This window comes from Oncorhynchus gorbuscha, linkage group LG08, assembly GCF_021184085.1.
Source record: "Oncorhynchus gorbuscha isolate QuinsamMale2020 ecotype Even-year linkage group LG08, OgorEven_v1.0, whole genome shotgun sequence".
Taxonomy (NCBI): Eukaryota; Metazoa; Chordata; class Actinopteri; order Salmoniformes; family Salmonidae; genus Oncorhynchus; species Oncorhynchus gorbuscha.
In genome coordinates this window covers 62421395-62493483 of record NC_060180.1, presented here as the reverse complement: position 1 = coordinate 62493483, position 72089 = coordinate 62421395, and the positions used below count along the sequence as shown (strand labels likewise).

Here is a 72089-nt window from a genome sequence, read left to right as displayed (position 1 = left end):
TAAATGGGGATAAGTCTGTCTATAATAAAGCAATGCCCTGCCTTCTTAACAACATAATCAACAAGGCAGGTCCTACAGGCCCTAGTTTTGTCACAACTTGACTACTGTTCAGTCGTGTGGTCAAGTGCCACAAAAAAGACAGCTGTCCCTTGGATGTACACAGAGCTAATATTAATAATATGCATGTCAATCTCTCCTGGCTCAAAGTGCCCTGAAGTAACTTGTCCAGTCATCAGATTATAAAACAGAGTTTTACATAGATTTATGGATCAATGGATTCACATATTGATTTATGGATCCATATCTAGCTATCAGAGGTGGTGTCTACAACAAGGACACAGTCCACTAGCCATAACCATCTAAGGCCAGCTGTCGTCTGTACCACCCTGGCAGTGTATGTGTGCCAGCTGTGCAAGAGATCAACCCCAGGATGATAAGAGAACACTGTCACTGACACATTGTAACCCCAGCTGCAACCGTCAGCACAGCTGTCTCGCCAACATTACAACAGGCCAACGGGTTCATTTGTGAGCTATTGTCTTTCACAGCTGGAATGTAGTTATTGAATAATTATTCATGCCTTACTGTTGGTACAGCTGAGCTGAGCTGGCTTAGTGATGAATGCAGCACAATTAATACGTTTGATCCTTTTTTGTCTGTTTGTTTAAAAAAAAATCTCAGCTTGATTTGATCACATAATATATATGATGCTCTCTCTGTGGTATCCTCTATGGGATCGGTGTCCCTATACCAGGACAGTTGAACTAACGTGCGCTAATGTGACTAGCATGATGTTGTAAGTAACAGCAAACTTTCCAGGACATAGACATGTCTCATATGTGTAAAAAGCTTAAATTCTTGTTAATCTAACTGCACTGTTCAATTTACACTAGCTATTACAGTGAAAAAAACAAAACATGCTATTGTTTGAGGAGAGAGCACAACAACAACAAAACACTTTTATGATGGCAACTGGTTTGATACATTCACCTCTGAAGGTAAATAATGTACTTACATTCAGTAATCTTGCATTGATTTGTCATCCTGAGGGTCACAGAGATAAAATGTAGTATAGTTTTGTTTGATATACAGTATTCAAATGTAGGAACTGGGTTCTACAGTTTGAACCCCTGCTGTCTCTGGCTCCACATCTACGCCGCCCGGCCATCTAGATGTGTCATTTTGTTATAAAAGGATCGGGAGACAGGCGCATGTCACGTTTTGACCATAGTTCTGTTATTTTATTCTTTGTTTTAGTATGGTCAGGGCGTAAGTTGGGGTGGGCAGTCTATGTTTGTCTTTCTATGTTGGTTTTTGTGTTCAGCCTAGTATGATGAGACAGGTGTCGTTAGTTGTCTCTGATTGAAAATCATACTTAGGTAGCCTAGGTTTCACTGTTGGTTTGGGGGTGTTTGTTTCCGTGTGAGTGTTTGTCACCACACGGTACTGTGTCGGTTTTCGTTTTCATCACATCGTTTGTTTTGTATTTCAATGTTCAGTTCGTTTTTAATAAATCGCCATGAACACTTACCACGCTGCATCTTGGTCTGATTCTTACTCCTCTTCAGACGAAGAGGAAATCTGCCGTTACAGCGCAGGAATGCGTAATAAGGTTTTTTATTACCCCAAATTACAGCGTGCCATGTAAAGACACAGGGACAAAGATCAAACACACAAATACAACACACAGGGTTGAAACCCAAACAAAAGAGTGAGGAGTATCTCAAATAAATAACACTAGCGCACAATGATTATCACACGGGACGAGACCCGTAATCATCTGCGCACTCCACAATGGCATAAAAGTCCAAACAACACAGCACAGGTACTCACACTACCAACGGACATTGGAACAATAATCGACAGCCCAATGGTGAAATAAACGGCACATTTATACAAATACAATCAGTGGGAATGGGGACCAGGTGTGCGTAATGACACAGTTACAGAGGGATCCATGACAAGATGTGTGAAAGTTAGTGCATAAGCTAATGATCTATCATGTATGACATTCCTGGGAGTGTGTAAACTTAAATGTTGTATTACCATATACTTTTTGTATGTACTTGAACAAAATATTGTCCATTATTGCAATGCTTCACTGGATCAATCTGAAACTTTGCACATGCACTGCTAAATCTAAATTGCTCCTAAATTCCTATATTATATTATGGCCTTTCTCTTGCATTTCAAAGATGATGAAAAAAAATCATAATTTGAAAACCTGTTTTTTTGTTTGTATTATCTTTTACCAGATCTAATGTGTCATATTCTCCTACAATCATTTCACATTTCTACAAACTTCAAAGTGTTTCCTTTCAAATGGTATCAAGAATATGCATATCCTTGCAAGATCGAATCCCCGAGTTGACAAGGTAAAAATCTGTCATCTGCCCTTGAACAAGGCAGTTAACCCACTGTTCCTAGACCGTCATTGAAAATAAGAATTTGTTCTTAAATGACTTGCCTAGTTATTAAATAAAGGTCAAATAAATAAATATCTAGCCTTATTTCTTTGGATCTTTTGATCTGGTTATCTATAACCTGTATCCAAAAGTACATCGTTGATACTAATGATGCTCCAGAAGTAAACATATACAGGAAGATGGGTCCAGGGCGAGTGAGTAGACCGAGGCCACTAGAGAGTGATAGGAATAACGTGCTTCAGTAAGGTTGGTATCTTAGCGTTGAAGATGGCGTAGCAGTAACTCGTCCTGTCGTATCGTCTCTCTGTAAATATCGTCTCTTTTTCGTTTTAGATATTTAGATATTTTTTTCTTCGCATATCTTTAAAAACATTTTGCTAAACCTAAGCTTCCAAATACTCTTCTGCAACCCGCCAATGTAGCTACTTTTCCTAAAGTAGTTATATTTACTTCGGAAACCGAAACCGGAACCCTTCAACTGAAGCTAGCCAGCTATGCTAGCGGTCTTAAGCTAACCTTTAGCTCGGAAAGCTCTCGCCAGTTCGAACAACGCGACGCTAACCAGAGCATAACGGACCTATTTTTTTTATTTTTTTTATTTTTTTAAATGTTTTTTTTTTTTTTTTTTTTTTACCCCCCCCCGGATTACCACCACAAATGGAACATTCTTCAGCTGGATCTTCACAACTCGCTATCGAGCTAAACAGCAACCCTGGTTGATTACTCCTGGCTAGCGTTTCCACCCACGTAGCTTGAAGCTAGCCTGGCCAGAGCTCCTAGCATATTCCTGGGCTTCTATACCCGGATCCACGACCGGTCTATCGATGTCACCGCATTTACATTTACATTTACATTTAAGTCATTTAGCAGACGCTCTTATCCAGAGCGACTAAACAGACTCACCCCATCGCAATGTCCTCCAAAGGCTAACTCACTAGCCCTCGCTATCTCCTTGCTTGCTACCTCGGCAGGCTAACTGCTAGCTTGTTTAGCTTGTTTAGTCCAGAACACACCCAAGAACCTCCAGAAGCTAACCAGCTAGCTACAAGCTATTTAGCTACCAGCTAGCTAGCTACAAGCTATTTAGCTACCAGCTAGCTAGCTACAAGCTACTTAGTCATTGTTAGTTTTCTTAACCTGGATAACACTCGCCAGCCCAGCCCCCCTGCCCCATCCACTGCTGCCCCTGGACTCTGATCACTTGGCTACATAGCTGATGCACGCTGGACTGTCCATTAATCACGGTACTCCATTCTGCTTGTTTGTTTTATCTGTCGGCCCCGTTGCCTAGTCATTGCCATTTTACCTGCTGTTGTTATGCCAGCCGATTAGCTGTTGTCTCACCCACTGTTTTAGCTAGCTTTCCCAATTCAACACCTGTGATTACTGTATGCCTCGCTGTATTACATTTACATTACATTTAAGTCATTTAGCAGACGCTCTTATCCAGAGCGACTTACAAATTGGTGCATTCACCTTATGACATCCAGTGGAACAGTCACTTTACAATAGTGCATCTAAATCTTAAAGGGGGGGAGGGTGAGAAGGATTACTTTATCCTATCCTGGGTATTCCTTAAAGAGGTGGGGTTTCAGGTGTTTAGCCCAGAACACACCCAAGAACCTCCAGAAGCTAACCAGCTAGTATGTCTCTCTCAAATGTCAATATGCCTTGTATACTGTTGCTCAGGTTAGTTATCATTGTTTTAGTTCACTATGGAGCCCCTAGTCCCACTCCTCATACCCCTGATACCTCCCTTGTCCCTCCTCCAACATATGCGGTGACCTCACCCATTACAACCAGCATGTCCAGAGATAAAACCTCTCTCATCTTCACCCAGTGCCTGGGCTTACCTCCGCCATACCCGCACCCCACCATACCCCTGTCTGCGCATTATGCCCTGAATATATTCTACCATGCCCAGAAACCTGCTCCTCTAATTCTCTGTCCCCAACGCTCTAGGCGACCAGTTTTGATAGCCCTTAGCCGCACCCTCATACTACTCCTTCTCTGTTCCGCGGGTGATGTGGAGGTAAACCCTGGCCCTGCATGTCCCCAGGCACACTCATTTGTTGACTTCTGTGATCAAAAAAGCCTTGGTTTCATGCATGTCAACATCAGAAGCCTCCTCCCTAAGTTTGTTTTACTCACTGCTTTAGCACACTCTGCTAACCCTGATGTCCTTGCCGTGTCTGAATCCTGGCTCAGGAAGGCCACCAAAAATTCAGAGATTTCCATACCCAACTATAACATCTTCCGTCAAGATAGACCTGCTAAAGGGGGAGGAGTTGCAGTCTACTGCAGAGATAGCCTGCAAAGTAATGTCATACTTTCCAGGTCCATACCCAAACAGTTCGAACTACTAATTCTGAAAATTACTCTCTCCAGAAATAAGTCTCTCACTGTTGCCGCCTGCTACCGACCCCCCTCAGCTCCCAGCTGTGCCCTGGACACCATTTGTGAATTGATTGCCCCCCATCTAGCTTCAGAGTTTGTTCTGCTAGGTGACCTAAACTGGGATATGCTTAACACCCCGGCAGTCCTACAATCTAAGCTAGATGCCCTCAATCTCACACAAATCATCAAAGAACCCACCAGGTACAACCCTAACTCTGTAAGCAAGGGCACCCTCATAGACGTCATCCTGACCAACCAGCCCTCCAAATACACCTCCGCTGTCTTCAACCAGGATCTCAGCGACCACTGCCTCATTGCCTGTATCCGCTACAGTGCCGCAGTCAAACGACCACCCCTCATCACTGTCAAACGCTCCCTAAAACACTTCTGTGAGCAGGCCTTTCTAATCGACCTGGCCCGGGTATCCTGGAAGGACATTAACCTCATCCCATCAGTTGAGGATGCCTGGTCATTCTTTAAGAGTAACTTCCTCACCATTTTAGATAAGCATGCTCCGTTCAAAAAATGCAGAACTAAGAACAGATACAGCCATTGGTTCACTCCAGACCTGACTGCCCTCGACCAGCACAAAAACATCCTGTGGCGGACTGCAATAGCATCGAACAGTCCCCGCGATATGCAACTGTTCAGGGAAGTCAGGAACCAATACACGCAGTCAGTCAGGAAAGCTAAGGCCAGCTTCTTCAGGCAGAAGTTTGCATCCTGTAGCTCCAACTCCAAAAAGTTCTGGGACACTGAAGTCCATGGAGAACAAGAGCACCTCCTCTCAGCTGCCCACTGCACTGAGGCTATGGAACACGGTCACCACCGACAAATCCATGATTATCGAAAACTTCAACAAGCATTTCTCAACGGCTGGCCATGCCTTCCGCCTGGCTACTCCCACCTCGGCCAACAGCCCCGGCCCCCCCGCAGCTCCTCGCCCAAGCCTCTCCAGGTTCTCCTTTACCCAAATCCAGATAGCAGATGTTCTGAAAGAGCTGCAAAACCTGGACCCGTATAAATCAGCTGGGCTTGACAATCTGGACCCTCTATTTCTGAAACTATCCGCCGCCATTGTCGCAACCCCTATTACCAGCCTGTTCAACCTCTCTTTCATATCGTCTGAGATCCCCAAGGTCTGGAAAGCTGCCGCAGTCATCCCCCTCTTCAAAGGGGGTGACACCCTGGACCCAAACTGTTACAGACCTATATCCATCCTGCCCTGCCCTGCCCTGCCTATCTAAGGTCTTCGAAAGCCAAGTCATTTTCATTACAGTACAACGGTTTGATTTGTTTGATCGTAGCTAGCTACTTAGCTAGCTACATAGCCGTCTTTGTATCAAAGATAATTGTGTAGTCTAGAGCGATTTTCTAGGTTCGCTAGCCATCTATTGTCGTTCTTTTAACGCAACGTAACGTAAACAACACTGCTAGCTAGCCTGCTAGCCCCCGAATAGCAACACTGCAGAAACTATTACACTCAACGGAACGACTTGATTAGTGTAGTGTCAACAACGCACCCACTGCCAGCTGACCTACTTCAGCAGTACTGTATCATTTTAATCATTTTAGTCAATAAGATTCTTGCTACGTAGCTTAACTTTCTGAACATTCGAGACGTGTAGTCCACTTGTCATTCCAATCTCCTTTGCATTAGCGTAGCCTCTTCTGTAGCCTGTCAACTATGTGTCGGTTTATCCCTGTTCTCTCCTCTCTGCACAGACCATACAAACGCTCCTCACCGCGTGGCCGCGGCCACCCTACTCTGGTGGTCCCAGCGCGCACGACCCACGTGGAGTTCCAGGTCTCCGGTAGCCTCTGGAACTGCCAATCTGCGGTCAACAAGGCAGAGTTCATCTCAGCCCATGCCTCCCTCCAGTCCCTCGACTTCTTGGCCCTGACGGAAACATGGATCACCACAGACAACACTGCTACTCCTACTGCTCTCTCTTCGTCCGCCCACGTGTTCTCGCACACCCCGAGAGCGTCTGGTCAGCGGGGTGGTGGCACCGGGATCCTCATCTCTCCCAAGTGGTCATTCTCTCTTTCTCCCCTTACCCATCTGTCTATCGCCTCCTTTGAATTCCATGCTGTCACAGTTACTAGCCCTTTCAAGCTTAACATCCTTATCATTTATCGCCCTCCAGGTTCCCTCGGAGAGTTCATCAATGAGCTTGATGCCTTGATAAGCTCCTTTCCTGAGGACGGCTCACCTCTCACAGTTCTGGGCGACTTTAACCTCCCCACGTCTACCTTTGACTCTTTCCTCTCTGCCTCCTTCTTTCCACTCCTCTCCTCTTTTGACCTCACCCTCTCACCTTCCCCCTACTCACAAGGCAGGCAATACGCTCGACCTCATCCTTACTAGATGCTGTTCTTCCACTAACCTCATTGCAACTCCCCTCCAAGTCTCCGACCACTGCCTTGTATCCTTTTCCCTCTCGCTCTCATCCAACACCTCCCACACTGCCCCTACTCGGATGGTATCGCGCCGTCCCAACCTTCGCTCTCTCTCCCCCGCTACTCTCTCCTCTTCCATCCTATCATCTCTTCCCTCCACTCAAACCTTCTCCCACCTATCTCCTGATTCTGCCTCCTCAACCCTCCTCTCCTCCCTCTCTGCATCCCTTGACTCTCTATGTCCCCTATCCTCCAGGCCGGCTCGGTCCTCCCTCCCGCTCCGTGGCTCGATGACTCATTGCGAGCTCACAGAACAGGGCTCCCGGGCAGCCGAGCGGAAATGGAGGAAAACTCGCCTCCCTGCGGACCTGGCATCCTTTCACTCCCTCCTCTCTACATTTTCCTCCTCTGTCTCTGCTGCTAAAGCCACTTTCTACCACGCTAAATTCCAAGCTTCTGCCTCCAACCCTAGGAAGCTCTTTGCCACCTTCTCCTCCCTCCTGAATCCTCCGCCCCCTCCCCCCTCCTCCCTCTCTGCAGATGACTTCGTCAACCATTTTGAAAAGAAGGTCGACGACATCCGATCCTCGTTTGCTAAGTCAAACGACACCGCTGGTTCTGCTCACACTGCCCTACCCTGTGCTCTGACCTCTTTCTCCCCTCTCTCTCCAGATGAAATCTCGCGTCTTGTGACGGCCGGCCGCCCAACAACCTGCCCGCTTGACCCTATCCCCTCCTCTCTTCTCCAGACCATTTCCGGAGACCTTCTCCCTTACCTCACCTCGCTCATCAACTCATCCCTGACCGTTGGCTACGTCCCTTCCGTCTTCAAGAGAGCGAGAGTTGCACCCCTTCTGAAAAAACCTACACTCGATCCCTCCGATGTCAACAATTACAGACCAGTATCCCTTCTTTCTTTTCTCTCCAAAACTCTTGAACGTGCCGTCCTTGGCCAGCTCTCCCGCTATCTCTCTCTGAATGACCTTCTTGATCCAAATCAGTCAGGTTTCAAGACTAGTCATTCAACTGAGACTGCTCTCCTCTGTATCACGGAGGCGCTCCGCACTGCTAAAGCTAACTCTCTCTCCTCTGCTCTCATCCTTCTAGATCTATCGGCTGCCTTCGATACTGTGAACCATCAGATCCTCCTCTCCACCCTCTCCGAGTTGGGCATCTCCGGCGCGGCCCACGCTTGGATTGCGTCCTACCTGACAGGTCGCTCCTACCAGGTGGCGTGGCGAGAATCTGTCTCCTCACCACGCGCTCTCACCACTGGTGTCCCCCAAGGCTCTGTTCTTGGCCCTCTCCTATTCTCGCTATACACCAAGTCACTTGGCTCTGTCATAACCTCACATGGTCTCTCTTATCATTGCTATGCAGACGACACACAATTAATCTTCTCCTTTCCCCCTTCTGATGACCAGGTGGCGAATCGCATCTCTGCATGTCTGGCAGACATATCAGTGTGGATGACGGATCACCACCTCAAGCTGAACCTCGGCAAGACGGAGCTGCTCTTCCTCCCGGGGAAGGACTGCCCGTTCCATGATCTCGCCATCACGGTTGACAACTCCATTGTGTCCTCCTCCCAGAGCGCCAAGAACCTTGGCGTGATCCTGGACAACACCCTGTCGTTCTCAACTAACATCAAGGCGGTGGCCCGTTCCTGTAGGTTCATGCTCTACAACATCCGCAGAGTACGACCCTGCCTCACACAGGAAGCGGCGCAGGTCCTAATCCAGGCACTTGTCATCTCCCGTCTGGATTACTGCAACTCGCTGTTGGCTGGGCTCCCTGCCTGTGCCATTAAACCCCTTCAACTCATCCAGAACGCCGCAGCCCGTCTGGTGTTCAACCTTCCCAAGTTCTCTCACGTCACCCCGCTCCTCCGTTCTCTCCACTGGCTTCCAGTTGAAGCTCGCATCCGCTACAAGACCATGGTGCTTGCCTACGGAGCTGTGAGGGGAACGGCACCTCAGTACCTCCAGGCTCTGATCAGGCCCTACACCCAAACAAGGGCACTGCGTTCATCCACCTCTGGCCTGCTCGCCTCCCTACCACTGAGGAAGTACAGCTCCCGCTCAGCCCAGTCAAAACTGTTTGCTGCCCTGGCCCCCCAATGGTGGAACAAACTCCCTCACGACGCCAGGACAGCGGAGTCAATCACCACCTTCCGGAGACACCTGAAACCCCACCTCTTTAAGGAATACCTAGGATAGGTTAAGTAATCCCTCTCACCCCACCCCCCCTAAGTTTTAGATGCACTATTGTTAAGTGACTGTCCCACTGGATGTCATAAGGTGATTGCACCAATTTGTAAGTCGCTCTGGATAAGAGCGTCTGCTAAATGACTTAAATGTTAAATGTAAAACAAACAGGTGACTGACCATCTCGAATCCCACCGTACCTTCTCCGCTATGCAATCCGGTTTCCGAGCCGGTCACAGGTGCACCTCAGCCACACTCAAGGTACTAAACGACATCATAACCGCCATCGATAAAAGACAGTACTGTGCAGCCGTCTTCATCGACTTTGCCAAGGCTTTCGACTCTGTCAATCACCATATTCTTATCGGCAGACTCAGTAGCCTCGGTTTTTCGGATGACTGCCTTGCCTGGTTCACCAATTACTTTGCAGACAGAGTTCAGTGTGTCAAATCGGAGGGCATGTTGTCCGGTCCTCTGGCAGTCTCTATGGGGGTGCCACAGGGTTCAATTCTCGGGCCGACTCTTTTCTCTGTATATATCAATGATGTTGCTCTTGCTGCGGGCGATTCCCTGATCCACCTCTACGCAGACGACACCATTGTATACACTTTCGGCCCGTCATTGGACACTGTGCTATCTAACCTCCAATCGAGCTTCAATGCCATACAACACTCCTTCCGTGGCCTCCAACTGCTCTTAAACGCTAGTAAAACCAAATGCATGCTTTTCAACCGATCGCTGCCTGCACCCGCATGCCCGACTAGCATCACCACACTGGATGGCTCCGACGTTGAATATGTGGACACCTATAAGTACCTAGGTGTCTGGCTAGACTGCAAACTCTCCTTCCAGACCCATATCAAACATCTCCAATCGAAAATCAAATCAAGAATCGGCTTTTTATTCCGCAACAAAGCCTCCTTCACTCACGCTGCCAAGCTTACCCTAGTAAAACTGACTATCCTACCGATCCTCGACTTCGGCTACGTCATCTACAAAATTGCTTCAGACACCCTACTCAGCAAACTGGATGCAGTTTATCACAGTGCCATCCGTTTTGTCACTAAAGCACCTTATACTACCCACCACTGCGACTTGTATGCTCTAGTCGGCTGGCCCTCGCTACATATTCGTCGCCAGACCCACTGGCTTCAGGTCATCTACAAGGCCATGCTAGGCAAAGCTCCGCCTTATCTCAGCTCACTGGTCACAATGGCAACACCCATCCGTAGCACGCGCTCCAGCAGGTGTATCTCATTGATCATCCCTAAAGCCAACACCTCATTCGGCCGCCTTTCGTTCCAGTACTCTGCTGCCTGTGACTGGAACGAATTGCAAAAATCGCTGAAGTTGGAGACTTTTATCTCCCTCACCAACTTCAAACATCAGCTAGCTGAGCAGCTAACCGATCGCTGCAGCTGTACATAATCTATTGGTAAATAACACACCCATTTTCACCTACCTCATCCCCACAGTTTTTATTTATTTACTTTTCTGCTCTTTTGCACACCAATATCTCTACCTGTACATGATCATCTGATCATTTATCACTCCAGTGTTAATCTGCAATATTGTAATTATTCGCCTACCTCCTCATGCCTTTTGCACACATTGTATATAGACTCCCCTTTTTTTCTCTGTGTTATTGACTCGTTAATTGTTTACTCCATGTGTAACTCTGTGTTGTCTGTTCACACTGCTATGCTTTATCTTGGCCAGGTCGCAGTTGCAAATGAGAACCTGTTCTCAACTAGCCTACCTGGTTAAATAAAAGTGAAATAAAAAAGAAAAAAAGAAATCAAGTTCATAGCCATGGTTATCAACTGTACTGCAGAATGGAATGTAAATCATAGAAAATAGATGTTGTGGTGTGAGCTGCAGAGAAGTACTTGGGTGTACAAGATTTTACTGTGGAAGAGTTACAAGGTGTGTTGAATAATCGTGTTCCATCCTCCCAGGCTGTCGGCCTGGAGTAGGATCAGATAGGGCCAATTAGTGGAATAGTGGTGAGGTTTTAATGGCTGTAGGGGTAGTTGTTAGGGCAAATTTTCTTCCCCGTCCTTTTCCCTTCCATTTTTATGTCACAGAGTGGAATTAACTCACACTCTAGAACAGTAGGCAGGGATAGATAAGATAAATAGATGAATAGGGAGGCCGTGACCTGCATCACACACAGTAGGTGGTGGCGCATCCAACTTTCAGTTGGTTGCGATTCGTCAATACAAATTTAAATAGAGTCGCGTGGAGACGAATGGATTTGGTTCTGTCAGTTGTCTTGATGAGCCCTTCCCAGCTAGCTAGTTTATGCTGGCTAGATGGCAACAACAACATGGCACCAGTTAAAACTTATGAAAGAAAGTGATGTCTATTTTGATGGGCGAGTGAGAAATAACTTGTAGTATTGGTCACCATGTGGATGTCACCTTGACATGCCAATTATCTAAAGTAACGAGGTTGTATCAACGTGCTTCCCACTATTGCTTCCCAATGGGCTGCTGTTTCAGATTTCGCTGGTGATAGCTAATGGGGCCAATTTGTTCCATCCCACTTAACTTGTAGTATTGATAGCAACTATCAAGATGTCACTGCTGTCCTGCAGTAAGGAGAGGGAAGTAGCTGGATAGTGTAGCCATTACCAGGACAGGGTGCCAGCTAAAGCACATTTATTCTAGTGATTTTGACCGAAAATGTACATCTATGGCATTAAAATTTACATTTTTGTAAAAAATATATATTACGTTTTTTTTTTACTCAGATAAAAACTGAATGATTCTGAACACAAGATCATCTCACGCAGTTTGTGGTTGCTGTGTATTGTGATGAACTCTCTGCAGATACTGGTCAAACGTGTCACATGCAAAAACAATGAATAGTTCTATCTCAATCTGTGCATATCATTGTTCTGTCTGAGTCAATGTTCTGGAGGAAAATGCAACAGGATACAAACCTGTCTCACTGGCATCACACTGCAGTGTGACTTCATCACTCAGGTCGTAGTATTTGAGCACTGGGTGATGTGTGACTAACTGATAGTCTCAACGGCTGTGTCATGCTGTGGTGTCCAGTCAATGTCCTTGTCAGTCAGCCTTCTGAGCGGCTTACACACATCAGATAGGCTGGGCATGAATTTTCAAGATAGTTCACAAACCTCAACATCTGCTGTAGTGACTTGATGTTGGTCGGTGTTAAGCCATGTTCTGAACGGCTGTTATTTTCTCTGGGTCAGGGTGAAAGCCCTCTGCGGTGAGAAGATGACCCATGTGTGTCACACTAGGCAGCTTTAACCGGAGTTTATTTTTGTTCAGCTTCATGTTGACATCTCTTGCTGTCTGCAGGAGAGCTGTAAGGATTCTGTCATGATCTGCCATCGCCTCTTCATGTGTGTCACCACATCCACAGAGTAGAATGTCATCTGCGATCACACTCACTCCTTAAAGTCCCTGTAGTGCTTCACACTGTCTGTGCTGGTATTCAGCTGCTGGCTTGATTCCAAATGGCATTGTCAGCCATCTTCATCACATCACGTTTTTTTGTCTGTCATTTCCAGTCACAACTTGCAGACTTGTTTACGTGCTGCTGTGCGTTTTGTTGCTAACTTTATTTTGTTACCTGACAACTTTACATTTTTTACTTTTTAATTGCCATTTATATTTTTAGTTTTTCCCTCACTCAATTTTTTTTTTTTTCATTCAACTTTTTCACTCCGGATGCTATACCTGGATGTGATTCGTCAGGCCCTCCACCAGCAAGCTAAGTAGTAACATTAACATGATGCCTTCTAATTGCTGTCACTGTACTCATAATATACAGGAGAACGGCCGCCTTACGGCGAGGATAGCTGTACTGCAAGCTTCAGACGCAATCGTTAGGCACGGGTAATTTCAGTGTAGGAAAGGATGAAACAGCGTCTGTGCCACCAGTAAGTACATATAGTAGTATAAATCCCCTCACGCGGTCCCCGCAGCCGGACAACTTTGTCATGGTTTCTGAAGGGAAATGCTGTAGGAATGCTCATTCAGCCGACAGAAACTTGTGTCACTCATTCAGCCGACAGAAACTTTCAACCGGTTCTCCCCATTAAGCAGCAAGTAGGAGTCAGAGGCCGAGCCTACTCCTCCCGTTACGGGCTCTGAGACGCCGAATCCTCCCACCATTAGCTCTGACAAATTGAAAACCCTAGTCATTGGCGACTCCATTACCTGCAGTATTAGACTTCAAACGAATCATCCAGCGAGCATACACTGTTTACCAGGGGCAGAGCTACTGACATTGAGGCTAATCTGAAGATGGTGCTGGCTGAGGCTCAAACTCGCGAGTGTAGAGAGTATAGGGATATTGTTATCCACGTCGGCACCAACGATGTTAGGATGAAACAGTCAGAGGTCACCAAGCGCAACATAGCTTCAGCGTGTAAATCAGCTAGAAAGATGTGTCGGCATTGAGTAATTGTCTCTGGTCCCCTCCCAGTTAGGGGGAGTGATGAGCTCTACAGCAGAGTCTCACAACTCAATCGCTGGTTGAAAACTGTTTTCTGCCCCTCCCAAAAGATATAATTTGTAGATAATTGGCCCTCTTTCTGGGACTCAACCACAAACAAGACCAAGCCAGGCCTTCATTGTGGAGTGATGGACTCCATCCTAGCTGGAGGGGTGTTCTCATCTTATCTACGAACATAGACAGGGCTCTAGCTCCACAATGAAATAGGGTGCAGGCCAGGCAGCAGACTGTTAGCCAGCCTGCCAGCTTAGTGGAGTCTGCCACTAGCACAGTCAGTGTAGTCAGCTCAGCTATCCCCATTGAGACCGTGTCTGTGCCTCGACCTAGGTTGGGCAAAACTAAACATGGCGGTGTTCGCTTTAGCAATCTCAATGGAATAAAGACCTCCTCCATTCCTGCCTCGATTGAAAGAGATTGTGATACCTCACATCTCAAAATAGGACTAATTAATGTTAGATCCCTCACTTCCAAGGCAGCTATAGTCAATGAACTAATCACTGATCATAATCTTGATGTGATTGGCCTGACTGAAACATGGCTTAAAACTTGTTAGGGACGTGCTCCCGCTGTGGGGATCAAATCAGCGGAAATTTCAAGTGCGCCACGTATAGTTTTTGATAAAACTCAAACTTTCATTAAAATACAAATACAAGGTACTGAATTAAAGCTACACTCGTTGTGAATCTAGCTACCGAGTCAGATTTGTAAAATGCTTTTCGGCGAAAGCATGAGAAGCTGTTATCTGATAGCATGCACCACAAAGTACTGGAACTTCATCTAAAACGACAGATTTTGCGGTAGCCGGCGCTACCCAAAACGCAGAAATAAAATATAAAACATTCATTACCTTTGACGAGCTTCTTTCTTGGCACTCCTAGATGTCCCATAAACATCATTTTGGGTCTTTTTTTCAATTAAATCGGTCCATATATAGCCTAGATATCGATCTATGAAGACTGTGTGATCAACGAAAAAAACAGCGTTTTATAACGTAACGTCATTTTTTTAAATTAAAAAAGTCGACGATAAACTTTCACAAAACACTTCGAAATACTTTTGTAATGCAACTTTAGGTATTAGTAAATGTTAATAAGTGATCAAATTGATCACGAGGCGATGTATATTCTATAGCTGTACGTCTGGAAATAATGTCCGGGTAAATCTCAACCAAAATATCCGGTCGGAGACCTGAAGAAATGGGCTGTCTCTCCTTCGTTTGACCAAGAAACAAAGCCTAGGCAAATGACAAGACTGTTGACATCGTGTGGAAGCTGTAGGTATTGCAACCTCGGCCCCATTTAATCTGGGTCACTTTTAACAATTGGTTGAAGTGGCGCATGGATATATTTTTCAATTTTCAGTGATCAGATTTTCCTGCACTTTTCGATGAAACACACGTTCTGTTAAAGTCACAGCCGTGATTTAACCAGTTTTAGAAATGTCTGAGTGTTTTCTATCCACACATACTAATCATATGCATATACTATATTCCTGGCATGAGTAGCAGGGCGCTGAAATGTTGCGCGATTTTTAACAAAAAGCTGCGAAAATTCGCAGCCTCCCTAAGAGGTTTAAGCCTGATGAATTTACTGTGTTAAATGAGGCCTCACCTCCTGGTTACACTAGTGACCATATCCCCCGCGCATCCCGCAAAGGCGGAGGTGTTGCTAACATTTACGATAGCAAATTTCAATTTACCAACCAAAAAAACTACGTTTTCATCTTTTGAGCTTCTAGTCATGAAATCTATGCAGCCTACTCAATCTTTTTTTTTATAGCTACTGTTTACAGGCCTCCTGGGCCATATAAAGCATTCCTCACTGAGTTCCCTGAATTCCTATCGGACCTTGTAGTCATAGCAGATATTATTCTAATTTTTGGTGACTTTAATATTCACATAGAAAAGTCCACAGAGCCACTCCAAAAGGCTTTTGGAGCCATCATCGACTCAGTGGGTTTTGTCCAACATGTCTCCGGACCTACTCACTGACACAGTCATACTCTGGACCTAGTTTTGTCCCATGGAATAAATGTTGTGGATCTTATTTTTTTTCCAATTTTTTTTCACCTTTATTTAACCAGGTAGGCTAGTTGAGAACAAGTTCTTATTTGCAACTGCGAACTGGCCAAGATAAAGCGTAGCAATTCGACACATACAACAACACAGTGTTACACATAGAATTAACAAAATATACAGTCAATAATACAGTAGAACAAAATAAAACAAAACGTCTATATACAGTGAATGCAAATGAGGTAAGTTAGGCCATGGTGGCGAAGTAATTACAATATAGCAATTAAACACTGGAATGGTAGATCAGCAGAAGGTGAATGTGCAGGTAGAGATACTGGGGTGCAAAGGAGCAAAATAAATAAATACCAGTATGGGGATGAGGTAGGTAGATAGATGGGCTGTTTACAGATAGGCTATGTACAGGTGCAGTGATCTGTAAGCTGCTCTGACAGCTGGTGCTTAAAGCTAGTGAGGGAGATGTGAGTCTCCAGCTTCAGAGATTTTAGCAATTTGTTCCAGTCATGGGCAGCAGAGAACTGGAAGGAAATATGACCAAAGGAGGAATTGGCTTTGGGGGTGACCAGTGAGATATACCTGCTGGAGCACGTGCTACGAGTGGGTGCTGCTATGGTGACCAGTGAGCTGAGATAAAGCGGGGCTTTACCTAGCAGAGACTTGTAGATAACCTGTAGCCAGTGGGTTTGGCGACGAGTATGAAGCGAGGGCCAACCTACAAGAGCGTACAGGTTGCAATGGTGGGTAGTGTATGGGGCTTTGGTGACAAAACTGATGGCACTGTGATAGACTGCATCCAGTTCATTGAGTAGAGTGTTGGAGGCTATTTTATAGATGACATCACCGAAGTCGAGTATCGGTAGGATGGTCAGTTATACGAGGGTATGTTTGGCAGCATGAGTGAAGGATGCTTTGTTGCGATATAGGAAGCTGATTCTAGATTTAATTTTGGATTGTAGATGCTTAATGTGAGTCTGGAAGGAGAGTTTACAGTCTAACCAGACACCCAGGTATTTGTAGTTGTCCACATATTCTAAGTGAGAGCCGTCCAGAGTAGTGATGATGAACGGGCGAGCAGTTGCGGGCAGTAATCGATTGAATAGCATGCATTTAGTTTTACAGTTGAAGGCCATGGAATGAGAGTTACACAGATTTAAAGAGGAGTCCGTAATTTGCTTTCTAATGATCATGATCTTTTCCTCAAAGTAGTTAATGAATTTATCACTGCTGAAGTGAAAGCCATCCTCTCTTGGGGAATGATGCTTTTTAGTTAGCTTTGCGACAGTATCAAAAATAAATGTTGGATTGTTCTTATTTTCCTCAATTAAGTTGGAAAAATAGGATGATTGAGCAGCAGTGAGGGCTCTTTGATACTGCACTGTACTGTCTTTCCAAGCTAGTCGGAAGACTTCCAGTTTGGTGCGGCGCCATTTCCGTTCCAATTTTCTGGAATCTTGCTTCAGAGCTCGGGTATTTTCTGTATACCAGGGAGCTAGTTTCTTATGACAAATGTTTTTTTTATTTTTAGGGGTGTGACTGCATCTAGGGTATTGCGCAAGGATAAATTGAGCCAACGGACATTTACTCCTGAGGTGCTGATCTGTTGCACCCTCGACAACCATTGTGATTATTATTATTTGACCATGTTGGTCATTTATGAACATTTGAACATCTTGGCCATGTTCTGTTATAATCTCCACCCGGCACAGCCAGAAGAGGACTGGCCACCCCTCATAGCCTGGTTCCTCTCTAGGTTTCTTCCTATGTTTTGGCCTTTCTATGGAGCTTTTCCTAGCCACCGTGCTTCTACACCTGCATTGCTTGCTGTTTGGGGTTTTAGGCTGGGTTTCTGTACAGCACTTTGAGATATCAGCTGATGTAAGAAGGGCTAAATAAATACATTTGATTTGATTTGATATACCTACCTACAATTGTTAGATAGATGCTCACTTCATCAATTTTGACTTTCCATTATCCATCTTTGGCATTGAGTACTGAGAATACCTTTGCGTTGGATATCTCTGGTAAAATCTCTTCTATTGTTGGCATCTGGAAGTGCGATCTCAGTAAAGCTTTCTTGAGTGCACTGGGGTCCATGTATATTCTTAGTTTATCAGGTTTTTCAATGACAACCATGTTGCTGATCCACGTTGTTGGCTGTGTGTCTTTCGTGATGATGTCTGCATTGTCCATTGAATGTATGGCCCTTGTGATCCTTCCCTTCAGTGGAATAGGTATGTTGATTAGAATGTATTTTCTTCAGCATCATTGAGTAGCATGCATACAGCTCCCTTCAGTGCATAGTAATGCCTTACTTGGCTCGCTCGTACTAAACTCAGCAAAAAAAGAAACATCCTCTCACTGTCAACTGCGTATATTTTCAGCAAACTAAACATGTGTAAATATTTGTATGAACATATCAAGATTCAACAACAGACATAAACTGAACAAGTTCCACAGACATGTGACTAACAGAAATGGAATAATGTGTCCCTGAACAAAGGGAGGGAACAAAACCAAAAGCAACAGTCAGTATCTGATGTGGCCACCAGCTGCATTAAGTACTGCAGTGCATCTCCTCCTCATGAACTGCACCAGATTTGCCAGTTCTTGCTGTGAGATGTTACCCCACTCTTCCACCAAGGCAACTGCAAGTTCCGGACATTTCTGGGGGGAATGGCCCTAGCCCTTACCCTTCGATCCAACAGGTCCCAGACGTGCTCAATGGGATTGAGATCCGGGCTCTACGCTGGCCATGGCAGAACACTGACATTCCTGACTTGTAGGAAATCACGCACAGTATGGCTGGTGGCATTGTCATGCTGGAGGGTCATGTCAGGATGAGCCTGCAGGAAGGGTACCAAATGAGGGAGGAGGTTGTCTTCCCTGTAATGCACAGCATTGAGATTGCCTGCAATGACAACAAGCTCGGTCCAATGATGCTGTGACACACTGCCCCAGACCATGACGGACCCTCCACCTCCAAATCTATCCCGCTCCAGAGTAGAGGCCTCGGTGTAACGCTCATTCCTTAGACATTAAACGCGAATCTGACAATCACCCCTGATGAAACAAAACCGCGACTTGTCAGTGAAGAGCACTTTTTGCCAGTCTTGTCTGGTCCAGCGATGGTTGGTTTGTGCCCATAGACAACTTTGTTGCTGGTGATGTCTGGTGAGGACCTGCCTTAAAACAGGCCTACAAGCCCTCAGTCCAGCCTCTCTCAGCCTATTGCGGACAGTCTGAGCACTGATGGAGGGATTGTGGATTGTGGGTTCCTGGTGTAACTCGGGCAGTTGTTGTTGCCATCCTGTACCTGTCCCGCAGGTGTGATGTTCGGATGTAATGATCCTGTGCAGGTGTTGTTACACGTGGTCTGCCATTGCGAGGACGATCAGCTCCCTGTAGCGCTGTCTTAGGCGTCTCACAGTACGTACATTGGAATTTATTGCCCTGGCCACATCTGCAATCCTCATGCCTCCTTGCAGCATGCCTAAGGCACATTCATGCAGATGAGCAGGGACCCTGGGCATCTTCTTTTTTTTGCTGAGTTATTGTATCACACTCAGATACACTTAACAGCAGAGCCATCGATTAGCTTGGCGACATCTCGTAACAATATTTTCCATAGAAGTGTGCTGTTGCATTTACTTTTAAATTGTTCAAAAAGACAATCGAACTTGCAGAATGTGCTGCCAGTGCTTGGCACTCGTTATAGGTGGTATGCATTTTTTGAAAAAGTCACTGAAAAAGAGTAAAACATTCTGCCCACACCTCATACATGTGATCAAATTTGCCATTACGCTTTCTTTTAGAAACTACCATGTCCCAGTTTCAACATCTCCGAATCATCCAGCAAATGAGGGCTTTGTTTTACCATAAAAGGTGAATGGAGGACATTTTTCAGGCAGGGTTGTAACGCTCGTTCACAAGCGCAGAATATAGTATGGCTCTGCTTTATCAATGAAAGCATGTACATGTTGCATGTGAGAGTTTGATAAATCCCAATAATTGGTTGCGCAGGCAAATCCTACAATCTCCAAGCACAACAGAATTTACTGAGAAATGTAGCTCTCTGTTGATAAATGAGGCCCCTGGTCTTACCGTTGAATTCCATGTTTGCTTTTCAGAGAGCAAAAGTTTCCTTATCTCTAGCTGATGCAGGAGTTGTTAGCGAAGGTTATGAAATAGGACAGTTGAGTTCACCACAGTTCAGATTCATACCTGTCACTGCCAGCAGTACACATTTTGCAATGAGGCTGAGAGAAAATGTTGCAGTTTCAAAATAATAACAGTAATCATATTTATTTAAAAAATATATATATTGGGGGCTGCCTACAGATCAGAGTAAGGCTGTAACATAACAGCATAATGTGGAAAAAGTCAACGGGTCTGAATACCTTTAGAATGCACTGTATAGCGCTTCTTAAACTTTCAATGAGAATGACAGATCTTTAACACTAATTTCTATGTGAATGTGGTCACCTAAAAAGTTACATATTGCAGCTTTAAGTAAGCTTCTGTCTTATTTAACCATACCAAAGGTAACAACATATCATACTTATATGAGTGTCCTGTTTTAACATTTACTATGTTACATCTAGTCTATGAGACCAGGCTGCAGCGGTTTAATTAGAAGGCCACCCATTCAATCTCTCTATATTGTCCAGCTAGACTTGGATGTGGTGTAGCCTGCTGTCCACAAAGAGGCACACGGTTTGATGCAGGCTTAACACCGAACAGAGGATGTGGTTCCATCATAGGGAACCAGTAACTGAAAGTGCAAGGAAGAGGATAAGCAGAATATCAGGGGCATGTCTCTCTCTGTCCATAGCAAGTCTGTTTTACTATGTTATATGGCCATATATTCTGTTGAACATCAAGTTCACAATGTACAGAATATTGTGACAGGCATGACTTGCAGAATCTGAAGAGAAACAAATCATGTGTTTAGAGTGGACACGAGCACATCCATGGCTGGCCAAAGGCAATTACAAAAACCGAGCTAATCAGTACATCCTAATCAATACAAATCTAACCTTCCTTCTCAGTGTGGCTGGATTTCTGTGAACTTTGTATCAACGTGCTTTGTGCGGTTATACTGCTCTCTAGTGGCAAACTCAGATCTGTACGTCAGTCACTGAATTATGCACACAGTTCATTTGAATGGCTCCTATATATCCTGTTAAGGGTTTGTACAATTTTTGATAGGACTAATGCAAACGGCCCCAAAGTGTGTGCTGGATGGATATTTGTCGAGAGTAGGCCTAGTGGAATTAGGCCTACGTAATTGATTCGTGGTGTTTTTTCATGTGTCATCATGCGCAGTTATGTGCAAGCCAAGCATAGACACAAATGTTCACACTCTGCATATGAAAATATTGCTGACTTGTGCAAATAAATATAGATGGACGTATTTGCAAATAGCTATTTGAGAAAAGGCTGGTAAAATTGCAAGTGCACCAGTCTCAAGGGCACAGGATGAGGACGAGAGGGATTTTGGAGCGTCTGGCTGCATAGTGACGTCACCGGCCCTGCGCGTAATCCTCTCGCGCTGAAAGGATGCTGAAATTGCCACCTTATTCTATCGTCTGGTCGAACATAATATAGTAAAACAAATCACCGAAGAAGAATGCTGAACGAGGACGGAGCCTATTAGATCAGATTTACATTTTTTAAATTCCGCAATGGAATCAGAATTCCTTGAATTCTGAAAAGGGACTCAGACGTGATAAGAGCTATGTGACTGGGGATCATTCCTGAGGAAAGAATTCGCCATGGACAAGAATAGCCTATATGCAGTTAAAAACCGATGCAGTTTTATTTTTGTGGGTTGCGTTTGAATAAAATGATGTTATGACTCTTTCCAGAATAGACAACATGTGCACGGTCGGTATTTGACAGCATTTGTACATTATTTTATAAAGCCTAGCATTGTTACCCTTCAACAAAACACGGGTTACATTTGTACTCCTGTAGGTAATTGGTGTATTTATTTTCTTTGGGTTTTTTCTGTGTATTAGGGCGTTGCAGAATTGTGAAATATTTGCATTCGATATCGGATTAGTGGTGTTGTAGGCTATGGTGGTTGTTGTTGTTGTTTGGCCTAGATGATCCCCCTTCCCATCTCTGAATGAATGATTGAGGAATAACGGCCTTTACTTGGTATTTTTATGGGGTTATTGTAATCATCATATTATGGTGGTTAACAATTTAGCTTATGTTGCATTACAGGTGCGCAAGGACATCAAATGTGCTGCCGCTTTTCACCGTTAGGCGTTTTCATTGTTGTACAACCTCCAAAATCAGAGCAAGGACTAAAATGCAAGGCCTTCCCTGACCAATTTGATTCTCCTATAATGGCTGCCGTGGATTATCTCGTATGCGTATTGGTCCTTTCCTTGTGGATAGTCTAGGCTGAATTAACTATTTTTCAGGAGCAAAACATTATCCTAATTCGAATTGGAGACGGAGGTTTCAGGAATAGACAATGGAATTCTTCTTGACCGTTTGATCGCCCTAATTGGCTGTAACACCTTATATGGAAAATAGGTTATATGGAATATTATGGATAGGCTTGCCTATCGAGACCGACGACGCCTTTTTCTCTCTGTCCATGAATTAGACTCCGGCTCCTCGTGTTCACGGCGGACCTTGATTTAAAGTCATTCAATTAAGGCACGCGGTGAATGCCAAGAGCCGAGCCCATACAGCACCAAATGGACGCGGATAATCCATTATTTTGCGCGATGTTGTTTTGTTGTTGTTGTATTTTATAGCATTGCATCTGTAGCCAAATTAATGTCCTTTGACTCATCATAATACCTATAATTGCCCATGGAGATTTCACTCTGGTTCGTTGTCGTTGCAGAGAGACGTACGATTTGTGATTTCACTCCAACGTTATTTGGTGTGGAACAGAGGAGCTGTCCACGACGCGTGGTGCTGAATTTGACCAGCAGCGGAATGAGCGGCCATAGTGTCGTCATCATGGTGTTAGCAAGTCTCCCTTTGGCTGCTTAGAGCGACTCTGGGTGGATGTTTACATCAAAACAAAACAAACTCAACTCTTTTGTAATTGAAAGGCAAGAGTAATCTCAAATGCTGTCCTACGTTGTGCATGGCGTGTTAGGCCCACTGTTTTTTGAGAATCACAGTTGTTTAACCTCATGCCTAATAAATATTTATTGAAAAAAAGTTGTGTATTTAAGATCTGTCTCTCTCTCTCTCTCACACACACAAATATACAGTGCCTTTGGAAAGTATTCAGACCCCTTGACCTTTTCCACATTTTGTTACATTACAGGCTTATTCTAAAATATATATTTTTAATCTACACACAATACCCCATAATGACAAAGGGAAAAGAGATTTTTTGACATGTTTGGAAATGTAAAAAAAACAGATGCCTTATTGACATAAGTATTCAGACCCTTTGCTATGAGACATTTGCTTCAGACCCTTTGCTATGAGACTCGAAATTGAGCTCAGGTGCATCCTGTTTCCATTGATCATCCTTGAGATGTTTCTACAACTTGATTGGAGTCCACCTATGGTAAATTAAATTGATTGGACATGATTTGGAAAGTCACACACCTGTCTGTATAAGGTTCCACAAATGACAGTGCATGTAAGAGCAAAAACAAAACCATGAGTTCGAAATAATTGTCCTTAGAGCTCAGAGACAAGATTATGTCAAGGCACACGTCTTGGGAAGGGTACCAAAACATTTCTGCAGCATTGAAGGTCCCAAAGAACACAGTGGCCTCCATCATTCTTAAATAGAAGAAGTTTGGAACCACCAAGACTCCTCCTAGAGCTGGCTGCCCGCCAAACTGAGCAATCGGGGGAGAAGGGCCTTTGTCGGCGAGGGGACCAAGAACCTGATGGTCACTTTGACAGAGCTCTAGAGTTTGTCTGTGGAGATGGGGGAACCATCCAGAAGGACAACCATCTCTGCAGTACTCCATCAATCGGGCCTTTATGGTAGAGTGGCCAGACAGAAGCCACTCCTCAGTAAGAGAAACAAGATTCTCTGGTCTGATGAAACCAAGACTGAACTCTTTGGCCTGAATGCCAAGCGTCACTTCTGGAGGAAACCTGACACCATCGCTACAGTGAAGCATTGGGGTGGCAGCACCATGCTGTGGGGATGTTTTTCAGCGGCAGGGACTGGGAGACTAGTCAGAATCGAGGCAAAGATGAACGGAGCAAAGTACAGAGAGATCCTTGATGAAAACCTGCTCCAGAGTGCTCAGGGCCTCAGATTGGGGCGAAGGTTCTCACCTTACAACAGGATAATGACCTTAACCACACAGCCAAGACAGCACAGGAGTGGCTTCAGGACATGTCTCGGAATGTTTTTGAGTGGCCCAGCCAGATCCCGGACTTGAACCTGATGGAACATCTCTAGAGAGACCCGAAAATAGCTGTGCAGCAATGTTCTCCATCCAACCTGACAGAGCTTGAGAGGATCTACAGAGAAGAATGGAAGAAACTCCCCAAATACAAGTGTGCCGAGCTTGTAGCTTCATGCCCAAGAAGACTCAAGGCTGTAATTTGCTGCCAAAGGTGCTTCAACAAAGTACTAAGTAAAGGGTCTGAATACTTATTTAAATGTGATATTTCAGTTTTGTATTTTTTATATATTACAAACCATTTCTAAAGTCCTGTTTTTGCTTTCTTTGTTATTATTGTGTGTAGATTGATGAGAAAACAACAACAATGTAATACATTTTAGAATAAGGCTATAAGCTATCAAAATGTTTAAAAAAGGCAGGCAGGCAGGTAGCCTAGCGGTTAGAGCATTGGGCCAGTAAACAAAAGGTTGGCAGTTTGAATCCTGAGATGTCAAGGTGAAAAATCTGTTGATGTGCCCTTGTGCAAGGCACTTAACTCGAATTGCTCCAGAGTTGCTGTTGATAATGGGAAACCATGACCCAACTGCAGAAAAACACATTTCAATTCAACATGAGTATAATACATGTGTGAAATAGGATTAGTAAGCACCCACATTATTACATGCAGCACCATTGCTAAACAGTTATATAACAGTACCAGTTATACACAACAGGAGTGGAGCTGCAGCATATTCACTCATTTTCATGGCCAACAGGATATATACCCTGAGTCAATATGCATGTTAGAATCCCCTTTGGCAGTGACTACAGATGAGAGTCTCTCTGGAGTCCCTAAGAGCTATACACACCTGGATTGTACAAATATTTGCATATTATACATTTTGGATTTCTTCAAGCTCTGTCAAGTTCATTGTTGATCGTAGCTAGAAAGTCATTTTCAAGTCAGGAATATTCAATGTCATCTTGGTAAGCAACTCCAGTGTATATTTAGTCTTGTGTTTTAGGTTATTGTCCTGCTGAAAGATACATTTGTCTCCCAGTGTCTGTTGGAAAGCAGACTGAAGCAGGTTTTCCCCTGGGATTTGGCCTGTTTTCCGTTCTGTTTCCTTTGAAGTCACCATTGTCCTCATGGTGAAATCCCTGATCGGTTTCCTTACTCTCCGGCAACTGGATGTATTGATACACCATCCAAAGTGTAATTAATAACTTCACCATGCTCAAAGGGATATTCAGTGTCTGCTTTTTATTTTATTTTTACCCATCTACCAATAGGTGCCTTTCTTTGCAAGGCATTGGAAAACGCCCATGGTCTTTGTGGTGGAATATGTGTTTGAAATTCAATGCTTGACTGAGGGACTTTACAGATACTTGTATGTGTGGGGTGCAGAGATGAGGCAGTCATTCAAAAATCATGTTAAACACTATTATTTCACACAGTCTATGCACCATATTATGTGACTAGTTAAGCAAATGTTTATTCCTGAACGTATTTATGCTTGCCATAACAAACAGGTTGAATTCTTATTGACTAAAGATATTTCACCTTGTAAAAATTTATAAAAACCTAATTCCACTTTGACATTATGGGGTTTTGAGTTTCGGCCAGTGACACAAAATCCCAATTCAAACCATTAAAAAAAAGTCAAGGGGTGTGAATACTTTTTGAAGGCACTGTAGCTTCATGAGATCTTGCCACTCTTTCATATAGGGTTAGCGTGCAAACCAACCTCTTAGGGAGTCAGTACTAGATGTCCTATTGATAACAGCACTTTGAATCCTTACAAGGAAATCTAAACATTTACCAAAAAAGTATGATTTAAGAGAATTACAGAGAATGACGCTGCCCGCACCGAACTTGTCTTTTTCTTTCGTCATTTAGACATGTATTAATCTTCTTTGCTTGCAGCCAGAGCCGAGCCCAGGGAGACAGGCATCATTTCCCATTAAAATATACTTTCAATACATGATACAACCAGTGCCATATACTTCAATGATACGTTATTTCATCCCATTATTCACTTTCATTCAAACACCAGCCCTTGTTGTAATAAACTATATAACCAAGTCACCATGATGGTAGCTGCCTGTACCTATGGGCACCGTTTGGAGAAATTATGCTCTAGGCCTTTATCTGATATTCACACTTGGGGGCGCTGTTGTCACAAGAAAAACTTGACGAAAAAAAACTTGACGAGCCTCTCAAAAAGCCTGCTGGTTTCGTCTGTGTGCTTTAACCAAGCCCTCTCTGTGTTCATTGTCATGCCAAAGAAGTATCTAAATGGGTTGACAAATAAGAGTTACAGTCTAATTCATGTTGTTCAGGCTGAAACAGTAAAGACTGGAGATTACTGCAACTCAGTCAATGAAACAATGTAGCATGGAGTATGACCTGGGGTTGAATTTAGATTTTGTATGTGCTGGAAGACAGAAAACAGGCCTGACCCGGTGTTAGTGTAAGATGTAAACAAACCTTCTCAGGACACTGGCCCACACCCAGGGGTTAATAAAGGTCCAATGCAGCTGTTTTCGTCTCAATATCAAATCATTTATGGGTAACAATTAAGTACCTTGCTGTGATTGTTTCAATTAAAATAGTCAAAAAGAAACAAAAATAGCTTCTTAGCAATTAGCAATTTCTCAAGCAAGAATTTTGCTAGATTTGTCTGGGAGTGGTTTGAGTGGTGAAAACTGAAAACTAGCTGTTATTGGCAAAGAGGTTTGGAACACTCTTTCTTATTTTTCTATAAACTAATTTACCACCTGGCGATGGCACCAGGGAGGCCAAAACCCTATCCCACCAAAACAGGCTGAAAATTCAGGTGGTCTTTTCAAACAGCTCTTACACTAAAAGGGAATTATCATCATTTTCACAATTTTACAGTATTATTCCTATCTCATAGTGTGGAAATACATATAAAACACAATAAAATTAACTGCACTTTCAACAGAGGGCTGCAAAGATTATTTTATGAATGACTTGTTTCTCAAAATCGATTTGCAGGCCAGAAAAATGGCAGTTATTTGAAATGATAAACTGGGTGGTACGAGCCCTGAATGCTGATTGGCTGAAAGCTGTGGTATATCAGACCATATACCACGGGTATGACAAAACATTTATTTTTACTGCTCTACTTTGGTAACCAGTTTATAATAGCAATAAGGCACCTCTGGGGTTTGTGGTATATTGTCAATATACCATGGCTAAGCTCTGTATCCAGGCACTCCGAGTTGTGTCGTGAATAAGAATAGCCCGTAGCCATGGTATATTGGCCATATTCCACACCCCCTCGGGCCTTGTTACTTAAATACATATGTCCATTATCATTTCTACCAGTGGAGGCTGGTAAGAGGAGCTATAGGAGGACGGGCTTGTTGTAAAAACTGGAATGGAATAAATGGAACAGTATCAAACACACAAAAGATATGAAAATCACATTTGACTCCGTTCTAATAATGCCATTCCAGCCATTACAATGAGCCCATCCTCCTATAGCTCCTCCCACCAGCCTCTGCTGATTTATACATAATTTCTATCTAGTTTAAGACATTCAAGTGTAGCATGGAGTGTGTTTCTTTAAGCCAAAATATAAAAACAAATCCGTGTCCACACCCCAAACAATTATTCACAGTAGTTCCTCTCACAGAAATAAGCTTACACAGCAACAACACTGCACATACTACACATGACCGTCAGGTACAAAATGCTCTGACCTGAACATGTCTGAGGAGTGATTTTATACCATTTAATTGTTCCCCAATAATTACGGTCCCCTGGGAACAGAGACTGAAACTATGGTTAGTACCCTTTCACATTAGGTTACCACCTTACAGTAACACATGTATCCTGATGTACGATGCTCATGATAGAGTAGTTCACCATATAATGGTGACCTAACCCTAAAACCCAAAATGAAGAGAAATTAGTTCATGTACTTGCTCTTTAAATCTGTACATATTTGATATATTTTATGGTGTCACCTCCCTCTATTTGAGTGCACTACCACCTCTGCCAAGAGGTCTAGAGCTCTTTTGCCCTGTATATGCAAAGTTATTGGTTGAGGTCCTACTCTTGCTCTTCCCCTCAATCGCTATGTTACTGGCAGCACTGAGATCATCCCTGTGGTCTCTCATTTTGTTGGTCTCTCATTGGGGTTTTGTGCGGGCCGTGTCTTGAGAGAGTGGGAATAGTGTAGCCTCCCTGTATGTATGCATAGCCAGTGCTTGACTTGGACTGAAATAGCTTCCGGTGGGTGCTGGCCCAGTACTGTTTATATTTAGGTGCAGGAGCTCCACAAATTCTTTGGTTAATTTTCTGAAAGAAGAAGAGGAGTTTAGTTCATTAGGATCTATATTAGCACCTGCACATACAGCGGCTACTCTTCCTGGGGTCCACATAAAACGTACAAACACATGACAAAGTACAGAACAGTTATAGACAAGGACATTATTTTTTATTTTTTTATATGTGTACAGTACCAGTCAAAAGTTTGGACACACCTACTCATTAAAGGGTTTTCTTTATTTTTACTATTTTCTACATTGTAGAATAATAGTGAAGACATCACAACTATGAAATAACACATATGGAATCATGTAGTAACCAAAAAAGTGTTAAACAAATCTAAATATATATTTTATTTGAGATTCTTCAAAATAGACACCCTTTGCCTTGTTGACAGCTTTGCACACTCTTGGAATTCTCTTAACCAGCTTCACCTGGAATGTTTTTCCAACAGTGTTGAAACAGTTACCACATATGCTGAGCACTTGTTGGCTGCTTTTCTTTCACTCTGCGGTCCAACTCATCACAAACCATCTCAATTGGGTGGAGGCCAGGTCATCTGATTCAGCACGCCATCACTCTCCTTCTTGGTCAAATAGCCCTTACATAGCCTGGGGGTTTGTTGGATCGTTGTCCTGTTGAAAAGCAAATGATAGTCCCACTAAGCACAAACCAGATGGGATAGTGTATTGCTGCAGAATGCTGTGGTAGCCATGCTGGTTAAGCTTGCCTTGAATTCTAAATAAATCACAGATAGTGTCACCAGCAAAGCACCCCCACACCATCACACCTCATCCATTCTTCACGGTGGGATCTATACATGCGGAGATCATCCATTCACCTACTCTGCATCTCACAAAGACATGTTGGTTGGAACTAAAAATCTCAAATTTGGTCTCATCAGACCAAAGGACAGATTTCCAATAGTCTTCCATTGCTTGTGTTTCTTGGCCCAAGAAAGTCTCTTCTTAATATTGGTGTTCTTTAGTAGTGGTTCCTTTGCAGCATTTTGACCATGAAGGCCTGATTCACACAGTCTCCTCTGAACAGTTGATGTTGAGATGTGTCTGTTACTTGAACTCTGTGAAGCATTTATTTGGGCTGCAATTTCTGAGGCTGATAACTCGAATGAACTTATCCTCTGCAGCAGAGGTAACTCTGGGTTTTCCTTCCCTGTGGCGGTCCTCATGAGAGCTAGTTTCATCATAGTGCTTGATGGTTTTTGCGATTGCACTTGGAGAATCTTGAAATCTTTTGGATTGACTGAGCTTCAAATCTTAAAGTAATGATGGCCTGTCGTTTCTCTTTGCTTATTTTAGCTGTTCTTGTCATAATATGGACTTAGCCCTATTTGGTAAAAGACCATCTTGTGTATACCACCCCTACCTTGTCACAACACAACTGATTGGCTCAAACGCATTAAGAAGGAAAGAAATTCCACAAATGAACTTTTAACAAGGCACACCTGTTAATTGAAATACATTCCAGGTGACTACCTCATGAAGCTGGTTGAGAGAATGCTAAGAGTGAGCAAAGCTGTCATCAAGGCAATGGGTGACTACTTTGAAGAATCTCAAATATAGAATATATTTAGATTTGTTTAACACTTTTTTGGTTACTACATGATTCCATATGTGTTATTTCATAGTTGTGATGTCTTCACTATTATTCTACAAAGTAGAAAATAGTAAAAAATAAAGAAAACCCTTTGAATGAGTAGGTGTGTCCAAACTTTTGACTGGTACTGTACACATATAAAAAATGTAAAAAGGTATATATAAATTAAACATTAAACAAATTATAATAAAATAAATAAATAAGAGTTATATATTGGAAAGACATCAAAAGACAACAAAAATACACAAAAATTGACACACTATTCATACATATGAATATTCTTGTATACAGTTAAATTACATTTTTAGAAAGAGGTGGAGGCACATCTATTTATTTGAAGTTAAACCTGCCTGAGCAACCTCTTTTGGCAGAGGTTGTTCTAAACTGACTTGCCTAGTTAAATAAAGGTTACATTTAAAAATATATATATTTAACAAAATTCCATGATGACTTGACTCTATACTTAACTGAGCGACACATTAAATGTTCTTTTTTTTCAGTAGCTCAAATAGTAGAACATCTGAGGTGCCTGTAGGCCTCCTCGGCTCTTGTGAGCTCCTGCCCAAATCAAGTACTGAGCATAGCCTTCTCTGTGCCTTTATTAGCACAGGTGGTAGTGCATTTGCCCTGTGCAGGATTTTTGGTTCAAGTCCTACTCTGACTCTTTCCACCTCAATCACTACATTGGTCCTTATTTTAACATGGCCATCTAGTGACTACATCACATAACGATTTGTGCCTTTTTATGTTGGTTGCAAAACCAATGAATAGTCTAAGCTTTGTTCAGCTTGGTGCCAGACCTTCTTCGGGTCAATCAAGCTCTGACTCATAGTCTGTTGATAAATATACACTGCTCTAGGAGACACTGATGTCCACAACGCAAATGTATGATAGGTCTAACCGTCTGGCAAGGGTTTGGACTTTAATTTGTGAAACCAGTGGTTTAGAGTAGAAATTGTGGGGAAGGCACATACTCTTGCCGTTTTCCAAATGAAGGGGGCGGTGAGAATTTAAAATCCACTTGCTGTTGTGTTTTCTATGAAGAGTGACGCCACAACCACGTCACTTTCTGCCCAACGATGGCGACTCAACGACCTCACAGCACAAGAGGCTAGGTAGGGGCTGTTACCTCAGAAACAATGTAGTCCAAGTAATAATCAAAGGCGAAAAAACATGTTATTATAGTGACAACGTAGCTAGTTAAGATAAAGGCGGAGAGGAGCATTTTCTTGAAGTAATGTTTCGTGGCTGTCACTCACGTTCTCCGACCATAATGTGAGACGGAGAAAAGGGGATCTTCGACCGAGCAGCACAGTCATAATCTGGATGACAAACATTGCTAAATGGTGATTCTCTATCAAACCGGACTCGCTGGTTTTATTATAGCTGGCTGGCTAGCTGTATGATATCCTCCATCGCAAAGAAAGTCATCTGACAACAAGTATTTCAACGTCGAAACCCCAGAGGGGAACCACTGAGGAAGGATGAAATTCACGGAGCACCTTTCGGCGCACATCACCCCTGAATGGAGAAAACAATACATCCAGTATGAGGTAAACGGCTAGCTCGCGTTAGCTAGCTAACTGCCAAGAGAGGGATACTCTTGATAGAGCTCCGTTTTTATAACACACACAGCTAGTAATCATTACTAAGTAATGTCAGTTTATCTGGAAAGCAGCTAGAAAGCAGCTAGCGAGTATAACAAATAACATAGCATGAACTCCTAATGTTAGCGGTTAGCCGACAGTCTGCTAATATTGCTGGGGGGGTGCATCTAATGGGGTTTGCAGTGTGTGACAGTGAATTAACAGTTTTTTTGAGACATTGAATGTCAAGCGTTTGAGCTATTTACCGTATTTTACAAGTATTGCTTGACCTAATGTAACTCAGCGAGCCATACTAGACGTTACATTAGATGTATGGTTCATAATTCTTATTCTCTACCTTCTTTTGCCAACATTACCTAGATAGAAAACTCTCTTGCAATTCAATTCTACAATTCCAACCAAATAGCTAGCTTGTTTAGTAGCGTTATAACGTTACAGTACCTGTAATACAGTGCATTGATCCCCTAACATTCTTCAGCACGGATCAACTACAAAACCCAATGCCCCTGTTTGATGGAGATGATTGAATATACCTGCGATCTATGGAACTGGTGTGGATTGCAGCAACATAGCTCTGCAATGAACACCTGCATTTGGAGGTGATCACTGCTGCAGTCCTCAGTTCTACGCATTGCTGCTGCTTGCACCAGCACTGTCATGTTTACTGACAGTCCCTGGGCTGGGTCCAATTCAGACCGCAGGACAAATGGCTACCTTGAAAATATTTGCTGGCAACCATCCTCTCATGTATCAACACCAACAAAGTCAAATTCAAGGACACTGATTTTTAATTAAAAAGCTCTGTAAAGGGTCAGCTTGCTTCTCTTCCAGTCTGCTGGAAAATATGTGCGCAAAATGGGTCCAGACCAGTGGTCCCTAGAGCATTTCTTTGTTATGAAGTAAGCATGCCAAATACATTTATGGCATATAGATCCAAAATAATTGTTATTGAGCTTGCATTCCTCAATGATAAACATTGTCTTTTTGAATTATGATCATGCAAGTGTGTGAAATATGGTCTAGTTGTGTCCACCATATCAGCACTCTAAAACAGCAGTGCCCCTTTCCTACTCCCCCCACATCAGCACTCTAAAACGGCACCACCCCTTTCCTTCTCCCCCCACATCAGCACTCTAAAACGGCACCGCCCCTTTCCTTCTCCCCCCACATCAGCACTCTAAAACGGCACCGCCCCTTTCCTACTTCCCCCACATCAGCACTCTACAACGGCACCGCCCCTTTCCTACTCCCCCACATCAGCACTCTAAAACAGCACCGCCCCTTTCCTACCCCCCCACATCAGCACTCTAAAACAGCACCGCCCCTTTCCTACTCCCCACATCAGTACTCTGAAACGGCAGCCCCCTATCCTACTCCCTCACATCAGTAATCTAAAACGGCAGCGCCCTTTCCTACTCCCCCACATCAGTACTCTAAAACGGCAGCGCCCTTTCCTACTCCCTCACATCAGTACTCTAAAACGTCAGCGCCCCTTTCCTACTCCCCCACATCAGTACTCTAAAACGGCAGCGCCCCTTTCCTACTCCCTCACATCAGTACTCTAAAACGGCAGCCCCCCTATCCTACTCCCTCACATCAGTACTCTAAAACGGCAGCCCCCTATCCTACTCCCTCACATCAGTAATCTAAAACGGCAGCGCCCTTTCCTACTCCCCCACATCAGTAATCTAAAACGGCAGCGCCCCTTTCCTACTCCCCCACATCAGTAATCTAAAACGGCAGCGCCCTTTCCTACTCCCCCACATCAGTACTCTAAAACGGCAGCGCCCTTTCCTACTCCCCCACATCAGTACTCTAAAACGGCAGCTCCCCTTTCCTACTCCCCACATCAGTACTCTAAAACGGCAGCGCCCTTTTCCTACTCCCCCACATCAGTACTTTAAAACGGCAGCCCCCTATCCTACTCCCTCACATCAGTAATCTAAAACGGCAGCCCCCCTATCCTACTCCCTCACATCAGTAATCTAAAACGGCAGCACCCCTTTCCTACTCCCCCACATCAGTACTCCCTCTGACTGCAGTACACATAATTGAATCATTTCACATCAGTGCTGCTGAGGTTTTTTTCCGTTGGATTAGCCTACTGATTAGAGATGGTCAGGGCTAGAACAGAGATTGAATGATGGCTCTGTGGCTCTTGCGGGGTCAGTTCTCCACACAATGATTACACAATTTGTCTTTCCAGACTCCTGCCAGTTGGCTAGAATTACACAAGACATTGGGACGAAGTATCACTCGTGTATTGGTTTTCGGAAGTGTAGTCTCTTCATGTAGTGGTTTTCAGAAGTGTAGTCTCTTCATGTAGTGGCTTTCAAAATGTTTGTGAGAACATCGACCTGAGCCTGTCCATGACAACTTGTTTGTGAGATTCTGCCTAGGTGTGTGTGCGTTTATCTGTATGTGTTTGAATGTGTCCGCCCATACACATATATGCATGTGTGTGAATGCATGCACGTGCCACTCTGAGAATATATTCTAATTCCTTGTAAAGGTGTTGTATTTGGTCACTGCTCTCTCTCTCTCAGGTCAAGAGGATAGCTGGACTCTGCACTCAACATTCTGTATGAGCAGAGCACTGTACTGCCTAAATTAGATTCATCAGGGAAACAGGCTGAGGCTTATTGTATTCATTTGCAGGCAGCAGACATTTTATGTCTGTCATTGTACTGTTTATTCTTGTCTGAATTCATGCGGTGCATGTACATGTGTGTTTGTGTACCATGTTCATGTCTGCCTTTATTCATGTCTGTGTGTCTGTGGTTACGGTTCTTGTTGAGAATAATTACCACTGCCTGTCTAAGTGTCCTCTGTTGTTTTTGTATCTTTTACTCTTGTGGAGCCGATTTTTCTGGGTCATATTCATTATGGCAAAACAGTTTGCTTCTATAAAGTGTTTCTTATTGGATACGTTCTGGTAGTCCCTTCCTGTTTCAGTAAGTTTTTTTCAGTTCGTTGCCTGATGAATATGACCCTGATTATGGCTTACTGTTTTCTGAGCTCAGATTGGAGACGTGCAGTGGCTAACTCACCAGTAGTTAATAGCCTAATAACCACCTACTCCTTCATCTAGGCTTGTGCGTCATATATTTAATCCTATTATACGCGTGACATGACACTCAAATACATATATATATATATATATATATATATATTTCTTTTAGCTTATTAACCTATTTGGCAGTTGACTGCAGTGAGATTGGAGGCAGAGAATGTGTAGCCAGTTGTGGTCAGAGAAGTCACTCAACGTTCATTCTAACCAGACTGTTAGGCTACTAGTGTAGCCTAACAGACACCATATCTCCACAGTCCACACTGCCTTGATTTTGTCTGGCCTTGTGTTGTAGTTTGGCCTGTATTAAGGCCCTAAATGTGTAACACCCCTAGCAAGATACCACAGACATGTGAAGGGCCAACAGGAGTACAGCGGTAGAGGAGGGAGGGGGGCTGAAGGGATAATCGCTTGCCTGTAGTGGTCTGCTTTGTTTAGGAAACTTACGCTTTAGAACCCGCTGATGAACTTAGTGTACACTCACACAGGCTCAAGCATGGGAAGTTGCCCTTTCTGTCAAGTACAAACACCATACACACACACAAACATACACAGTGGGTAGTGTGGGGAAACAAGGCTTTGGCTACACTAGTAGCCCTGCTGTGTAGGCTCTGTGCTGAGTATTGCATGACAGTTGGTGATCTTTGTAAGCACACCACACCATGCCATTCCTGTCTCTTTTGCTGTTATCATTCCTACGATCTCTGCTACAAATGGTTTTCTGCTCCGTAAAAACACTATCTGTTCCTCACATTCACCATTTAAAACAGAGCTAGGCTAGGGAAACACTTCTGCTAGTTCGAAAGTAGTGCAAAAAAGGGTTGATTTTTAAATAAAAAAATTAAAAAAATAAAACACCTGCTCACGGTTTAACCTAAGGGCTAAATTCTCCCGTGGTTTTACTTACTAGCAAAGATTTGACCGCAAAGGGTCTTCGTCAGGCCTTCTGTGGTTAAAAACAAGAAAATAAAAAACGCTTCTAATTAAACTACTGGAGCATTTAAACAGAGGATTGTCCCATTTATATTAGCTTGCTCTCACAGTGACAGTCCCACGATCATATCAGTCTTCTCTTACTGGCTGGCTGCTTGACTGGCTCAGCTCCAGGGAAGAGTAAGATACTGGTCGCGTTCCAGCCCGTCGCACTGTGCAAATTCTCACAATGCCTGGAGTAGTGTTTTAACATCTCAAGAACCAGATTAATGATATAGCAGTCTTATGATATGCACAGTCCAACTGTGTAAAGATGGGCTGGAACGCAACCAGCGCCTCACAGAAGACCTTAGCTAACAAGCCAGCTACGCTACACCATAGACATAGTCGCTGAACGTCTGGGGGTGATGCACGTTCAAATGAGTAATTAGGTTTGTGGTATTGAAAGATTTCACTTTCTCCCCTCGGGAAATAATAGCAGTACAAACGTTGCATATGGCCTTTCTGTTATCTTCCTTTGAAACGTCAAAATAGATCCACACAGCAGACACTGTGGGCCAGGTTAGGAATGCTGTGTTGCACATGTAGCGCTGTATTTTTCGTGGCGTCATTACGTCACCGACCTACGTTATATAGGTATATGTTACGCCCCTGAAAACGGGAGAAATAATCAAGAGTGATGCGGTGTTGTATTCTCAATTCAACTTTTAGTTCAAACATTTCACAAAAGTAACACATTACAAAACAACAGAAAACCCATTATACAAATAACACAGCAAAATATCTTATTAACAATGCACATGTTCATTCACAATCGACATACAGTGCCTTGCGAAAGTATTCGGCCCCCTTGAACTTTGCGACCATTTGCCACATTTCAGGCTTCAAACATAAAGATATAAAACTGTATATTTTCGTGAAGAATCAACAAGTGGGACACAATCATGAAGTGGAACGACATTTATTGGATATTTCAAAAAAAATTAACAAATCAAAAACTGAAAAATTGGGCGTGCAAAATTTTTCCGGATTTGGATACAAAAGACGGATTTGGATACAAAAAGATTTCCCAAGCTTTAAACATCCCAAGGAACACTGTGCAAGCGATAATATTGAAATGGAAGGAGTATCAGACCACTGCAAATCTACCAAGAACTGGCCGTCCTTCTAAACTTTCAGCTCATACAAGGAGAAGACTGATCAGAGATCTACAGCTGAGGTGGGAGACTCTGTCCATAGGACAACAATCAGTCGTATATTGCACAAATCTGGCCTTTATGGAAGAGTGGCAAGAAGAAAGCCATTTCTTAAAAATATACATAAAAAGTGTCGTTTAAAGTTTGCCACAAGCCACCTGGGAGACACACCAAACATGTGGAAGAAGGTGCTCTGGTCAGATTAAACCAAAATTGAACTTTTTGGCAACAATGCAAAACGTTATGTTTGGCGTAAAAGCAACACCCTGAACACACCATCCCCACTGTCAAACATGGTGGCGGCAGCATCATGGTTTGGGCCTGCTTTTCTTCAGCAGGGACAGGGAAGATGGTTAAAATTGATGGGCAGATGGATGGAGCCAAATACAGGACCATTCTGGAAGAAAACGTGATGGAGTCTGCAAAAGACCTGAGACTGGGACGGAGATTTGTCTTCCAACAAGACAATGATCCAAAACATAAAGCAAAATCTACAATGGAATGGTTCAAAAATATATCCAGGTGTTAGAATGGCCAAGTCAAAGTCCAGACCTGAATCCAATCGAGAATCTGTGGAAAGAACTGAAAACTGCTGTTCACAAATGCTCTCCATCCAACCTCACTGAGCTCGAGCTGTTTTGCAAAGAGGAATGGGAAAAAATGTCAGTCTCTCGATGTGCAAAACTGATAGACATACCCCAAGCAACTTACAGCTGTAATCGCAGCAAAAGGTGGCGCTACAAAGTATTAACTTAAGGGGGCTGAATAATTTTGCACGCCCAATTTTTCAGTTTTTGATTTGTTAAAAAAGTTTGAAATATCCAATAAATGTTGTTCCACTTCATGATTGTGTCCCACTTGTTGTTGATTCTTCACAAAAAAATACAGTTTTATATCTTTGTTTGAAGCCTGAAATGTGGCAACAAAAAAAACAGGCTATGAATATTTCCTTTAACCTGTCACATATACACTTCAGCTTTGACATCGGTTTTCGACATCGGCGTTAAACTAGACATCGGGCCGTTGTCAATGTCGTCATTTTTGTCTAATATTGTCCGATTCTGATATTCTCACCGATATATCATGCATCCCTATTATCAATGTGTTATCTTCCAGGACACTAGACTTCTTTCCCAATCATTTGTTAATTTCTCTTCATTCGTTGGTCTTGTTTGTAAATCTACTGAATCCACTCATTCATCAGAGCATGAGTGACCTTGACCATGCAGCTCTATTGGCACAGAGGACTTTCATTGTCCTCAGACTCGCTTGCTTTCCCCCAATAATAAGTGACTTCTTGTTCTCTACTCTGGGGCACAGAGAGCGACTGTATAGCATGGGTAGGCAACTAAATTCAGCAGAGGCTGGATGGTCAGGGGCTGGAAAATAATTATTATAATTTGTGCAGTGCAAATTAACCACATCTAATCCCAATGAGTTGTATTTGAAAATAAAAATAATTTCATTCCTTGATTACGTTGAGATGATCACATTGTGGGAATACTTGGCAACAGATTTCCTAAACTAATACATTTGAGCTGAATTCATGGTAATTTGTCATCATGTAGTAACCAAAAAGGTGTTAAACAAATCAAAATATATTTAGTATTCTTTAAAGTAGCCACCCTTTGCCATGATGGCAGCTTTGCACACTCTTGGCATTTTCTCAAGGACAGCCAGGACGGAACACTTACCCCTTTTCACCCTTCTTCTCTATTGTTATATTTACACACACCCCCGAATATCATGACCTGTTTTATCCCTCAACTTTCTGCTGCTTCCTCTGGCTGGCTGGCTGTCCTGTCTGGCCTTCTGTCTGTCTGTATACCAACATGCTGAAAGAGTATTGTACAGTGTAGCTTCCCTTATAGGTTGGAAAGGGTTTACTATGAAACGTCTGCCTGGCCGCCTGCTTGCTCCTGGGCAGAAATTCCCTGGCTGTTTTAGCTAGTCAGTGGTACAATAATCTGGGTGCCCATGTTAAAGAGGGGCTGAACTCACTGATTTGGCCTGGCTTTTTAGCTTGCCTATTAAGAAATGCAAGAAGCCATGTATAGTACTAATGGGTGAAATCAATAGTTAACATATCAGGATACTATTTTTGACAATATACTGTATATTAATATTATTTTTGACCATATTGGAATATTATGTTTGTGCTAGCTGTCTGTACCTGCGCTGAAACTCTAGTAATTGTCCTTCTATAACTTGTTCTCCATCTGCTTTTATGTGGTGAGCCAACATGTTTTTACCACTTTTATTTCCATGACTGATCAAAACAACTTTTTTCCCTCTTGTCTCTCAGCAGCAGGCATGGTGACGAATATATGTTTGGAACATCGAATCGCTATGAAATCACAGTATCGCTTCGCAATACATATAGAATCGTGAGAATTGCAATACATGTCGTATCAGCACCTAAGTATCGTGATCATATCCTGAGGTCTCTGGCAGTTCCCATCCCTAGCGTATAAAGGTCCAGCAACCCAAATGTTGAATTTTCGAATCACATCATGGAGAACTTTAGCATTTTAGCTAATTAGTAACTTTGCAACTACTTAATACCCAGCTAGCATGTTACCCAACCCTTAACCTTAAACCCAGGCCTAGCTAACATTAGCGCTAGATTAGAGCAAATACTGGAAGTATATCCCTTTTAAGCAGTGGCAGCTGCTGACTCATACACTACACTACATCATGTGCTGCTCTACCACGTTGAGCTGTTGGCTTACATGTGTGTGAATACTTGGTGTATTGCTGCATTATTGAAGGAGTCCAAGTGTCGAAACACAAGTGATGTTGCGTCGAACACAACACAATGTCTGCAGTTCATTTTATGTGTCATCCCATTAGTTAGGTCAGTGACTTTATTTTTACCCCTTTCTCTTGTTTTTCTCTCTTTGCTCTGCAGGCTTTCAAGGATATGCTGTATTCTGCCCAGGACCAGGCTCCCTCTATCGAAGGTAAAATAAGATGTGTGTGTGTGTGTACGTACGTGCATTCTGCACACTATTAGGGCCTGTCACCCCCCAACCCCCCACATCTCCCCAATTCTACTATTACAGTGGGGCAAAAAAGTATTTAGTCAGCCACCAATTGTGCAAGTTCTCCCACTTAAAAAGATGAGAGGCCTGTCATTTTCATCATGGGTACACTTCAACTAACAGACAAAATGAGAAGGAAAAAAATCCAGAAAATCACATAGTAGGATTTCTTTATGAATTTATTTGCAAATTATGGTGGAAAATAAGTATTTGGTCAATAACAAAAGTTTATCTCAATACCTTGTTATATACCCTTTGTTGGCAATGACAAACTGTAAGTCTTCACAAGGTTTTCACACACTTGCTGGTATTTTGGCCCATTCCTCCATGCAGATCTCCTCTAGAGCAGTGATGTTTTGGGGCTGTTGCTGGGCAACATGGACTTTCAACTCCCTCCAAAGATTTTCTATGGGGTTGAGATCTGGAGATTGGCTAGGCCACTCCAGGACCTTGAAATGCTTCTTACGAAGCCACTCCTTCATTGCCCGGGCGGTGTGTTTGGGATCATTGTCATGCTGAAAGACCCAGCCACGTTTCATCTTCAAAGCCCTTGCTGATGGAAGGAGGTTTTCAATCAAAATCTCACGATACATGGCCCCATTCATTCTTTCCTTTACACGGATCAGTCGTCCTGGTCCCTTTGCAGAAAAACAGCCCCAAAGTATGTTTCCACCCCCATGCTTCACAGTAGGTATGGTGTTCTTTGGATGCAACTCAGCATTCTTTGTCCTCCAAACACGAGTTTCATTATATTTTGGTTTCATCTGATCATATAACATTCTCCCAAACTTCTTCTGGATCATCCAAATGCTCTCTAACAAACTTCAGACGGGCCTGGACATGTACTGGCTTAAGCAGGGGGACACGTCTGGCACTGCAGGATTTGAGTCCCTGGCTGCGTAATATGTTACTGATGGTAGGCTTTGTTACTTTGGTCCCAGCTCTCTGCAGGTCATTCACTAGGTCCCCCCGTGTGGTTCTGGAATTTTTGCTCACCGTTCTTGTGATCATTTTGACCCCACGGGGTGAGATCTTGCGTGGAGCCCCAGATCGAGGGAGATTATCAGTGGTCTTGTAAGTCTTCCATTTCCTAATAATTGCTCCCACTGTTGATTTCTTCAAAACAAGCTGCTTACCTATTGCAGATTCAGTCTTCCCAGCCTGGTGCAGGTCTACAATTTTGTTTCTGGTGTCCTTTGAGAGCTCTTTGGTCTTGGCCATAGTGGAGTTTGGATTGTGACTGTTTGAGGTTGTGGACAGGTGTCTTTTATACTGATAACAAGTTCAAACAGGTGCCATTACTACAGGTAACGAGTGGAGGACAGAGGAGCCTCTTAAAGAAGAAGTTACAGGTCTGTGAGAGCCAGAAATCTTGCTTGTTTGTAGGTGACCAAATACTTATTTTCCACCATAATTTGCAAATAAATTCATTAAAAATCCTACAATGAGGCCTCCCGGTTGGCGCAGTGGTTAAGGACGCTGTACTGCAGCGCCAGCTGTGCCATCAGAGTCCCTGGGTTCGCGCCCAGGCTCTGTCGTAATCGGCCGCGACCGGGAGGTCCGTGGGGCCGCCCGGGTTAGGGAGGGCTTGGTCGGTAGGGGTGTCCTTGTCTCAGCGACTCCTGTGGCGGGCTGGGCGCAGTGTGCGCTAGCCAAGGTGGCCAGGTGCACAGTGTTTCCTCCGGCGCATTGGTGCGGCTGGCTTCCGGGTTGGATGCGCAATGTGTTAAGAAGCAGTGCGGCTTGGTTGGGTTGTGTATTGGAGGACGCATGACTTTCACCCTTCGTCTCTCCCGAGCCCGTACGGGAGTTGTAGCGATGAGACAAGATAGTGGCTACTACAACAATTGGATACCACGAAATTGGGGAGAAAAAGGGGTAAAATTCAAACACAAAAAACACACAAAAAAAATCCTACAATGTGATTTTCTGGATTTTTTTTCTTATTTTGTCTGTCATAGTTGAAGTGTACCTATGAAGAAAATTACAGGCCTCTCATATTTTTAAGTGGGAGAACTTGCACAATTGGTGGCTGACTAAATACTTTTTTGCCCCACTGTAGCTAACCCTTAGCCTTTCGGTATCAAACTAATTCTGCAGAAATCAATGCAAGAACAAAGTCAATCCTCTAGGAGAGATGAGCAAGTGAAAAAAACTGAGAAAGAACGAGAGGAGAGAAAGCGACGTGCACAATAATCACGTCTTATCAAATACCCCTCCCTCTAAATGGAGCTTCTGGCCATCAGTCTTTGGTCTAACAGCGAGGAGAATGACAATGCATTGCTCATGCCTTTTTCTAGTGTCGCTGGCTAAGTCATAGCCGCTTTCAGTGTCATTGGAAGGCTGATCTGTTTCTACAGCGGGATTCTCAGTGAAACACCTCATGTCCCTTTTAAGAGTTCCCTGTGGTGTTTCTGCATGGCATTGTGTGCTTGGAGACTGAATCCAACTTGTTACGTTTGACTAGCAACAGAGGCTACTCTGAACCACTGGTGGGAACTGCAGTATAGACATATAGGTGGAGGATTGTATAGTGTAGCTATGCTCATTAGGGTAGCAACCCTCAGATGAGCCTGAAGTTAGACATAGGCGTTAGGCTAGGCAAAGTTGGAAGGATCTCAAGCAGACATGTAGGTGGAGGATTGTACAGGGTAGCTTCTCTCAAAAGAGAATGGGTTTACTAAACCTGTGTATATCTCTGTATCAGACCTGGGTTCAAATACAATTTTAAAACATTTCAAATACGTTAGTCACCTACCTGGCACAACAGGCAGGCGAAAGCAAACGCTCAAAGTATTTGAAACGGTTCAAATATTATGTGTGTGTGCGATAGATAGATAGATATGAGCCTGACTGATATGGGATTTTTGATTCCGATACTGATTTTAGGGATGCGAAAGTTAACGATATATCTGATGATACAGGTGGAATGAAAAACAGACGTTTTTTTTTCACAAATTGTGCTCCAAAGGATTAACAGATACTCTATGATTTCGAAACTAAATGTAAAAATGTACATTATTTAAGAACATTTGTTCTTAAATTGGTTTACATGATAACCACCAAAAAGCAACTATACAGTGCATTCGGAAAGTATTCAGACCCCTTGACTTTTTCCACATTTTGTTACATTAGTTTTATTTTAAGATGTATTAAATTGTTTTTTTCCCCCCTCATTAATCTACACACAATACCCTACAATGACAAATCAAAAACAGGTTTAAAAAAATAAAATATAAAACTGAAATATCACATTTACATATGTATTCAGACGCTTTGCTCAGTACTTTGTTGAAGCACCTTTGACAATGATTACAGCCTTGATGCTACAAGCTTGGCACACCTGTATTTGGGAGTTTCTCCCATTCTTCTCTGCAGATCCTCTCAAGCTCTCAGGTTGGATGGGGAGTGTTATTGCACAGTTATTTTCGGGTCTCCAGATATGTTTGATTGGGTTCAAGTCCAGGCTGTGGCTGGGCCACTCAAGGACATTCAGAGACTTGTCCCGAAGCCACTCCTGTGTTGTTTTGTCTGTGTGCTTAGGGTCGTTGTCCTGTTGGAAGGTGAACCTTCACCCCAGTCTGAGGTCTTGAGAGCTCTGGAGCAGGTTTTCATCAAGGAAATCTCTCTACTTTGCTCCGTTCATCTTTCCCTCGATCCTGACGAGACTCCCAGTCCCTGCTGCTGAAAAACATCCCCACAGCATGATTCTGCCACCACCATGCTTCACTGTAGGGATGGCGCCAGGTTTCCTCCAGATGTGACGCTTGGCATTTAGACCAAAGAGTTCAATCTTGGTTTCATCAGACCAGAAAGTTTTGTGAATCGGGTTTCCCATGGTCTGAGAGTCTTCAGGTGCCTTTTGGCAAACTCCAAGCAGGCTGTTATGTGCCTTTCACTGAGGAGTGGCTTCCGTCTGGCCACTCTACCATAAAGACCTGATTGGTGGAGTGCTGCAGAGATGGTTGTCCTTCTGAAAGGTTCTCCCATTTCCACAGAGGAACTCTAGAGCTCTGTCAGAGTGACCATCAGGTTCTTGGTCACCTCCCCCGATTGCTCAGTTTGTCCGGGTGACCAGCTCTAGGAAGAGTCTTGGCGGTTCCAAACTTCTTCCATTTAAGAATGATGGAGACTACTGTATTCTTGGGGATCTTCAATGCTGCATATATTTTTTGGTACCCTTCCCAAGATCCGTGCCTCGACATAATCCTGTCTCAGAGCTCTACAGACAATTCCTTCGACCTCGGGGCTTGGTTTTTGCTCTGACATGCACTGTCAACTGTGGGACCTTTGACAGGTGTGCCTTTCCAAATCATGTCAAATCAACTGACTTTACCACAGGTGGACTCCAATCAAGTTGTACAAACATCTCAAGGATGATCGATGGAAACAGGATGCACCTGAGCTCAATTTCGAGTCTCATAGCAAAGGGTCTGGATACTTGAAAATTAGGTATTTCTGTTTTAATTTTTAATACATTTGCAAAAACAATCTACCTGTTTTTGCTTTGTTATTATGGGATATTGTGTGTAGATAAAATTTTTAAAAGCCATTTTAGAATAAGGCTGCAACGTAACAAAGTTTAAAAAGTCAAGGGGCTGAATACTGTCCGAAGGCACTGTATATCCTCTATAAATACAAAATCAGTATAACACTTGTTCAGTTTACCTTCTTAGTTACAACTTAAAGATGTGTCTGTCTATGGCTGTGGATAAGAAGGCAGAAGTGTTTGTGCAGAAGCACCACAAGTCACTAATAAACAAGAAGGGCTGAATGAATTAAGCTTTGTCTCAACGTTAATCTGATATTAAATCTGAATCTGCACTGTTCACAAGATCACAAACTATGCAGTGAAATCATGTAACATGCAGTTCATAATGTCACCACTTTAGCATTGAGTAGATTCACTATTCTTTTAAGGAAATGGGGAAACTCCATTGGAATTGTATCAACGGCAGGTTGTGTATGTTTTCCATGCTTCGTCAATGGACTGTGCTGTGCATTCTGGGCGATTCCCGGGACAAGAAGGGCTCTCCTTCAAGGAGTGCAGGGGTCAATTGGGCACTAGCTCAAAAACTCAACATTAGCATGAATTTCACCAACAAGAAGTACAACATTACAAACATTTAACTTGTTATCTGTAATATCATTTAGCTTTGAAATTGTGACATTACATACTTTAGAGGAAAATAGGCAGGTTTCTCGACGCATACCCTGACTTTGAGAAGGGGTTGCATGATGATTAGCAACCGCGTGAGGCAGCATGACAACCTGAATGCAATTGGCCTGGCCGACTGTCTGCTGTGTGAGGCGTTATATGTTCCTCCATTCATTGCCCAATGGGATTCCTAGCTCTTCTTTTCTGTCTGTGGCTTGTTGTTGCATAATGTACTGTGTATTATGACAAGCACATTCTAGCTGTTATTTTTATTTTTTTGTATTTCATTTTATTAGGATCCCAATTAGCTGCTGCAAAAGCAGCATCTACTCTTCCTGGGGTCCACACATTCATTCCGAAAATGTTTTCTTACACTGTTATTCAGTACAAAACGTGTCTGCTATATATTTCAATTGCAAATGGCTTGTGCTGATGACTGAAACATTAATGCAGGAAGATGCTTGCCGCACTGGTTTTAGTCACACATGACTAATTGAACCAGCTGGCTAGCTAACAATCTTCTCTCATCGTGAATTAAGCAGACGGACTGAATTCTAGATCTGCTCCAACTAACTAAAAAAATCCCACTAACACAATAAGCCCAGACAGTAACAGTGTTATTTTTGTGTGAAGGATGAGTCAGTGTTGACTATGTCGTCAGTCCTGTGTTCATGCATAAATAGCACAGATTGCTTGCTAGCTAGCTAGGCTAAATACATTGCTGGTTAGCCAGTGAACGTTAACCAAATGAGCATGTGATGAGGACTTTTGATTGAAGGATGAAGTGTACTTTTGATTTACTTATCCAAATACGCTGTCCCTGGCAAGCTACTCAATGTCAAACCACCATGCTCACTCTGACTCTCACGTGGTGATTTACAAGCTGAATGATGTTAAATGAGCAGCTCGTAGAGCGCTCTCTTCAGGCAATCATTACCTTTTTTTAATAATGACGATTTTAATATCGGTCTACCGATTTATCGGTCGGGCTCTAATAATATCCCTCTGGGTTTATTTTCTATTTAATCATAAAAATCCCATTGAGACAGTATTTTTTGCAAGGGAGACCTGGCTAAGATGGCAACAGCAATCAATACAACATTTTATTAATTCAATCAGCACAACAATACAATCCACCATTCAGGAAACATTTACTCTACTCCTGAACAGAGTTTTGTACCAGAGTTTTAAACTCAATGAGGGTCACTAGTACATTTAGTTTTAGTATACTTTGTAGAAAATTCCATGGCTCGGAGGCCATTTCTTCTGAGCAACAACAAACACAGATTCCTGTGGTCATCTTGAGGTCATAGTTCAACCAGCACTATCATTGATAGGATTGGCAATAAACATATCTAGCCTACCTTTGGGTCTGTGTGTGCTGTTGCTATGGCTGGACATTGGACACTAGGCCTGGAGTGTTGCCAATGTTAGAAGTCAACTCATCAGTGTATCAGTAAAACAATCTCCGGACACTGTTGTGCTCCCAGTGTGTTTTAATATAACAATGTTGTAACCAACCAGTGTTATATAACCAAGAGAACGCCGCAGTCAGCACACAGTGAAACACGTACTCCCAACCAAGTGTTTGTTTTTTGTTAATAGCCTTAGCTCTTTGTTCAGTAGGCCTACCTGCAATTATCCTTGTTTAAATTGCTTTAATACACCATAGATACATTTCATTCAAAAAAAATCATTTAAGGTTTTAATGGTTCACCAAACCCACTGTTCGGTGCCTATTGCGGATTTTGGGTCACGGTTCGGTTTTGGTACAGAGCCTAAATTAAAATGCCATTCACAATGTTCCTTACTTGTCTGTTTTGACCAGATTGTTATGTTGTGCCTCTCAAGTTTCTGCTCTGATGAGGTGGGAAATTACCAGTTGTGAAGTCATAAATACCAGTTAAGAAATGCCGATTGGCTAATGGCCAAAAAGCTGTCAACCTTAACATTAAAATACAGCTATCATGCTTGTAAACAAATTTATAGTGTTAATAGATTTATTTTTACAAGTAATGTTTTGTTGTATTTAACTGCCAAAAAATGTTGTTATAGAGGCCATTTCCTAAGAAGGTGATGTCAGAGGACACCGTGTGGGAAAAGTGGATGCTCAGGATGATAGACGAGTTTCCCACTAGTAATTACCAGTTTGAGGGCTGTTCAAGTGGATTTTTCAGAGTCGTGGTAAATTCCCACTTCCTATTTGGTTAGGAACGCACCGTGCCGCTGCCTCCTTCAGTGCCAGATGCGTACTTGTGACACTCATAACGCAGGCATGTCTGTAGCTCTACATCTCCCACTCAGGGGTAATGTGATGGGCTTTCACTGTTAAAGGTCCGATGCAGCTGTTTTTTTTTAAATCCCAATTTCAAATACTTTCTGGGTAACAATTATGTGACTGTTTTCAATTAAAATGGTCAAACAGAAACAAAAAAAGCCTCTTAACAAAGTGTAATTTCTCAAGCAAGAATTTTGGCCAATTCTTTGAAAACTTTAGCTTTGGTTTGCTTATATAAAGTGTGTACTACATGTTTGCTAAAATGGGTGCAATTGGGAAGTTCGTAACATGGCTCAAGCACTTTCAGGGGGGTCTGAAACTCCCTATTCTCAACTACCGAAAAAGGGTGCATATCCACGGCTATAAACCAAAGACTGTAAAGAAAGATAAAATAGCCTACCTATCGCTCTTGTAATTTCTTTGGCCAGTCAGAAACAGCTGCCAAGGGCTGCTTGAATGTAGAAGGTAAACGATGGTGTGTTTGTTTATTTGTGTTTCCATCTTGCTCCTGTATGCTGGGGTGATGTCGGCGTAAATGTGTCCACATATTTTAGGTGTTGGCAGCTGCGTATGCTATTCTCGTTGAGTGGCGACATACTGTTAATGTTTTCTCCACAACTCTCTGCCCATTGTCAAAGTGTTACCAAACCGGAGATTTAAATGGAGGATCCTCCAATTCTGGTTTATCGACCCTACCACATGCCATCGTACAGTACTAGTTCCCTGCTGCCGCTCACAAAAGGACAGTTTGAAATGTGCCAATTAATATTAGAATTGTTTTAACGGAATAGCCTGATGTTTCAGCTCAGATTTATTAGAGGCATGTGCCTACAACGCAGTTTAGGCATTGCCTCCCGAGTGGCGCAGTGGTCTAAGGCACCGCATCGCAGTGCTAGCTGTGCCACTAGAGATTCTGGGTTCGAGTCCAGGTTCTGTCGCAATCGGCCACGACTGGGAGATCCATGGGGCGGCGCACAATTGGCTCAGCGTCGTCCAGTTTAGAGGAGGGTTTAGCCGGCAGGGATATCCTCGTCCCATCGCGCTCCCATCCAACGGGTACAAAAGTATCTATATCCACAGTAAAACTAATCCTATATCGACATAACCTGAAAGGCTGCTCAGCAAAGAAGAAGCCACTGCTCCAAAACCGCCATAAAAAAAACAGCATATGGTTTGCAACTGCACATGGGGACAATGATGGTACTTTTTGGAGAAATGTCCTCAGGTATGATGAAACAAAAATAGAACTGTTTGGCCATAATGGCCAAAGAACACCATTCCAACCGTAAAGCACGGGGGTGGCAGTATCATGTTGTGGGGGTGCTTTGCTGCAGGAGAGACTGGTGCACTTCACAAAATAGATGGCATCATGAGGATGGAAAATTATGTAGATATATTGAAGCAACATCTCAAGACATCAGTCAGGACGTTAAAGCTTGGTCTCAAATGGGTCTTCCAAATGGACAATGACCCCAAGCGTACTTCCAAGGTTGTGGCAAAATGGCTTAAGGACAACAAAGTCAAGGTATTGGAGTAGCCATCACAAGCCCTGACCTCAATCCCATAGAAAATGTGTGGGCAGAACTGAAGTGTGTGTGAGGAATGAGGCCTACAAACCTGAATCAGTTACACCAGTTCTGTCAGGAGGAATGGGTCAAAATGCACCCAATTTATTGTGGGAAGCTTGTTGAAGGCTTCCCAAAACGTTTGACCCAAGTTAAACAATATAAAGGCAATGCTACCAAATACTAATTGAGTGTATGTAAACGTCTGATCCACTGGGAATGTGATGAAAGAATAATAATAATAATATATGCCATTTAGCAGACGCTTTTATCCAAAGCGACTTACAGTCATGTGTGCATACATTCTACATATGGGTGGTCCCGGGGATCGAACCCACTACCCTGGTGTTACAAGTGCCATGCTCTACCAACTGAGCTACAGAAGGACAATAAAAGCTGAAATAAATAATTCTCTACTATTATTCTACTAATACATTTCTGCAGTGTATTAGTCCCAGACTTTGGAACTTTGGATACTGCTTTAAAGCAAATATCTGCAGCATTAATACAAATGTGATCCAATACATGTTGATGATTTAATATAGAGGTCGACTTTTTTTCAACACCGATACCGATTATTGGAGGACCAGCATATGCCGATACCGGTTAATCGGCCGATTTTTATTGTAATAAAAGACAGTTACAACAATACTGAATGAACACTTTTATTTTAACTTAATATAAAATATCAATAAAATCAATTTAGCCTCAAATAAATGATGAAACATGTTCAATTTGGTTTAAATAATGCAAAAACAAAGTTTGAGAAGTAAAAGTGCAATATGTGCCATGTAAAAAAACGCTAACGTTTAAGTTCCTTGCTCAGAACATGAGAACATATGAAAGCTGTTGGTTCCTTTTAACATAACATATGGTTCCTTTTAACATAAGGCTCGTATTTCTTTGTGTTATTATGTTATAATTAAGTCTATGATTTGATAGAGCAGTCTGACTAAGCGGTGGTAGGCAGCAGCAGGCTCGTAAGCATTCATTCAAACAGCCAACAGCTCTTCGCTGTGCTTCAAGCATTGAGCTGTTTATGACTTCAAGCCTATCAACTCCCGAGATTAGGCTGGTGTAACCGATGTGAAATGGCTAGCTAGTTAGCAGGGTGCGCGCTAATAGCGTTTCAATCGGTGACGTCACTCGCTCGGAGATCTTGAAGTAGTTGTTCCCCATGCTCTGCAAGGGCCGCAGCTTTTGTGGAGAGATGGGTAATGATGCTTCGTGGGTGGCTGTTGTCGATGTGTCCCGGGTTCGAGCCCAGGTTGGGGTGAGGAGAGGGACAGAAGCTGTACTGTTACACTGGCAATACTATAGTGCCTATAAGAACATCCACTGGTCAAAGGTATATGAAATACAAATGGTATAGAGAGAAATAGTCCTATAATAACTACAACCTAAAACTTCTTACCTGGGAATATTGGAGATTCATGTTAATATGGTCAAATCCGGAAACTACCATTTCGAAAACAAAATGTTTATTCTTTAAGTGAAATACGGAACCGATCCGTATTTAATCTAACGGGTGGCATCCATAAGTCTAAATATTCCTGTTACATTGCACAACCTTCAATGTTATGTCATAATTACGTAAAATTCTGGCAAATTAGTTCGAAGCGAGCCAGGCGGCCCAAACTGTTGAATGTACTCTGACTCTGCGTGCAATGAACGCAAGAGAAGTGACACAATTTCCCTAGTTTAATATTGCCTGCTAACCTGGATTTCTTTTATCTAAATATGCAGGTTTAAAAATATATACTTCTGTGTATTGATTTTAAGAAAGTCATTGACGTTTATAGTTAGGTACATTCGTGCAACGCTTGTGCTTTTGTCACAAATGCGCTTTTGTTAAATCATCCCCCGTTTGGCGAAGTTGGCTGTCTTTATGGTTAGGTACACATGGGTCTATCGACGGTGCTTTTTTCCACGAATGCGCTTGTTAAATCACCCGTTTGGCAAAGTAGGCTATGATTCAATAATACATTTCACAGGCACCGCATCGATTACATGCAACGCAGGACAAGCTAGATAACTACACATGGTTGATGATATTACTAGTTTAACTAGTGATTATGTTAAGAGTGATTGTTTTTATAAGATACGTTTAATGCTAGCTAGCACCTTACCTTGGCTCCTTGCTGCACTCGCATAACAGGTAGTCAATGTAATTGGCCATCTGTGTCCAAAAACTTGAAATCAGCCCTAATTAATCGGCCATTCCGATTTTAATGGGTCGACCTCTAATTCAATACCAATAAGTCTGCCATTTTCACCCCATTCTGTGATTTTTGAGAGTTTATGACATAACCCCTCTAGTAATTTAATAGGATCTCTGTGGCTTAAACAATAACTTCATATCTGAAGTCATGCACTTTTTCTATTGATTGGTGTGGTCTCTGTATGTGTGTGTCTCTCAGTCAGCGAGAACGGGAGCGAGGATGTGGCCTACCCATGTGTGGTTAATTACTGAATTGAATGGCTGTGGTTTATAAATATGTATGTGTAGGGGTGTGTTGATTACCTCTGTTTTTGTGCCATAACGTAGCTCTGCGTGTGTGCGTGCGCGATAAGAGTCACTGACTCAAAGCCACAAGAGGATAGAAAATATTTAAAACGTTGCTTTTTCGGGGGAGGTAGTTGCAGAAACGTTATAATGGTTTAGACGACTTCCTCAATGGTTGGTCCATACCTGTTATTTGCCATGGCAGACTGATGATAATCACAGGGCCATTTTAGGCCAAATTGAATGTAATTGAAAAGTTAATGATGGTCCTCCGAAACGGCTGATGTTTGCGGACCTGTGAGGTCGGTTTCACCCGTTCATTTTCACACGGACGCCATGATGTCACTTACCTTACCAGCATTCTCACAAGTCTGACTTCACTGGCACCATCATGATAGTCTGCCCACTCTGTCGAAACTGTTTTAATGTTTTTATAAACCACTCTGTGTGCATAGAAATGGTGCAGAATTGCTTTATGTTGAAATACTGAAATTGTCATGAGACTAATCTTTCGCTGGAAACATCTGGAAACTGAAATATAAAAAAATAGACCATTGTTTCCCCTCTGTGATTTGTCAGTGTGTCATCCAGCTGTGCATAGATTGGTTACAGGGTATCTCTCTAATCTAGTCAGCTCTCCTCAGGGCCCAGTCGGCCCCAGTGACCCAGTTCTATACAGCTATATAGAGTTACCTAAACCAGTTTGAGTTTTTATATAGGGGTTGACTCAGTCAAACCAGTACTACACTAACAGCTGGGATGCATTACTAGTGCTGTTGCCATTCCCTGGGGCAGTTGACAACCTTGATCAAATCCGGAGTTCAACTTGATAAACAACATCACACCGGATAAGTGTTTTATTGAGTGGGTATAGCAGGGTCGGCCTATAGCCTATTAAGAGTGTTGGTATTGTGACAATATCATCTGCCCCCTTGTCCAGTTGCTAAAGGAACATTTTGAGGAAAACAGTAATAATTTTGTCCATGATTCAGCCTGTGTCAGGATCACTCTGTCTGCTATAAAATAGCATCTATTTTAATCAAATGAGCTGTATTTAATCTGCAGACTCACAACAACTCGTTTGGAGAGTCCCCACTCACATTTGGTCAGCATGTGTCACTGTATATTGAAACTGGAGTCATAACACATACATTTATGTGAATAAAAATGATAAAATCATGGCATTATCCATCAATGTGAAGTATTATTTCTTCCTACTTTGAACTTGTTTTGTCTCTCTTCGGATTTCAATCAAGCCCAATGGACTAAAGACTTCACCAAAGCTTGGAGAACAGTCAGGGAAAAACACTTTGTCAAAATCCTTTATGGAGTCTGTGAAAATGTTTACATTCAGACCTATTACATTTCTCTGACCTTTTCACTGAGGGAAAGACACTGTGCAAAACAGTCTGAAAGGCCAGTAAAGGGATATTTGGAGACTTACCAACGGCACTAACACAGACTTAACATCCTGTTCAGGCGTACCGTTCCAGAAGGAGCGTTCTGAGTGGTATTTTTTGGCTATTAATATTCATCTGCACCCATCCATCATTCTACCCATTCTCTCTTCCTCATCCAGTGGTTTCAGGCTCTAACGGTGGCCTCTCTTTCTCACTCGCTCACCGCGTGACTCCAGATAGCATTTCTGGTCCCAAAACTTTGCAGACCATTAACTTTTGCTGCAAATGTCTGAACACGAGTGCTCGCATGTGTAATGTATTCATGATTGGCTCATTCTGCAGAAAGCAGGATGGGCATTTTTTGTTATGAATCTAGAGTTTCTCATCTGCTTGCAGGGCTATTAGGATGATGAATCCTTGTCCTCTTGCATATTATGAGATTCTGTGGATTTGGTCCCAGTCATAGACCCATATAAAGATATGCCCAGATCCTCCCAGCCTATCACATTTCAAGTTCAGTTCAGCATCTTTGGTCCTACATGGGATTACGTGCAGTAGTTTAGAAACTGATAACTCCAGATGTATTCCGGTATCAGAAGAACACTTTCATGATATGGGAAGTTACAATTTGCTTTTTGAAAGTCCTATATCTTGAAATTTTGATTTGCTGACATGCAACAAAAATGTGTGACCGTATGGACTAACAGTGGACTAATGAAATATATATTCCTTTAATACAGTGTATTCAGAGTATTCCGAAGTATTCAGACCCCTTGACCTTTTCCACATTTTGTGAAGTTACAGCCTTATTCCAAAATTGATTAAATTCATTGTTTACCAATCTACACAATACCCCATAATGACAACGCAAAAACAGGTTTGTAGAAATTTAGGCAAATTTATAAAAAAAATATACAGCTGAAATATCACATTTACATAAGTATTCAGACCTTTCACTCAGTACTTTGTTGAAGCACTTTGGCAGTGATTACAGCCTCAAGTCTTCTTGGGTATGATGCTACAAGCTTGGCACACATGCATCGCTAGTACCTCAGATTGGGGAAAAGGCTCACCTTAAACATGACAATGACCCTAAGCACACAGCCAAGACAACGCAGGAGTGGCTTCTGTACTCTTCTCTGAATGTCCTTGAGTGGCCCAGCCAGAGCCTGGACTTGAACCTGATCGAACATCTCTGGAGAGATCTGAAAATAGCTGTGCATCGACATTCCCCATCCAACCTGACAGAGCTTGAGAGGATCTGCAGAGAAGAATGGGAGAAACTCCCCAAATACAGGTGTGGCAAGCTTGTAGTGTCATACCCAAGAAGACTCAAGGCTGTAATCACTGGCAAAGGTGTATACTTATGTAAATGTGATATTTCAACAACACATTTTTTTAATACATTGGCAAATTGTCTAAAAGTCGGTTTTTACTTTGTCATTATGGGGTATTGTGTGTAGATTGATTAGGTTTATAAAAAACGATTTAATCAATTTTAGAATAAAGCTGTAACGTAGCAAAATGTGGAAAAAGTCAAGGGGTCTGAATACTTTCCGAATGCACCATATACATGGGTCAGCATTCTCCACAACTCCAGTCCTTTTGTTTTATCCTTACTCAAATGCTCCAGATAAAACATGAGCTTGTAAGGGGTAATGAAAGTGACTCCTTGAATTATCCCAGACACCCACCCAGTTTTTTCCTGACTACAGAGTCTGGCTGTTCTGACTCACGGATAGTCGTCAGACACTGAGTCAGAGGTGCCTGTCTGGACTACCCATAGCCCTACAGTAAATTAACCTACTTCTGTTACATTGGGAATTACCGGGAACCAACCTGCGGGCTCCTGCCCTCTGCCGTGGCTCCTCCTGGTGGCCCTTTGGGGTATTACAGGAGTGAGGTAGCAGTGTATCAAGGCACATAATGCACTTTCTCAATTATTTTAGGCGTTCCTAGAGAACTGCAATGTGTGCCGGGTTTGGTCTCACATGCGTCACTCTTTTTAAACAACCAATTCAACTAATCCACAAGACTGATTAGTAGAATCCAGTGTTTTGGTGCTGGGCTGGACACATTGTTCATTATAGATTTTCTTCACAATGTTGTGCCACCTGAATGTGCTGAATAAGCCAAGAGAGGTTAAGTAATAACTGTGTCATGTATGTACAGAAGCCTTGCTCAAAGCTGAGTCTCCAAAATAACTAACCACTTCTTTTAAGACTGCCTCTCTCAACACAGTCTTAGGGATCCAGTCGTTTTAAACATGTTTGATGGATTCCCACTAAACAAGGGCTTGCTGATTTAGTTGACTAGATGGTAGAACCAGGGGTGCTTGTGTTGAAATACATCAAATGTGAAATGAATGGGATATCACAAGTGGCAAAAATAGCAAGCTCTCAAAGACATTTGCAAACCCCTTGAAAATTCGTCAGCTTTTCTGTAAGAGATAAGATGAATAACACCTCGTTCTTTCCAGTCACAGACGAGGACACAGTCAAGAGATACTATGCCAAGTTTGAGGAGAAGTTCTTTCAGGCGTGCGAGAAGGAGCTGGCCAAAATCAATACATTCTACTCAGGTAACTGTACAATTGTGTACAACAATGTGTTGTCATTTATGTTGTTCATTTATGTCATCCTGCACCTCATATAACCAAACCACCGTGTGTCTCTAGTTAGCTAGCCGTTTCTATGATTGTACAAAAAAACTACAGCACATTCACATTGCGTGATTAGCAAAAAGTTACACGCTCCTCCACTGTCCACTACTGGCCTAGGCCACTAAAGGCCCATCTGTTCAGAAGACAAACATTTAAACCCTTAGGGGGTGAATCTCCCTGTCAGAAACCAACAGTTAGGCAACAGAGACCGAATCAGACTGCCTCTCTCTTACTCAATCTCCATCTCTCTCTCTCTCCTTCCCATGACCCTTCCTCCTCTCTCTGGCTCTTCTCTCCCCTCTCCAGAAAAGCTAGCCGAGGCCCAGCGTCGTTTCGCCACTCTCCAAAATGAGCTGCAGTCGTCGCTGGACGCCCAGAGGGAAAGCAGCATGCAAGGCCTCCGTCGCCGCCGCAAGGCCGTGTTCCACCTGTCCCAGCAGGAGCGCTGCAAACACCGCAACATCAAGGACCTGCAGCTGGCCTTCTCCGAGTTCTACCTCAGCCTCATCCTGCTGCAGAACTACCAGGTTAGTACCCTAAACCCTACACACTACCCCTAGACCACAGGAGGCTGCTGAGGGGAGGAAGGCTCATAATAGTGACTGGAATGAAGTGACTGGAAGGGTGTCAAATGATGAGTTCGATTCCATTTATTCCATTCCAGCCTTTACTATGAGCCTGTCCTCCCCAAATAAGGTGCCACCAACCTCCTGTGCCCTAGACACTATCACTAGATACTACCTCAGCCTCATCCTGCTGCAGAATTACCAAGTTATTAGACACTACCAGGGTGGGAAATGAACTTTTTGGTGGCAGGTAGATTTTTTACCAGGCAATAGTTTTTTTCTTGTTGTTCCTTCCTAATATTTCTAAACTATTACTAGTAAGAAGTAATGTGGTATATTGCTTCATTTCATTTTTGTGACATGCGTCTTTTTACCAATTATGTTTAAAATAAATATTTTTAAATCCAATATTAAAAACAGATAAACAGTTCTACAACTGAACATCTACAACAATTCTAGTGGCATATTTTGGTTAAACTATCCCCAATTCAATGGGATTTCAACCCTCTGCATGAACAGTGCATTCTACCATCACCTGTGCAGTGCACTCTTCAATGGCATGTACAGCTGATTCTCAAGATCTTGCACACTAATGAGATGCTATTGAGCCCACACTATTACACTGTCTGAGACAAGGACTATATGCTTTCTTGTAAGTTTTGATTACAGTACTGGGTGGGGTGGATATTTTATATGACATATATTATTTTTTGTTAACTAGTAAATAGTAGCCTACAGCAAGGTGTTTTAAAATAACTTCTAACTTGTTAACAATTTCTGCGAGTTCGTTTTTGCTACCATGTGGGTTTTAGCTTGCTTGAGCCTGCTAACTGAGGAGTGTTCATTCACCTGTTTCCATACATGTTTCATTTAAAAACATGTATCTTACAAATGAGTTGTTTGATCTAACTGCTTAACTATTTATCTGTACATGGAATTATATTTGGGAGTTTTTCCCAAAAATTTCTTTCCTAATCTTCACAGGAAAATGCCATGGGCACTGTCTGGTGTGTGGAGACATTTCACTGCAGCTAATGAAAAGGAAAAGCTGTGTACATTTGATAATACTCTGCCAAATCATATGTGAAGAATGCAACAATGATGCAGAATCATCTGGCTAAGTGCATTAAGTTCCCTCAGCGCTCACAACAAGCAACCTCTGACAAAGGTCCCTCTACTTGTATTCGAGGTGAAAATGATGAATCATACATCTTATTGATAGCAACAGCTCATGGTCCTCCTGGAATCAGAAGTTTTTTTGACTCAATGGAGGAACGTAGTCAGATAAATGCTGATGAATGTCTTGCTTGAGCTGTGTATGCAACTGCGTCACCTCTGCTCACAGGCAATGTGTATTGGAAGAGATTTCTGAATGTTCTTTGACCAGCATACTCACCTTCAAGTGAAGGTCAAGCAAATCATAGAGAAAGCAGACTGTATTGCAATCATCTCTGATGAGTGGTCGAATGTTCCTGGGCAAGGAATAATTAAGTACATCTCAACCAGTATTCTACAAGAGCACAGACACAAGGGACAACAGACACACCGGTCTCTACATTGCAGATGAGCTGAAGGCAGTCATCAATGACCTTGGACCACAGAAGGGATTTGCACTGGTGACAGACAATGCTGCACACATGAAGGCTGCTTGGTCTAAAGTGGAGGAGTCCTACCCTCACATCCCACCCATTGGCTGTGCTGGTCATGCATTGAATCTGCTCCTCAAGGACATCATGGCACTGAAAACAATAGTTACACTCGACAAGAAAGCCAAGGAAATGGTTAGGTATGTGAAGGGTCATCAAGTTATAGCAGCAATCTACCTCACCAAGCAAAGTGAGAAGAATAAGAGCACCACATTGAAGCTGCCCAGCAACACCCGTTGGGGTGGTGTTATCATCATGTTTGACTGTCTCCTGGAGGGGAAGGAGTCTCTCCAAGAAATGGCCATATCACAGTCTGCCGATGGACAACAGCCCCATCAAGAGGATCCTCCTGGATGATGTATTTTGGGAAAGAGTGGTAAGCAGCCTGAAACTCCTGAAACCTGTAGCAGTAGCCATTGTACAGATTGAGGGAGACAATGCCATCTTGTCTGATGTTCAGACTCTATTTGCAGATATAAGAGAAGAAATCCATACTACCCTGCCCACTTCACTGTTGCTCCAAGCAGAGGAAACTGCAGTTCTGAAATACATCAAAAAGCATGAAGACATCTGCCTGAAGCCCATACACACCGCAGCGTACGAGTTGGACCCCAAGTATGCTGGCAAGAGCATCCTGTCTGGTGCAGAGATCAACAAGGTCTATGGTGTCATCATTACCGTGTCTCGCCACCTTGGCCTGGATGAGGGCAAGGTTCTTGACAGTCTGGCGAAATACACTTCCAAGCAAGGACTTTGGGATGGAGATGCAATATGGCCGTCGTGCCAACATATCTCATCAGCCACCTGGTGGAAGGGACTTTGTGGATTTGAGACTCTTTCCCCTGTTGCCTTCATTATCCTCCAGATCCCACCATCATCAGCCGTCTCAGAGCACAACTGGAACTTGTTTGGGAACACACACACCAAAGCACGCAACAGGCTGACCAATACAAGGGTTAAAAAATTTGTGGCCATCCGGGCAAATTTGAGGCTTTTTGAGCCTGACAACGAGCCATTCTCAACAAGGTTGGAAAGTGAGAGTGAAGATGATGCTTCAGAGTCTGATGTTCAAGACACCATTCTGTATACATCTGGCCCCTCTTTGGTCACTGTGTTAACAAACCTCCAAACGAGCATCAACGCCATACAACACTCCTTCCGTGGCCTCCAACTGCTCTTAAATGCTAGTAAATCGAAATGCATGCTCTTCAACCGATCGCTGCCCGCACCCGCCCGCCCGCCCGACTAGCATCACTACTCTGGACGGTTCTGACTTAGAATATGTGGACAACTAAAAATACCTAGGTGTCTGGTAAACTCTCCTACCAGACTCAAATTAAGCATCTCCAATCCAAAGTTAAATCTAGAATCTGCTTCCTATTTCGCAACAAAGCCTCCTTCACTCATGTTGCCAAACACACCCTCATAAAACTGACTATCCTACCGATCCTTGACCTCGGCGATGTCATTTACAAAATAGCCTCCAACACTCTAGACAGCAAATTGGATGCAGTCTATCACAGTGCCATCCGTTTTGTCACAAAGTCCCATATACTACTCACCACTGCGTCCTGTATGCTCTCGTTGGCTGGTCCTCGCTACATATTCGTCGCCAAATCCACTGGCTCCAGGTCATCTGTAAGTCTTTGCTAGGTAAAGCCCTGCCTTATCTCAGCTCACTGGTCACCTATAGCCACACCCGTAGCACGCGCTCCAGCAGGTATATTTCACTGTTCATCCCCAAAGTCAACACTTCTTTGGCCACCTTTCCTTCCAGTTCTCTGCTGCCAATGACTGTAATGAAATGCAAAAATCGCTGAAGTTGGAGACTTGTACCTCCCTCAATAACTTTAAGCGCCAGCTGTCAGAGCAGCTTACCGATTGCTGCAGCTGTACACAGCCCATCTGTAAATAGCCCATCCAACCAACTACCTACCTCATTCCCATATTTGTTTTTGTTTTTCTGCTCTTTTGCATACCAGTATTTCTACTTGCACATCCTCTTCTGCACATCGCTCACTCTAGTGTAAATTGCTAAATTGTAATTACTTCGCCACTATTGGCCTATTTATTGCCTTACCTCCTTACTTCATTTGCACATACTGTATACATATTTTATTCTATTGTGTTATTGACTGTTTGTTTGTTTATTCCATGTGTAATTCTGTGTTTGTGGCGCACTGCTTAGCTTTATCTTGGCCAGGTTGCAGTTGTAAATGAGAACTTATTCTCAACTGGCCTACCTGGTTAAATAAAGGTTAAAAAAAAATGAAAGGTGGACATTGAGGAGGTCCAGGGAGGAGACATGGAAGCCTGAGAAGAAAACAGTCTAGAAACTAAAGCTTAGGATATAATTTTACAGATGTATGTTGAAAACATTTCTGGGAGATGCGATGGATCATTGGGGATCATTCAATATTCCCTTTCTTTTGTTGTTCAGTGAAATCATCCCATGTGAAGAGTCAACTCATAAAATTAAAGTTCAATTCGTAACTAAATTGTTTTAAAAATTTCTATTGGAAGGATTTAATTATTTGCAAATATGTCTACTTATGATAAAGGTATGTATGTTTGTCTCCATATGATATGGCAAATATATCCAATACAAAAACCATCTACATTTAAATGGTGTTAATATTAATTAGCATATATTTCCATTAATTCCCATATATTCCCGTTATTTCCCATATTCCCGTTAATTCCCACGGAAAGTTTCCACCTCTGAATATTCTCCAAAATGTGCAACCCTAGTAATGACCGTGCTGTTTAACCAGCTTCTTGATGTGCCACACTTGTCAGGTCGATAGATTATCTTGGCAAAGGATAAATGCTCACCAACAGGGATGTAAACAAATTTGTGCACAAAATTTGAGAGAAATCAGCTTTTTGTGCTTATGAAACATATCTGGGGTTTTTTATTTCAGTTCATGAAACATGGGACCAACACTTTACATGTTGAGTTTATATTTTTGTTCAGTGTAGAAGCACACAAGTACATCTACGAGATTAATGACAAAAGTTCATGGATAAACGTTTTTTGGGAGTGATTCATTATTAATCAAGCACAATCATTAGGTGAGACAAATGTTCAGCTGCCTCCTTTAAGGGCCGTAACCATGGTAACTTTCACACTTGCTTATCTGTGATGAAAAAAATATCAGACTGTGATTTCTTCCTAGCAGCAGAAAGTTGCAGCAAACTCTAACGTTGAAAAACAACCTAGCATGTGAACAAAACAATGTAACTTGCCAAAGAAAAAGTCACAACAAAGTCACGTTTTAGTAGCCTGCCTTGTCAATTTGGCCAACTTCCACATATGGGCTTCAAAAAAATATAATCCTAAATGTTGTGACCACCTTCCAATTTGGCTGGTGAAATAGACATTCTTACCCGCCAATGACGATCTACCTGCATTTGGCTGGTGTTCATTTCCAACCCTGGACACTACCCTTAGATATTACCCCCTATACACTGTTCCTGGTTACTACCTCATCCTGCTGCAGAACTACCAGCGGTAGTAAACCAGCTCCTAAACACCAACCCTAGACACCCTACCGCTAAGCCTGACCTTGTTGTTTTGTGTCACCTGATCAATTGCAACAGGTTTTGTCATATCTGTACGAGCAAAGAAATATATCTGAGGGATCTGAAAAAAGAATCTGAGAGACTCCTACTTATAACCATTCAACTGTTTCTCCTCTCGTCTCCCCAGAATCTGAACTTCACAGGTTTCCGTAAAATCCTGAAGAAGCATGATAAGATCCTGGAGACGTCGCGGGGGGCCGACTGGCGCGTGGCCCATGTGGAGGTTGCCCCCTTCTACACCTGCAAGAAGATCACCCAGCTCATCTCTGAGACTGAGGTACTGGACAGCCATTTTGTTTTCCCCTCTTATCAATGAGAAGTATTAGCTCGTAGCAATGTACTATAATCATTTCAGTTTTTGTCTTTTAGCTGTGACACAATCTCTCTCCTCGCAGGCCCTGGTAACACAAGAGTTGGAGGGAGGAGACAGACAGCGAGCCATGAAGAGGCTACGAGTGCCACCACTGGGTGCTGCACAGCCTGCTCCGGCGTGGACCACCTTTAGGGTTGGGTTGTACTGTGGAGTCTTCCTAGTCCTCATGGTCACCGTCGTCATCACAGGTATTCCTGTCTTCCCTGCCTTTCCCCTATTCTCCTCCTACCCTCTGTCTTACTGAAGCTCTAACACAAGTTTTAAACCATGCTGGTGTGAAGCGCTTTACCATGTGAAAAGATTGGCTTGATAGTGAGATTTTCTATGTCGATTTTTCACATTATTTCATACAGGCCCTAGTCCTCTAGTTCAGGGTTTGATAGCTCCGTTATCGACAAAGTTACCATTATTGTGTTATTAATATGTTATGAATGTGTTATTAACCGTCCTGCCCGTTAGCTGCGGTTGTGATAGAGAATGCCAACGTGTGGCCACTGGTGAGGATCTACCGCGGCGGCTTCCTGCTGATCGAGTTCCTCTTCCTGTTGGGCATCAACACGTACGGCTGGCGCCAGGCAGGGGTTAACCACGTGCTTATCTTCGAGCTCAACCCACGCAACAACCTCTCCCACCAGCACCTCTTTGAGGTAGGAGTTTGGGGCTCTATACAGTGGTTGGATACTGATTGTGTTTTAATCATACAGCTCTGGATATTAGTTGTACCTATGTGGTTGTTTGTGTTCACATTTACTGTCATGTTACTGAATCTATCTTTTCACGTTAGTATCAAGTAATTTGCTTGAATTATCTTTCTCTCTCCCCTTATCTCCCGCATCTCTCTATCCCTATCTCTCTCTCTTTCTGGAATGACACAGTAATAGATTGAAAATGCAATCAAATTCCAACACCAGCTAACCTCTCTCCTCCACATAGATTGCTGGTTTCCTGGGGGTGCTGTGGTGTGTGAGCATCCTTTCCTGTCTGTTCTCCAAATCCATCCTGGTGCCCATGCAGGCCAACCCGCTGGTCCTCTACGGCTTCTTCTTACTCTTCCTCATCAACCCCTTCAAGACCCTCTACTACAAGTCACGCTTCTGGCTCCTCAAACTGCTGGTGAGACGCTCAGAAAGCTGCTGAACATGTCTCAATGTGCTTGGCATCATGATGGGGGAAAAATATTGACATTTGATGTTGACAAGTGGTGTATCCTGAACAGTAATATATAGTTATCTCTTTTCCCCTGTCTTTCTCTCTGCCTCTCTCTACCTCTCTCTCTCTACCTCTCTCTCTCTCTCGGTTCCTCTCTCTCTCGGTTCCTCTCTCTCTCGGTTCCTCTCTCTCTCGGTTTCTGTTTCTCTCTCTCGGTTTCTGTTTCTCTCTCTCTCTCTCTCTTTCTCTCTCTCTCTCTCTCTCTCTCTCTCTCTCTCTCTCTCGGTTTCTCTCTCTCGGTTTCTGTTTCTCTCTCTCTCTCGGTCTCTCTCTCGGTTTCTGTTTCTCTCTCTCTCTCTCTCTCTCTCTCTCGGTTTCTCTCTCTCGGTTTCTCTCTCTCGGTTTCTCTCTCTCGGTTCCTCTCTCTCTCGGTTCCTCTCTCTCTCGGTTCCTCTCTCTCTCGGTTCCTCTCTCTCTCGGTTTCTGTTTCTCTCTCTCGGTTTCTGTTTCTCTCTCTCGGTTTCTCTCTCTCTCTCGGTTTCTCTCTCTCGGTTTCTCTCTCTCTCGGTTTCTCTCTCTCTCGGTTTCCCACTCTCTCTCTCTCTGTTTCCTTCTCTCTCTCTCTGCCCCCCCCCCTCTCCTCCAGTTCCGTGTGGTGACAGCCCCATTCCACAGGGTAGAGTTTGCAGACTTCTGGCTGGCTGACCAGCTCAACTCTCTAGGGGTGGTTCTGATGGACCTGGAGTACCTCATCTGTTTCTACAGCTTCGAGCTCGACTGGAAGCAACAGGACGGGCTACTGCAGGACAGTAAGCAATGGATATACACATACACATGCCAACATACAAGCACTGAGACACAAATCCAAGCTCCATTGAAAATAAGCTTGTTAGTTTCAGACCATCAATTTGGACTTTTCTTATTTCTGATGGCTACTTTTATTTTTCCCTCCTCCTTTGTCCCTCTCTCCTCTCTCTCTCTGTATATATCTCTTTCTCACACACAACTAAACACAACACAACTCAACACAGCCTTATCCAAACACACAAAGCTCAGCCAAAACAAGCCTACAGCCTGATCTAGCCCACACTAAACATACCCTCAAGACGTTCGTCCAAACAAACATAGCCTAGTCCACACACACAATGCAAACACAACAAACATTATCCAGTCCAAACAAACATACACACCACCACCTAACCCTGTTCCAACACATGTTTTATCACCTTTATGTTATTGATTGCAGGTGAGAAGTGTTGGAGTCAACTCCATTTTAAATATATTATTTGGTGGATTTTATTGGTTGATTGATAATCATTCTGATAGGTGGAGGTGTGTGTCACTCCTACTCGTACGGTGTGCGGGCCGTGATCCAGTGTCTACCGGCGTGGTTCCGCTTCGTGCAGTGCCTGCGCCGTTACCGTGACTCCAAACGGGCTTTCCCTCACCTGGTCAACGCCGGGAAATACTCTACCACTTTCTTCGTGGTCACCTTTGCTGCTCTGTACAGCACTCACAAAGAGAATTGTGAGTGTCGTGATACTGTATTGTAATAGTGTACTCCTCAGACATTAGTACAGTTACAAAGGGAGGGTATATTACTAGAAACTTTAGAAGTTTACCAGTAAAGTACCAGAATTTTGGTTTATTTCAAGGATTTTATATAACCTAGCACAATATATCTAGTGGCTCTTTTGGGTACCTCAGATTATCACTGGTGTATTTAATCATCTTTGGCCCTCTGTGTGACCTTATCACATGTCAAATATATCAAATAATTGAATAAGATTATAAACTTTTTAGAAAAATGTAATGACAAAGCTGAAAAACATTATCCTAAATATAAGCCATCAACTTAGTGAATACCATTGGTGTTTAATGAGGATGAAACTATGTTTACACACTTATTAATTTGACCTTGTCAATTAGTTTGTGTTTTCAATATTTTGGTGTCAAACTAGTATTCTTCTCTCCTAGCTGCGAGTCACAACGAAGCTAAGATCTTCTTCTACCTGCTGATTGGCTGTTCCATAGTCAGTTCCTGTTACACCCTGGTGTGGGACCTGAAGATGGACTGGGGCCTGTTTGACCGAAACGCAGGCGATAACACCTTACTCAGAGAGGAGATCGTCTACCCCCAGAAAGTTAGTATGCACCTTTGGGGAAAAAAGCTATACCAACCAAAATGTTGAATATGGATTTAATCATCTATGAACAAAAATATAAATGCAACATGCAACAATTTCAAATATTTTACTGGGTTACAGTTCATATATAAGTAAATAATTGAATTAGGTCCCAATCTATGGATTTCACATGACTAAGAATACAGATATGCATCTGTTGGTCACAGATACATAAAAAAAACAATGTAGGGGTGTGGATCAGAAAACCAGTCAGTATCTGGTTTGACCACCATTTGACTCATGTAGCACAACCCATCTCCTTCGCATAGAGTTGCTCAGGCTGTTGATTGTGGTCTGGGGAATATTGTTCCACTCTTCAATGGCTGTGCAAAGTTGCTGGATGTTGTCGTGAACTGGAACACGTTATCACACACGTCAATCCAGAGCATCCCAAACATGCTCAATAGGTGACATGTGGTGAGTATGCAGGTCAAGGAAGAACTGGAACATTTTCAGCTTCCAGGAATTGTGTACAGATCCGTGGGACATGGGGCCGTGCGTTATCATGCTGAAACATGAGGTGATGGCAGCAGATGAATGGCACGACAATGGGCCTCAGGATCTCGTCACAATATCTCTGCATTCAAATTGACACCAATAAAATGCAATTGTGTTCGTTGTCCATAGCTTTTTCCTGCCCATATCATAACCCCAACAGCTATGCTGTTCACAATGTTGACATCAGCACACCGCTGTACACGTGGTCTGTGGTTGTGAGGCCGGTTGGACATTCTGCCAATTTCTTTTTCAAATAAATTGATAAGAAATATGTTTTTTGTGCAAATGGAAAATGTCTGGGATCTTTTGTGTCAGCTCATGAAACATGGGACCAACACTTTACATGTTGCGTTTATATTTTTGTTGAATATATATACACTACTGTTCAAACGTTTGGGGTCACTTAGAAATGTCATTGTTTTTTAAAGAAAAGCTTCTTTTTTTTTTATGTTATTTTAATGGACAAAAAATGTATTTCAAAAACAAGGACATTTCTACGTGACCCCAAACTTTTGAACGTGTGTGTGTGTGTGTATTGTTGGGGAAAGATTATGCCTCAAAGAGGAACAGAGAAGTGTATGATAATGTAGTAAATCACCATAAAAATATTTTCAGGCCTATTATTTCAGAAGGTTTGTATGTGATTATTTGATGTGTGTGTGTGCTCAGGTCTATTATTTCAGAAGGTTTGTATGTGATTATTTGATGTGTGTGTGTGTGCTCAGGTCTATTATTTCAGAAGGTTTGTATGTGATTATTTGATGTGTGTGTTCAGGCCTACTACTACTGTGCCATACTGGAGGATGTGTTGCTACGTTTTGCCTGGACGATACCCCTCTTCCTGAGCACAGTCAGTGGGATACCCTCCGCTGCAGACATCCTGGCCACCATCCTAGCCCCTCTGGAGGTCTTCAGGTGAGAACAGACTACATCTCTCTACCTCGCTCTATATCTCTCTATATATCTCTTTACCTCGCTCTATATCTCTTTACCTCGCTCTATATCTCTTTACCTCGCTCTACATCTCTCTACCTCGCTCTACATCTCTTTACCTCTCTCTACATCTCTTTACCTCGCTCTACATCTCTTTACCTCGCTCTATATCTCTCTATATATCTCTTTACCTCGCTCTACATCTCTTTACCTCGCTCTACATCTCTTTACCTCGCTCTATATCTCTTTACTACATCTCTTTACCTCGCTCTACATCTCTTTACATCTCTTTACCTCGCTCTACATCTCTTTACCTCGCTCTACATCTCTCTACCTCGCTCTACATCTCTCTACCTCGCTCTACATCTCTCTACCTCGCTCTACATCTCTCTACCTCGCTCTACATCTCTCTACCTCGCTCTACATCTCTCTACCTCGCTCTACATCTCTCTACCTCGCTCTACATCTCTCTACCTCGCTCTACATCTCTCTACCTCGCTCTACATCTCTCTACCTCGCTCTACATCTCTCTACCTCGCTCTACATCTCTTTACCTCGCTCTACATCTCTTTACCTCGCTCTACATCTCTTTACCTCGCTCTACATCTCTCTATATATCTCTTTACCTCGCTCTACATCTCTCTATATATCTCTCTACCTCGCTCTATATCTCTCTATATATCTCTTTACCTCGCTCTATATCTCTCTATATATCTCTCTACCTCGCTCTATATCTCTCTATATATCTCTCTACCTCGCTCTACATCTCTCTACCTCGCTCTACATCTCTCTACCTCGCTCTACATCTCTCTACCTCGCTCTACATCTCTCTACCTCGCTCTACATCTCTTTACCTCGCTCTACATCTCTTTACCTCGCTCTACATCTCTTTACCTCGCTCTACATCTCTTTACCTCGCTCTACATCTCTTTACCTCGCTCTACATCTCTTTACCTCGCTCTATATCTCTCTACATCTCTTTACCTCGCTCTACATCTCTTTACCTCGCTCTACATCTCTCTACCTCGCTCTACATCTCTCTACCTCGCTCTACATCTCTCTACCTCGCTCTACATCTCTTTACCTCGCTCTACATCTCTTTACCTCGCTCTACATCTCTTTACATCTCTACATCTCTCTACCTCGCTCTACATCTCTTTACCTCGCTCTACATCTCTTTACCTCGCTCTACATCTCTTTACCTCGCTCTACATCTCTACCTCGCTCTACATCTCTTTACCTCGCTCTATATCTCTTTACCTCGCTCTACATCTCTTTACCTCGCTCTACATCTCTCTCTATATATCTCTTTACCTCGCTCTACATCTCTCTATATATCTCTTTACCTCGCTCTACATCTCTCTATATATCTCTTTACCTCGCTCTACATCTCTCTACCTCGCTCTACATCTCTCTACCTCGCTCTACATCTCTCTACCTCGCTCTACATCTCTCTACCTCGCTCTACATCTCTCTACCTCGCTCTACATCTCTCTACCTCGCTCTACATCTCTCTACCTCGCTCTACATCTCTCTACCTCGCTCTACATCTCTTTACCTCGCTCTACATCTCTTTACCTCGCTCTACATCTCTTTACCTCGCTCTACATCTCTTTACCTCGCTCTACATCTCTTTACCTCGCTCTACATCTCTTTACCTCGCTCTACATCTCTTTACCTCGCTCTACATCTCTTTACCTCGCTCTACATCTCTTTACCTCGCTCTATATCTCTTTACCTCGCTCTACATCTCTCTATATATCTCTTTACCTCGCTCTACATCTCTCTATATATCTCTTTACCTCGCTCTACATCTCTCTACCTCGCTCTACATCTCTCTACCTCGCTCTACATCTCTCTACCTCGCTCTACATCTCTCTACCTCGCTCTACATCTCTACCTCTCTCATCTCTCTACCTCGCTCTACATCTCTCTACCTCGCTCTACATCTCTCTACCTCGCTCTACATCTCTCTACCTCGCTCTACATCTCTCTACCTCGCTCTACATCTCTCTACCTCGCTCTACATCTCTCTACCTCGCTCTACATCTCTTTACCTCGCTCTACATCTCTTTACCTCGCTCTACATCTCTTTACCTCGCTCTACATCTCTTTACCTCGCTCTACATCTCTCTATATATCTCTCTACCTCGCTCTACCTCGCTCTACCTCGCTCTACCTCGCTCTACATCTCTCTACCTCGCTCTACATCTCTCTACCTCGCTCTACATCTCTCTACCTCGCTCTACATCTCTTTACCTCGCTCTACATCTCTTTACCTCGCTCTACATCTCTCTATATATCTCTCTACCTCGCTCTACCTCGCTCTACGTCTCTCTACCTCGCTCTACATCTCTCTACCTCGCTCTACATCTCTCTACCTCGCTCTACATCGCTCTACCCCGCTCAATTAAATTCAAAGGGCTTTATTGGCAAGGGAAATATATGTTTACATTGCCAAAGCAAGTGAAATAAACAATAAAAAAATGAACAGCAGACATTTTAAAATGTCATTATGGCTTTGTACAGTGTTATAATGATGTGCAAATAGTTAAAGTAAAAAGGGAAAGTAAATAAACATAAATATGGGTTGTATTTACAATGACGTTTGTTCTTCACTCGTGACCTTTTCGTGTTGTATTTCACCCAATAGATATGGGAGTTTATCAAAATTGGATTTGTTTTGGAATTCTTTGTGGGTCTGTGTAATCTGAGGGAAATATGTGTCTCTAATATGGTCAAAAATTTGGTTAGGAAGTGCATCTGTTTCCACCTTATTTTGTGGGCAGTGTGCACATAGCCCGTCTTCTCTTGAGCGCCAGGTCTGCCTATGGCGGCCCCTCAATAGCAAGGCCATGCTCACTGAGTCTGTACATTGTCAAAGCTTTCCTTAATCTTGGGTCAGTCACAGTGGTCAGCTGTTCTGCTACTGTGTACTCTCTGTTTAGGGTCAAATACCATTCCTCTCTCTGTTGTTCTCTCTGTCTCTTGTGTTCTATATTTTCTTTTCATTCTCTCTTCCTTTCATTTTATTTCTCCCTACCCGCTGTCTCTCAAACACCTTTTTTCTATGCCAATATCTTATTTCTTGTAAATGGACATTTCAGGGCTGACTACTATTGTGTTGACCTCTAGGTAGAGCTCTTTCCTGAAGATTTTAAAAGGCAAACATTTAGCCACTAAATACCTCAAGGACATTTCATACATAATTCTCTCTTCCCATACGAACATTGAAACACCTCAACAATATTTCACTTGCTAGTCTCTTCCTCTCCACTGCAGGCGTTTTGTCTGGAACTTCTTCCGTCTGGAGAACGAGCACCTGAATAACTGTGGCGAGTTCCGAGCCGTGAGGGACATCTCAGTGGCTCCACTGAACGCTGACGACCAGACGCTGCTGGAGCAGATGATGGACCAGGAGGACGGAGTCCGGAACCGCCTGGGCAAGAAGAACTGGAAACGCTCCTACAGCATGTCTCTGAGACGGCCTCGCCTCGCTTCCCAGTACGGTTATAGAAGAGCTACACACACACATTGGCATGCATACACACCCACACAAAGCTACAGCATGTCCCTAAGACAGCCTCGCCTTGCTTCCCAGTACGGTAATAACATACACACCTTATATAAAACGTATGGCTGTGTTGCCCTCTACTAAACTTTCTCTCTCTCCCTCTCAGGACCAAGACCCGAGACACCAAAGTTCTCATCGAGGACACTGATGAGGACACCTGACATCAGGCCAGACCCATTGCATCCATAGCATGGGTTCAGAACCTCTTTAAAGGACCACGCCCCTCCTAGGGGCACGCCCCCTGGTCCGCTTCCTCCCCCTTCAATCAGTCGATCGATCGTTTGATTGACCTGCCCCCTCGTCAGCTTCTCCAATCAGTCCATCACAGAGCTGCCTATCTGCACCTTACATGTATTGACATAAATACACACACACACACAGAGAGAGAGGGAGTACAAAGACATGAATATAGGAGTAGGTAGAGGAACAAAATATTACACACACCTTGGAACAGCTACTTTTAAGAAACGTTCTTTTTGTTACATTCATGGTCCATTTAGGACTGAGTTGACGTCACCCGTTATTCTTCAGATTCATGGGAAAGAGACGAAACAACAAGACTGTACATGTTGATGTAGATATCAGGAAGAACAAACGGGTGGACTAACTTTTGATTTCAAGATGGCTAATCAGAAATGATGGAATATAAAAAAAAGACTGAGAGCGTTGGACTCTGAACAGTGATTGCAGAGGAGTGTCTGACCAGTCTGGTTCTTTGACTTCCTCATTCCATTTTTGATGAACAGGATTTTGAAGATGACTATATTAATGTGGCTGTTCTTTCCATGTGCTATAAGTTCTTCCACGAATACCTTGGTTCTTATTTTATTTTGTTGAATGTACATTTAATTGTTATTTATGTGAGGGGAGAGATGCCTAAAACATTTTGGGAGTGATTTTTTAAAATTAAAAACAAAATGGGTGTTTCTGAGTCTCTGCCTGACGTTGCCCATAAGAACTGTTCCAGGACCTGTTGGGGATTGGGATTCATTCTAATGGTTAAGTGGGTCGGCCTGAATATAAGTCTGATCAGAGACCAATGTTTTTTGGGCATCTCATCCTATAAAAGGACTTTGTATGTTCAAAAACCCTCAGAAGGCTTCGATGTAGACAATTCTCTCAAAACAAGCCACCCCCTTCCCTGTCTTCAGAACCTTCCAATCTGGGTTAACTATAACATTATGTTTACTTTCATGCCAAATCTAGTCTTTTGTCTTTTTCGATACCAGTGTGAGCTAATGCAGTCTCTCAGTAAGCTGTGGGGAGAATGGCAGGATTTTCTACTATCGTTATAACGCTTGCTCTTCTCAGAGCTAGCCAAATATCTGCAACATTCCATTGAGAGCTGGACTGTGCTTCCACGGCACAATGCCTCCGTAAGTCACATAGCACAGCAGATATAAATAGAATCTATAGAAGATATTTCACTATTAACAGCCCTCACTTTTTCTTGGTCATGTGACATGAGGTGTCAGGTCACATGGTCAGGAGAAAATCAGAGCCCTACTCACTTTTTAATATATACCTTCTGTTCTAGACATCTGAGTTCTATCTGAGTTCTATCTGCGTTGCTTCGCAGCCTTGTGTCCCCATACAGCATAACGCAGATCTCTGTTGTCAACTTCAGTTTAGCCATCTTTAATCAAATCAAATCAAATCAAATTTATTTATATAGCCCTTTAGCTGATATCTCAAAGTCTTTATTGCAGGTGGCCCTGTGTTGTTCCTGGTCCGGTCCATTCCATTAGATCTCAGGGCAGCACAACCAATGCCAGTTAGGAGTCCGGTGTCGCGTGTGTCTGGGGGTGTGCAGGGATTGGCCTCTTCACCAACCAATCATCTCCATTCTGATCCACCCATCCTGTTCATTCTGATGTCCACTTCCTGGGTGTGTTTAGCGTCTTTTCTTTTTTTACTAGATAACTGAAATTAATATTTTCAG

At 43.0% G+C, this 72089-nt stretch overlaps 1 protein-coding gene across 1 annotated transcript; it reads left to right on the top strand.

Moving 5' to 3' along the window:
* Positions 1 to 31294: 31294 nt before the first annotated feature.
* LOC124041949 (xenotropic and polytropic retrovirus receptor 1 homolog) lies at positions 31295 to 71700 on the top strand. Its single transcript, XM_046360147.1, has 14 exons — positions 31295 to 31771; positions 39936 to 39987; positions 55455 to 55556; positions 55944 to 56164; positions 61562 to 61711; positions 61830 to 61995; positions 62267 to 62454; positions 62741 to 62920; positions 63603 to 63765; positions 64283 to 64483; positions 64934 to 65100; positions 66416 to 66555; positions 69856 to 70077; positions 70254 to 71700. The coding sequence occupies exons 1-14, from the start codon at positions 31703 to 31705 to the stop codon at positions 70306 to 70308; spliced, it is 2076 nt and encodes a 691-aa protein (XP_046216103.1). The 5' UTR covers positions 31295 to 31702; the 3' UTR covers positions 70309 to 71700.
* Positions 71701 to 72089: the final 389 nt, after the last annotated feature.

Excerpts from the sequence above, each read along its gene's own strand:
- LOC124041949 (XM_046360147.1), top strand. The coding sequence starts at position 31,703 with ATGAAATTCACGGAGCACCTTTCGGCGCACATCACCCCTGAATGGAGA. Across the intron at positions 55,557-55,943 it reads AATCAATACATTCTACTCAG|AAAAGCTAGCCGAGGCCCAG; the intron begins GTAACTGTACAA and ends TCCCCTCTCCAG. Across the intron at positions 66,556-69,855 it reads GCCCCTCTGGAGGTCTTCAG|GCGTTTTGTCTGGAACTTCT; the intron begins GTGAGAACAGAC and ends TCTCCACTGCAG.